Source organism: Mytilus edulis, chromosome 1, assembly GCF_963676685.1.
Source record: "Mytilus edulis chromosome 1, xbMytEdul2.2, whole genome shotgun sequence".
In the NCBI taxonomy this organism is placed as follows: Eukaryota; Metazoa; Mollusca; class Bivalvia; order Mytilida; family Mytilidae; genus Mytilus; species Mytilus edulis.
This window is the reverse complement of record NC_092344.1, coordinates 100,695,696-100,754,240: the sequence shown is the minus strand read 5'-3', so window position 1 is coordinate 100,754,240 and position 58,545 is coordinate 100,695,696. Positions and strand designations below refer to the sequence as shown.

The window sequence follows — 58,545 nt, the reverse complement described above, 5'->3', positions numbered from 1 at the left end:
TCTATACGGTACCACAGATTTTCTACTGGAAATTGCTTTGTTTCTAATTATGTTTACATGTATTGCTTTATTGATATGCAAATAAAATATTAAACTGTGGTTCTTTGTCCCAAACCTGTGTTTGTTCTGTTTATACTTCTAACCAATCACCGGTTAACATATTTTGGGTCCCTTACTGATCTCTGATTAGTGTAAAACAGATGCTTCATTTGCACTGTATCTTTTCAACGTTTGGTTCAGGCACCAAAACTTAAAGGGAAGGCATCTGAGTATTCACAACATAGTCCCTAAATAGAATAAGGAGCAATATATAGGGAGGATTTGGGGGGGGGGGGGGGATTAGTAATGTGGATTAATAAGTGAATTTTAGTCAAATTTTGAACAAATTGAAATTGATATTTGTCCAAAAAATGTGTACAAAGTCAAAATACAAACTATAATTGGTACACTGTTTGTACAAATTATATGTAGACATACAAAATTATACATCTAAAACATGTTCACATGCAGACAATGGAATTTATTACAACTTGGAGAATAATAATGATGTATACTGCAATGGTCCTTGACACCCCTGATTTATGTTTATGTGTTGTATATATGTTACTGGAATCCTTCTGCAAATACGTGACCTTCATATCACCAGTGGAAAGAGTCCAATAGATATAAGAAGATGTGGTATGAGTATCAATGAGAAAACTCTATATCCAAGTCACAATGTTCACTATCTTCAATTTCTACTTAAGATTGGCTGTCAAAATGCTAACATTTAAATTTTCAATAACAGTTAACAGCAAATACAATATCACAATAGCCACTATGGTTATTGTATCTATGGGAGTAGTGACATGGATATTTATTATTGGAATCCAGCAAAACTGTAAATTCATTTGTCCGAGATTGTGTCACCAACAGCATATAATCTGAAGGACCAATTTAGATTTGCGAATACCGCCCATCATCGAGAATACCGACATGTCACGAAATAGAAGTTCCTTTGTCGTATAAGTTCCAAGTGAAATAAATATTTTATAATATAATTTCCGCTTGAACAAATAAAACAGTATTTGTTCCTCACAAAATAAAGGGTATGGAATATTTGTTTCAACAGGAACAGCTATTTTGACATCGTTCATAACAAAGTTTCTAGGGGAACTTTTGTTAGGCAGAACAGATATACGTTGACACTAGAGAGACATATGAACATGAATAGGGGTGATTTAGTCTTTTGAGGGTTTCAAGCCACAGGCACTCGTCTCAGAATTTTTTTCTTCCTTTATACCTTAATATAACGTGTTATATTAATGTATAAAGGGAAAAAAATTCTGAGACAAGTGCCTGTGTTTCAAGCATCCTTTGAAACGATACTGAACTTAATAGTACCATTAAATATACTGTAGACAACAATTACACACATATATAAGATCATTTAAAACAATAGTATTTGGTGGCGTATGCTCCTTTTTTTTTACTGAACACGCTCAAAACGATCTAAATCATCGTGACCAAAATAAAAGACAAAACAAAAAAAATATACCAGAAACACATAAATTAGAGACATCAAACTAGACTAAACAACAGGCCGGAACCAAAAAATTTCTGATGTTGTGCACAGGCAATTGTCTCAGAATTGTTTCCCCTATATACCTTAATATAACACAAGGTACTTAAGTTAACTCGCATTTTTGGAAAATGTCAGCCGGTCGAGAAATTCCGTTATATGCCGATTTGTCGGTTGTCAACCCCACTAAAACCTTTTAGTTCGTAAATCTAAATTGATTTTCTACACAATGGTGTATATATATATAACTTTATTTCCTAGCTCTATCATAGAGATTTGGTGTACATGAACTATATAACATAACTCCCCATTGTCTGCCTGCACTACTTGTTTGATGGCAAAAGAGTCACTGATAATACCTTTTTATTTGACTTTGGACAATAGACTAGATCGGAATATAAATTCTTGAAAAACTGTCCTTTAAGAGCTATTTGAAATATGTTCATACAATCTGTCCTTTATTATAACGTGGTCTACTATATCAAATAACGAATCTATGATGAACGCGGATGAGGCCACCTTCATTTCAAGCTGGAAAAAAAACGTCTGAAAGTGACATATTAAGGCATATTTAAAATTTGATAGATTTATTTTTTTATATTTAAGCTTGTATTTGAGCGTCTTTAATGACTGAATCAGTTCAGATCTTTCCCATTAATTGAATCTTCTTAAATAGACTCGTAAAGTGTTTTAAAATATGTCGGGCCAACATTGGCCATTACCATACTTTCTCCTTTTTGTGAATTGTCTATTCTTGATTGTATTTAAATGATTAATAGCTAAATGCAATAATCAGTGTGCTTATTCTGCCCATAATATGGGTCCTATATAGGAACATTTTGTATGGTAAAACAGGCGGTGACATTTCATTTAGGAATTGAATGCTTCTTTTTATAAATTTATTGGGGTGTAAAAGCGTTGACCGAAGTACATTTTGTATGAAGCTCGGAAGCGCTTCATTCTAAAAATGTACGCACGGTCAACGATTTTACAACCCTATAAAGTTACAAAAAGAAGCATTCAATACTTATAATTACATTTTTTAGCTATGATCATGAAAACACGAATTTTATATATTTTATTATTTAATTCACCTGCATGTGCACTTTATTGTTGGAGCACGTGTTATCATGAGTGAAAAGTTGTATTGAGCAATGCAACTGCTTACGGAATAACACGTGATGTGCAGTTAGCCAATCAGAATTAAATATCATAATACATACATCTAATGTAATCAAATAATTGTAAGGGAGCTACCATTTGATTTTTATGGGGGGCTAGGATGAAATTTGAAAAAAATAGGCAGGACAGGAGTTTTGAGTTAAAAAAAAAGGCAGGATGAGACTTTTTGCAAAAAAAAAGGCAGGATGACAATTTAGGTAAAAAAAGTCAGGATAAACTAATAAAAAAAAAAAGGCAGGACAGAATAAAGTGAAAAATAAAAAGGCAGGACAGAGATTACAACTAAAAAAAAATGCAGGACAAAATTTTTCATCCTAGCCCCCCATAAAAATCAAATGGTAGCTCCCTAATATGTCTTTGGTACAGAAGTTGTTGCAGCTTGTGCACGGTAAAAAGTTTCACAAAAAATTATTTTATGTCATGTAATCATATAAACGCTATATCTTCTATCAAGACCACTGGACGTTAAGCAACCAACAATCAATCAATCTTCTATCAAGTCATTAATCGATCAGTGAAGTGCGGACGTCTCTGAAAACACCCACAAAGTTGGTCATGTCAAATAATCTAATTGGGAGAAGTCGGTATTACAAATCATTCTCTACCATAAAAAAAGTCACGTGATATGAATTGTTTGTTAGAAAACCTTTCATTGGTCAGATGCGTCAACATTTCTTTCGTTTAGTGTATTGGAAAGAAATCAACTCAGAGAATTTGTGTAAACATTCCAGTTTTCCGGGTTAATTTTACTTTATGAAGGAGACTAGGCCTCAATATCTAAATATATGATTTATTTACGGGTAAGTAAAAGGTCAAACATCTTGTGTATCTGATAACATTCGACATAATTTATGTGTGATGAGGTTGACATCTTGCAAAATATTTGCGACACATTTCACATGTTTCATCTCCACGGTAAACGGATTACCTCCATTGAAAGCGAAAACCTAAAAATATTGATTTAAGTGCAAAGAAAAGATAATCGCATGAACCTTAAAGACGTCACTATTTAGTTGATAATAATATTGTAGTCGATCCTGATTACCTTTGAAGAGGAAGAAGTTAATTAAATTTACACCTGAAATTAATTATATTGATAAACCACATGTGTCAAGTCCATACCCTGTTTTAAAGTTTAAATTATTGACTGACAAACATAGCTAGGGATTTGAAAGGATGGGTAAGCTATATGTCAATGAGCAAATAACCCACAATTAATGCCAATATTTTCAAAACATATTGTTGGGAGACAAGAGTTCAATGTGGCAACTCACTATATTACATGTAAATAAACAAATTAACATATTTAAGTGCATCCCATGGAATGTCAAATGGTACTCTCCACTTAATGACTTATGCATCCAGGTCACCAGAAATCTCAACATCCCTATTTTTACTATTTGCCATTCCTTACCCATACGTTGCATGTTGTGTACACTGAAACTCTCACAATTACAGAGTGATGTGTAAATCCATTTATGATTTATTTTTATTTATTTTTTTTGGGGGGGGGGGGGGGGGGGGGAATCATTCAACATGCTCTGGAATTTGAATTAAAATCACACATTTTCTTTTTGCACTTTTCCGCATTGGATAAGTAGCATTCAAATCAAAACTTCCTGTTGAAGAGGAATTGTCACTTAAACTATATATGTGATGAAATTCATGATCATATTTTTGGCTCACCTGGCCCTTATATCTCAAAAACCAAAGCATTTAGAGCAAATCTGACAAGGGTGAAATTGTTTATCAGGTCTGTTGAGCTTGTCTTTCAGGCTTTTAATTTCTCTATATAGGTCAAAGTTTGGCATCCATTAGTTTTCTGTCACTAGTTTTATCATTTGTGTGTTGTACATACATGTACATAAGATATTCAATATGCTTTTACTTTATGCTTTTTATGACATCCTTTATGTATTCATATTTTGACTAGTACAAATGTACATGTATTACTAAATATGTATCAATACAACAAAACTGAAGAAATAAACAAGAAAAGAAATAATACTGTGCAGTCTGGTGTATCTGTGCAGACTTATGACTTCACTTCATTCAACTGATAAAACCAATAATCTGATACTATTGTGTGAACACATTCATATCATACTTTTATTTCATAAAATTTTCTGTTTATAAATATGGTTTTATCCTCTGGATTTTGTGTAATGTGTCCAAAATTAGGGAAACCCCTGTTTTGAGAGTTCCTCCAATGTCCAGTGATTTCATACATGCCTTATAAAAATAGCTTATTTTGAATAATTAAGGAAAGAATTTGTACTATGAAATATAATTGAGTTTGAACCAACCATACTGCCAATGATGCAGAGCAAAAATTATTTCAATATGATATGAATTTGACATAAATAACAACTTTTATTTGATGTAAATTTTTTTAATGGAAATTGGCCAAATATGGTAAATCATGGGATTGCAGTAATTAATTAACTCTTGAACTTATCAATTTTATTCTTTTTTATCCCTTCGGAAGGCTTAAACAATTACAAGATCGATTTTATTTGTGTTACTGTGTTGATATGACAAAATCAGCTAATGCGCGATATTACAGGATGCGCTGACAGGGGGGACTCCACTGTATTTATGTATCATTCATGTACAATGTATATAGCAATCGGATTAAAATTCAATTCTAAAAGCTTTTGTGTTTCTATATATTCATTGCTTGTCATTGAAGAATATTAAAATTTGACCTAAGACTACATTTTGTTATTAAAATGGAGTGCAAGTTTCATATTTTACCAATTAACGTAATTTAAACATGTTTATGAAACAATGCAGTTTTGCATTAGCTTACCAGTACCAGTCTTTACTGGTACATGTAACTACAAAATGTATGATGCTGTTAACAGTCATCTTGCAATTTTTTTACCGTGGACTCAATATTTTTCTGCCAGATGAGTCCCTTATACTTATACCTCTGTACATAAAGTTATTGTAGTATACATGTACCTCTTTACATAAGGCAGTCATTGTAGTATTATTGTAGGAATTCAGATTCAGATTGTGGTCAGTCTCCTACACACTTAATTTCAGTATAAGTGAACGGTGTCACTCAAATTAGTTATCGACTGCAGGTAAACAGTCATTGACTCCCGATTAAGATTAATTAGTTACCTGACTGCAGGTAAACAGTCAATGACTCTGATTAAGATTAATTAGTTACCTGACTACAGGTAAACAGTCATTGACTCTGATTAAGATTAATTAGTTACCTGACTACAGGTAAACAGTCATTGACTCTGATTAAGATTAATTAGTTACCTGACTACAGGTAAACAGTCATTGACTCTGATTAAGGTTAATTATTTTTTGTGTTTATCACCACTGTCAGCACAATTGGATAATCTTGTGGCAGTCAGAGAGTCCATAGATAACTACTGACCACTCTGTAGGAAAATCATGATTTGAATGAAAAATTGTTCAAAGTACTTAATTTGCATATTTTTTTTACTGTGGACTCAATATTTTTCTGCCAGATGAGTCCCTTATACTTATACCTCTGTACATAAAGTTATTGTAGTATACCTCTGTACATCATGTACATAGGGCAGTCATTGTATTATTGTAGGAATTCAGATTTAGATTGTGGTCAGTCTCCTACACACTTAATTTCAGTATAAATGAACGGTGTCACTCAAATTAGTTACCTATTATATTATATTTTTTGTGTACATTTCTGTCTTTTCTGCTTCTAAATTTCATCTTCATGGCAAGCTTTACAATTTTTTAAGCAGATTATTTATCAACAGTCACTGTATTTTGAAGGGGATTTACACAATCTATTTTCATGTCTTTTGCAAGTAGAAAAATTGGGTTGAATTAATATGTTAAGTTTGATCCTTCCTGATCAAGTAAATTTGAAAATAAGGACAAAGTGGGCTAAAAATGGCTAAATGCCACATAAAGTATAATATGGTTTACAGTAGTTCAATGTGCATTGTATTTCACTTGAACATGATGAAGAAGGATACAAAAAAAATCTAAATTTTTCTTTTATGAAAAATTACTATTGATATAACCCTCCTCCCCTGCTATAAAAACCTTAATACATGATTTTGGTAGAAAGCACACTGTATGTGGTTTATATCATTTAGGCTTCTTACTTAGGGATGACATCAAAAGTTCAATGTAGGATAAAAAACTAAATTCTCATAGTTTTTTCACTGACCCCCCTTACCCCCCTCTTAACTTAATTTGGGGAAAATTGATTTACCAACAGGGATATATGTAAAAATCGATTTTAGATATACAAAACTTGCAGAATTTTAACCCCCCACCCCGAACTATTTGATTTAAGTTTTTTTTATCCTACATGGATCTTTTGATGTCTTCCCTCAGTAAAACAAACCACCATGAATATTTCCATTTGATAAACCTCCAAAAAAATAAACAAATAAACAGATTGTGTTATGAATGCCTTCTCCAGCAGGTTTTAATTAAACACTATGGATGAATCTAAAACAACTAGAAACCTGTATCTATCTTGGCATTAGAGCAAGATAATATTGGAATAGAAACTGCTATTTTAAGCAAGCTAAAAATATTATGCATTAAACAAGATTTGAAGCACACTTATGATCAGAGTTAAAATTCAAGATTAATTTCTGGCAGTGACCATCCTTTAAATACAAAATTAGCTGTATAAGATTTGATCCTAGATCAGAAGGTTATTCACACTAAGACTGGCTAATATTTGAACAATCTTTAAACCTGAAACTTATAGAGTATGGTAATGTTGTTTGGCATTTATTATTTAAACACAATAAGTAAGGATTTATTTGGATATAAAAAATGTAAAATTGTAGATATAAACAAACTATATAGTACATATATTTTATTTTGTTCTTTTACAATCATTGACAATCACAGCGTGTTTCAAAGGAAGTTTAAATACACATATCTTTGCAAGTAACCAGATAAAATTTATGATAATTATCAAGCATTCATGAATACACTTGCATGAAAATGTACATATTTATCAATTACATGAAATATTTGAATATGTACCTGGCCTAATATTTTACCTATATTGTATTGCACTGTGTAAGTAAAGATAACTAGGTGTTATATAATTGTGTGTAATTCTTCTTATTGTACATATAAACTGTCACTAAAACATGCACAATGACAAATTAATGGGCTTCACTTGATTTTACATCAATCCATCTGCATATATATATATAAATGTCACCTGAATTTAGAAACAAGAAACTTTTTATTTCTTTTGTCATAGAAAAATACTGTTGGGCCTTTTTTTTTACCAGCAGTTGTTTTTTAAGGTAGATATTTACATACAAATTGGTTGATTTTATCATGAACGTATATTCATGTTATTAGATTCCTTTTACTTTCATGATTTTATCAATCCATAGTACTGTACAATGGAATTACCTAACATATATGTATATTTATACATTTGAGAATTCTCTTCTTTGGCATAAGTTCATTATATTTTCCTCATACATGTACAGTTATACATTTGAGAATTCTCTAATATTTAAGCATAGATATATAAGCCTATTATATAAATTCATTATTTCATGTCTGATTACGAAAAACATACAATATAATGGAGAGTTTACATATAAGGCAAACACTCATCATTTTACCCATACATGTGAATTTATAACTTTTGAAAATTCTTTTATATTATGCATACATTCGTATTAGCTTACAAAATTTATGTAAATTCAGTTTATCTGATATGGCACATATTCATTATTTTCCCCATACATGTTTATATTCTTTTATTAGGGGAAAGTTGATGCTTTCCCCCATATATACATTTTTATACGACCGCAAATTTTGAAAAAATTTTCGTCGTATATTGCTATCACGTTGGCGTCGTCGTCGTCGTCGTCGTCGTCGTCGTCCATCGTCCGAATACTTTTAGTTTTCGCACTCTAACTTTAGTAAAAGTGAATGGAAATCTATGAAATTTTAACACAAGGTTTATGACCACAAAAGGAAGGTTGGTATTGATTTTGGGAGTTTTGGTCCCAACATTTTAGGAATGAGGGGCCAAAAAGGGCCCAAATAAGCATTTTCTTGGTTTTCGCACTATAACTTTAGTTTAAGTTAATAGAAATCTATGAAATTTTGACACAAGGTTTATGACCACAAAAGAACGGTTGGGATTGATTTTGGGAGTTTTGGTCTCAACAGTTTAGGAATTAGGGGCCAAAAAAGGGCCCAAATAAGCATTATTCTTGGTTTTCGCACAATAACATTAGTTTAAGTAAATAGAAATCAATGAAATTTAAACACAATGTTAATGACTACAAAAGGAAGGTTGGTATTGATTTTGGGAGTTTAGGTCCCAACAGTTTAGGAATTAGGGGCCAAAAAGGGACCCAAATAAGCATTTTTCTTGGTTTTCGCACCATAACGTTAGTATAAGTAAATAGAAATCTATGAAATTTAAACACAAGGTTTATGACCATAAAAGAAAGGTTGGGTTTGATTTTGGGAGTTTTGGTCCCAACATAATAAGGGGCCCAAAGGGTCCAAAATTAAACTTTTGTTTGATTTCATCAAAATTGAATAATTGGGGTTCTTTGATATGCTGAATCTAACTGTCATGACTGTGTATGTAGATTCTTAACTTTTGGTCCCGTTTTCAAATTGGTCTACATTAAGGTCCAAAGGGTCCAAAATTAAACTTAGTTTGATTTTGACAAAAAATGAATTAGTTAGGTTCTTTGATATGCTGAATCTAAAAATGTACTTAGATTCTTGATTATTGGCCCAGTTTTCAAGTTGGTCCAAATCGGGGTCCAAAATTAAACTTTGTTTGATTTCATCAAAAATTGAATAAATGGGGTTCTTTGATATACCAAATCTAACTGTGTATGTAGATTCTTCATTTTTGGTCCTGTTTTCAAATTGGTCTACACTAAAGTCCAAAGGGTCCAAAATTAAACTTAGTCTGATTTTAACAAAAATTGAAATCTTGAAGTTCTTTGATATGCTGAATCCAAAAATGTACTTAGATTTTTTATTATGGGCCCAGTTTTCAAGTTGGTCCAAATCAGGATCTAAAATTATTATATTAAGTATTGTGCAATAGCAAGTCTTTTCAATTGCACAGTATTGCGCAATGGCAAGAAATATCTAATTGCACAATATTGTGAAATATCAAAATTTTTTTTAATTAGAGTTATCTTTCTTTGTCCAGAATAGTAAGCAAGAAATATCTAATTGCAAAATATTGTGCAATAGCAAGATTTTTTTTAATTGGAGTTATCTTTCTTTGTCCAGAATCAACTTAAATCTTTGTTATATACAATATAGATTAGTTTTGGAATAAGGGAAAGGGGGATGTGATTAAAAAAATTGGGTTCAATTTTTCTCATTTGAAATTTCATAAATAAAAAAGAAAATTTCTTCAAACATTTTTTTGAGAGGATTAATATTCAACAGCATAGTGAATTGCTCTAAGAGAAACAAAAATTTTAAGTTCATTAGAACACATTCATTCTGTGTCAGAAACCTATGCTGTGTCAACTATTTAATCACAATCCAAATTTAGAGCTGAATCCAGCTTGAATGTTGTGTCCATACTTGCTCTAACCGTTCAGGGTTCAACCTCTGCGGTCGTATAAAGCTACGCCCTGCGGAGCATCTGGTTACAATTTAAAGTCTTCATATAAGGCATGTAAGGCATAAACACTTATGGAAATTCAATATTCATGTTCCAATATATAAGTCTGTATTTCTCTAACTGATATAATGTAAACACATACTATATATTCATGGTATTGAAGATAACAATGGTCTAATATACATGCTCCTGATCTTTTCTCATTCAGTAGTGACACTAGATTTATAACCTAATTTAATCTAGGCTTAAGTTGTATCTTTAAATTGAAAGTAAATACAAGAAGACTACTAAAGCTATAAATGTCAAAAATCTGTGTTTTGTCCTTCAGAGCCTAAATGTTATTCTTGTGTCCTTTTAACATTCAAAAATGATTAGAAACGTGTATGATAATCTATACAGAAGCATACAATAAACTTTCTAACAATCATCATGGCAGAAGAGTTGTGTTGTGTTTTCTATCGTAAACATTTAAATCTATGGTTTAAAGTCAGTCTCATGTGACATTAATTTGCTGTGCACTGCATTCTGGTTTATTCCTAATCCATTCCAAGACAGGAAGTAACAATATCATGTTAAGTCGTCATTATGTCATGTATGTGAAACAAATTTAATTAAAATCTTTCTTTGGATTTTTAGTCTTGATGATTTCCATAGCTACTTCTGTTGGTAAACCTAACATGGGTTGGGATGGATTCTGATATTTTTAGCCAATAATGCTTACAATGTTTTTGTTAATGAGCCCTTGATTGAACTTTATAATGTTGACTTCAAAATTCAAACTTGGCATTGCATTTTGTTCTTTGAAATTTTTATGCCTTGTCTGCAATACTCTTGTCCTGAACATGCCTTACATATTTGCCATTGTGCGTTGATCAGTGACAAACAATAAGCATAGCCTATTTAATGACCTTTTTGAAATCTAAAAAAAAAAGAAGCCAGTGAAAATGTGTGATCTTTTTTTACAAGGTGCATGTAGATAACTTGCGACTGAAATAAAAATTTGCATGAGAAATTATTTGGTATCTTGATAAGATGACTGATACTTTGTCTGACTAGGGTTATAAAATCTGGAAGTTGACATTAATTCTTTTACATTTATTGATTACTGAATTCATGTAGACTTGCTGTTTTAATGATCAAGTGACCAATTATCCTGATTACAAAAATTGTATACATGAAAATGGACATCAACAAACAAAAGAAACTGTACAAGGGCCTTGTGTTCATGTTCTACAAGATGGTGCAATAGAGTTCTGATAAAGTTAAATGTTTTAATTGTAATTAGCGGTCTTGTTCTATTTAAAATCAAATACTTTAAAATAAATCTTCTTAATATTTAAATTCACAAAATATTGCGATATTTTTATTATTGAGAACAATGCGACAGCCAGGGTTATAATCACAATAGTTTAAACTTGCATTTGAAATTTTATATATGAATTAAGCAGGATTTTTCTTAAAATATCACCAAAATTAAAATTGCATTTAAGTATAAAATGTTTATATCACAATAATAAATGCAAGCAATAAGTATTTTACAGTAAAATATTTTGTTGATTTTAGAGTTTATGGTACTAATTCTGAAATAAGTAAAATTGTCCAGGCTGTAAATATATGTTGTATTAATATATGTATGACAAAATAGATTTTTATAGTTCACTGCAAATTTTCTGAGTGTTATTCACATGAATCATATTTCCTTAATACATCTATATCTACTCAGCTCTGATAATCCTGTATTTTAGCTTTGTGATGTGGAAATATTTTCTCTAACAATATTATTAAGTAGGTAACCATTTCAAATCAAGTGATTCCGTGTTATTCCATTCAGGGGTGGATCCAGCCATTTTAAAAAGGGAGGTTCCCAACCCAGGACAAAGGGGAGTTCCAACTATATGTCCCCATTCAAATGCATTGATCGGCCAAAAAAAGGGGGGGTTCCAGTCACAGTGAGGCCTTCAACAAAGAGCAAGATAACTTATTATTCCAATTTTAAGACAGCCCCTTGCACAGACTTGAGAGGAAATCTTTGTAAAAATTATTCAGATAAACTTGGTAAGATGTTACATCATCAAATCAGGCCTGGTAAAAAGGAACATAATGGAAAGCTGTACATACTTAAAACGAAATAGTTCCTACGCATAGGTGTAAACATTAAACTATGTAAAATGTATTTTGGTAATTTGGGCATCAAATGAAAGGTGAAGGACTGGTGATCCTTGTAGAACGCATTTTGACTGATAATTTTGAAGAATACAAAGATGTCTACGTCATTAGCCAAATACTGTATAAATTAAACAGTCGAACAATGTAGATTTTATAATGTTCTGTTTTAGTATGCACATTTAATTTTACGAAATAGGTAAGACCAATTTCTAATGAATTTGTTATACACAAGGCTTTTATCAAAAGGGCTTTCAGTCTATATTTAGATTCACAGCATCTTACTTCATACATGTATGTTTTCTTTTTATAACTCCTGTCTTTATTTTGAATATGTTTAAATTGTTCTTAATTAACACATTGAAATGCTGAAGATAGCACAAAATTGCAGCTTTGATAGATTTTTGTGTTTTTTATCATTTATTCAAAAGTGACCAATGAGTTTAAAGGACTTTCATTTCTAAAACTTTTTTTATCAAGAAGATAAGATGTGGTTTTTTTTCACTGTTGTTACAAACCAATTCATTTTGCACTAGACATTCTAAATGCCCTTTGAGTGCACATGGCAAAATTTATAAAACATGTTTAGAATTTGTTGTATTATATATCCAAAATGTTTTTAAAGACAATGAGAGATTTTGATTTTACATATGATTAAGGTTTTTTTTTCCCTAGTATTTCTTTATATACATTTGTAATTTCTTTGAACTTTCCACTAGGTTTCATAAAGTACTCAGTTTGACCATTTCAATGAAACAAATATGTAGATAAGTAACTATAAATATAAGGAGATGTGTATGATTACCAACAAGACAACTATTCACCAGAGTCCAAACGACGTAGATATAACCAGCTGTAGGTCACGGTATACCTCTTTTTGTGAAAACATACATTTGAAGTCATTAATAACAATAAATACAACATGGACTCTTGGTTAACCAACGTAGTAAGAGTTAACAAGTTGAGGTTAATTTTAACGGGACTGGAGTATAATGTTAATCATGTTAATTATTTATAGTTTTTAACCTGAATGGAATATATTAACCTAGAAACACAGTTGTATTAAAATAACCATCTATCATGTCTATTGATAATCATTGTGTTGTAATGTTGAAAAAAAATAATGGAAAGTTTGCTACATCATATGCTGTAAGCCCAACTGAATTTAAATTGGGTATTTGTAATACAATCTATGATTACCATTGATTTTTAAAACAAACTAGATAAAATTCATGTAAATTATTTCCATGTTCCCTGAGGATATAGATTTGTTGTTTTCAAACTACAAGAATAAAGGATATTGAAAACGCAGGTTAGGAATTATTTATTTAACATTTTGGGAAGCATGAGGTAAACCACAATTGCTACATGTACTGCATTTATCTCTCATGAGCATTCAACATAATTACCACATACTGTCAATGCTTCTCCAAATCTCAGCAGTTTGATTGGCAGGTTTGCTATCTTGTGACTTAATTGTGGTGCTGTTATTTGCTTTTTGCGGATTTTGTTGTACATCTACTGATTTTGTGTCCTGGATGAATACCCCATATCCTTTCCTTTCTATTAATGAATTCTCCCTTAATCAATGATGCTCAATGCTTGGGACAGCACATTCTTCTATTACAGAATTTTGATGCTACAATAAGATTGCATAAATTTCCGATCAATATTGATGAATTACATGTGTTCAAATTTTCAAAATAGTTTCCATTTTTTGAGGTTCACAATGTAATTAAAAATAGGTTGTTTTATATCTTTTATTTTTTGTTTCTGAACTTTGCAAAACACATTTTGATTGGTTATACATGATTTATAAGTTGATGTTGTTTCTGAACTTTGCAAAACACATTTTGATTGGTTATACATGAATAATAACTTGATGTTGTTTATGAGCTTTGCAAAAGCATCTAACAAACAAATTTTCAGAAAATGGCACTTCAAAGTGTTTATATATATATATGCCAAAGGAACTGCTAAAAAACTTATATATATATTAGGTTTATATATACACTCAATCCACCAATTAAAGATGGATGTATGATTTTACAAATGTAGACTGGTATTCATCATCATGCATGTCTTTCTATATCTCAATTAAAGTAAGCAATCCATATTTTTACAGGTTGGTCAGTTTTGTAAAGGCTAGTAACCTTTTAATTCAAATGATTTACAGATTTTCAGACAAGTCTTAATGAAGAAATGGGTCATTCATGTACAAAAACTAGGCAATGTCTAGCAATAAATCAAGTTTTTGTCGAGCCTGCAACTTTTGTTGTAGAAAGCTCGACTTAGGGATAGTGATCCGGCGGCGGCTACGGCGGCGGCGTTAGCTCACTTCTTAAAAGCTTTATATTTTAGAAGGTGGAAGACCTGGATGCTTCATACTTTGTATATAGATGCTTCATGTTACGAAGTTTCCGTCAGTCACATGTCCAATGTCCTTGACCTCATTTTCATGGTTCAGTGACCACTTGAAAAAAAAGTTCAAATTTTTTGTAATGTTGAATTCTCTCTTATTATAAGTAATAGGATAACTATATTTGATATGTGCGTACCTTGCAAGGTCCTCGTGTCTGTCAGACAGTTTTCACTTGACCTCGACCTCATTTCATGGATCAGTGAACAAGGTTAAGTTTTGGTGGTCAAGTCCATATCTCAGATACTATAAGCAATAGGGCTAGTATATTCGGTGTATTGAAGGACTGTAAGGTGTACATGTCCAACTGGCAGGTGTCATCTGACCTTGACCTCATTTTCATGGTTCAGTGGTTATAGTTAAATTTTTGTGTTTTGGTCTGTTTTTCTCATACCATATGCAATAGGTCTACTATATTTGTTGTATGGAATGATTGTTAAGTGTACATATCTAGCGGGCAGATGTCATGTGACCTTGACCTCATTTTCATGGTTCAGTGGTCAAAGTTAAGTTTTTGAGTTTTGGTCTTTTTATCTAATACTATATGCCATAGGTCAACTATATTTGGTGTATGGAAATATTTTATGATCTTTATGTCAGTCGAGCAGGTTTTATTTAACCGTGACCACATTTTCACTGTTCATTGCACAGTGTTAAGTTTTTGTGTTTTGGTCTATTTTTCTTAAACTATAAGTAATGTGTCAACTATATATGTTGTATAGAAGCATTGTTAGCTGTATCTGTCTGCCTGGCATGGTTCATCTGACCTGGACCTCTTTTTCAAGGTTCATTGGTCTTTGTTTAGTTATCTTGGTTAATGTTAAGTTTATGTGACAGTTGTAATAAAGCTTAGCTTTATATCTAGGACTATCAACATAATATCAATGATTAGTATAGAAGGCGAGACATTTCAGCGTGTGCACTCTTGTTAGGAAGATCACATGAAATTTTTTGACAATGTTAAAATTAATAAAGAAAACTCCCTTTTGATTTGCAAGAGTTTTGGAATACTTCTAGAGTTATGGGACTTTAACTGTAAAATAAAATGCAGGTTTTCACAATTATTCAACTATGCATCATGAATATCATATATAATCATTGGAAGTTTAACAAAAAATAAAGGTTTCAGTAAAACAGACTAGTTTTTAAGTTTGATGATTTCGTATTGGTCTTTACAGATTTAATTAACAAATATATAGGTATCAATATTTCTAATGTCATTTTGATGGTCACATATATTTATTTCAAATCAACAACTAATAAAAGTAAATGTCCTTTATTAAGTTTATATATCAACTAAAAAAATACATCTAATTAATTACCCTTTTTGTCCACCTGTATGTGTCTCTGTCCATCAGTCTGTATGTACATCCCAAAATTGGATTCTATTCTCTAACTTTATCTTTGTCTTAACCAAATATTATGAATCTTATACACAATACTTATTACCAAAAAACACAGATAAAAAATTAATTTGGGTGGCACCACTTTTACCTTTCAAGAGTTATGCCCCTTTACACTTTGAAATTTTAATGTTTCAGTTCTTTTACTTAAGTTTGCCTCAAACCAAATGTTATAAAACTTAAACACAATGCTTATTACCCCAAAACTCAGATCAAGTTTAAATTTTAATGGCATCACCTTAACCATTCTAGAGTTATGTTCCTTTACAAATTAAAAAATTCAGCTTATCATTCTGTTCTCCAACTTGAAATTAAGGAATGTGTCAAAGATACAACAACCTGACCAAAGAGCAGTAAACAACCAAAGGCCACCAATGTTAGGTACTGTACCTGACATAGTCCTTTAGTATTTATTTAAAGAAATGATAGTAAGCCAAGGAACCTGGGATCTAGATAGGAGATTGATTGTCTTAAGCAGGAAGTAGCAGTATTTCAGCCTCCTGTAGCCAGATTTAATAGTCAATTAAAATGATTAGGTGAGATTAAGTATTTGTCAAGCAAACATTATAGTACAATATTGACAATCAGATCAGGGCTTCCTGTTTTACTATGTTTACCAAATAAACTACTTTGACTTTTAGAAATCCAATAGACTTACTCGTTTTTTTTGTTAAGACTCAGATATTTATGTGGAGTAAATAATCTTTACAGAAGTATTTTGTTAATCAAGTAGCCTAATTAAATGTCAATAATTAAACTAACTGTATGTGTGCCCTAGCAACAGCATTGTACAATTTAGATTCCAATGATATTGAATATTTTATAAGAGTTGGATTGAAGTAATATATATTGATTTTATACGGGAGAAAATACTTTCATGGGTAAAAACAGTTAATGCGAAAAAAATGTGTTTTTATTGATATGATAGTCACTAGTTAAGAGAGAAGTTGCTCAAGCAGTCCAGCTTTGTTGTATAGATCAGTGGATTCTAATATAGCTTGATACTATCTTCTGATTAGTGATGGTGTCATTGAATCCTTTGACATTTTGTTGATGGATATTGGTAAAATCAGTTAAAAAATACATTTAGTGAATTCATGGCATTTTTTTTTTAGAATTCTCATTTGAATTTGATACATTGTTTAAAATATATATCTTACAATCTTCTCATAGATTAATTAAAGATATATATATGCATTCAGATAATTTAAAAGATTATAGGCATTATACTTTCATATTATTCAGAAACCAATGTCCTGGAAATTAAAGTTCAAATAATTAGTACCCATAGTAATATAGTTTAATGAAACAATATTCAATTTGATAGTTATCCCCTACATCAAATAACAATCCCCTTCTAAAAATACAATAAATAATTATATAACAAACAAACAAACTAACCCATCCTTTCCAAAAAACAAACAAAAAAACGTAGATTCTTATTATTTTTTAAAATGTTTTAATTCCTTTAATTGTGCATTATTTGAGTTCCTATTATTCAACTTTCATTAATATATTATTTCTTTTCAAAAAAAGTGCATAAATAGTTGAATGATTGATGTATGTCAGATGTACAGCCAGTTTTCTTTCCTAGGGAAATACAAACTCAACTCTGTGATTAATTTGAAAAGTGTACAATATTGTATGAGAAGTGATGGTTTGTTTCTTATGTATACTGTTGATGAAGGAACTATGATTGTTCACAGATTAATTCAATATAAATAGATACTGTGCACTGAGTTTACCCTTTCAAACTTCTGCTTGTAGCTCCCTAATGTATTTCACAGAATGACTTCCTACGGAAATTATAAAGAATTATATATAAACTAATCTAGTATAGAATGTCAAAGTATTATTATATATTTTTCCTACATGTTTGTCATTGTAGTGTCAATGATGCACACACATGTTTAGGTGATGTTAAGATAAGGGGGGACAAATCCTAAATTTAGTTTAGTCCTTTTGTGTCTCCCTTAAATAAGAACTTCGTGCCTTCACTTATGCCCACTAACATTTTTAACTTCCAAATATATTTGTATTCCTGCTTTTGATGATTATACATTTGCTGAACATCACTGGTCATTAAGAACATAGAAGTGAAATTCTTTCTCTGAAAAATTATAATGTGTTTGAATTGACTGAGATACGGATAGTAGTGTTATTCACTTACAGAATTATGTATTCACTAAATAGGTTCTATCTTGCGTGAAAATTCATGGTAAATTTAGTAATTTAAAACTTATACGAAGGGAAAACTGAAATACAGTGTTAAGTTTCCAGAGTTTTAAAAAAGTATTACAGAAAAAAGTGCAACATGATAGGTTTCGCAATAATGAAAAGTCATATTTTGAAATTAGATAGAATCATACATTTCCTGAAACTGCAACAATCAATCTTGCTATTGTGTTCATTGTTTAACCAGGTCAAAAGCAAATTCACAAAAATTTCTATTATTTACAATTGCAACATATCTCACAAATTTTCTACTATTTACAATTGCAACGTATCACTGAAATTTCTATATTTACAATTGCAATGTATCACTCAAATTTCTATATTTACAATTGCAATGTATCACTCAAATTTCTATATTTACAATTGCAATGTATCACTCAAATTTCTATATTTACAATTGCAATGTATCACTCAAATTTCTATATTTACAATTGCAATGTATCACTCAAATTTCTATATTTGCAATGGCAATGTATCACTCAAATTTCTATATTTGCAATGGCAATGTATCACTCAAATTTCTATATTTACAATTGCAATGTATCACTCAAATTTCTATATTTGCAATGGCAACATAACTGACAAAGATTGTTATTTAGATTTGTTCATGCTATTTTGTCCCATGTTATTATTTCTGTTTAAAAAAATTCAATGGCAAATTGCATTCAAAAGGCTCTAAAGCCTTCAGCTCTATATCATAATTTTGTTAAATTAACATCAAAGGTTTATATCAGAAATATTTTGAGAGAGTTTGATAAAAGTGTCAATCATCTTTTTACATGAGTTATGCAGAGAACTAATTTTGATTAGATTGGAATTATGTGGAAATTGCATTGTAAGCAATGTCAAGTATATTTTTTTCGTAGGATATTTATAATTTTAATTAAAAAAAGTGAAAAAAATATTATAGATTTAATGCCCTTGGTCAGATAAGAGATGTGCATCAGTTGGGAAGATTGAAAATATTATTCTTTTATTCAATATTTTGAGCTTGACATTGAATAGAGTCTTGTCAATTGTTGAAGAATGTATATACATGTATTGTTCTCTTTGATGTCTTTTGCTTTTCTGTGCCCTTTGGTTGCTATTTTCTTCAGTGTAAATTAGAACTTGGCCCATAACACTCAATACACATTTCGGAGTAATCTAGCACCAGAATCTAGCTAGGGATAGGTTCTGGAAGCTAGAACATTACATGGCTACCGGGGTACTGTCATTCTTAAAGCATTTCTTCTTTAAAATAAGTGTTGTTCTCTCATTTTATTGTTATGACAAAGCTGTTTCATATTGGTGTTTAATATCAACAATTGAAAGATGTGTAATGTCACACTGATCCTAAAATAGCCTGATATATGGTGACCTTAAACATCAATGGTTTATGGCCAAATTTTTTTCTCCAATTTGTTTTCCTCATTCAGACATGTTTTAAGACTGTAAAATAAATCTTTTTATAAACATGTTGAGTTTGATGCAACTTCTTACTCATAATAATCATTCAGTTAATCATGAGATAGGATGAAAAATGAGGTAGATGTAATCAAGTTAAAAAAGTTAATTTTATAAAAGAAGTATAATTTTATAAAAGAAGTATAGATTTGGTTTTAATGAGTCTGGGATATAGAGTAGAGTCTTTTGAAAATCAATAGGATTCACTAGTATATAAATTTATATATATATACAATGTATGTAAATATATGCCTGGTGTATATGTTGTGGTGAGGGGTTTATAGGTTGAGTAAAAGTTAATGGAATTTTATGGTCTCTTATACTGTTTTAATGGAATTGGATTGTGTGGTTTTAGCAGATTGATATGCACTTAGTGTTAAAATGCAGGAATTCCTGTACAAAATGGACATGACATTAAATTCAAGGTTTGACATGAAGTTAAAAGATGTCTTTTTTGGTGCTGTGTTGTGTTGTGGAGTGAAAATCAAGTTTACACATATTCTGCATGCCCTCATTTCATTTTTCAAATACAAAGACTTTTCTTAATTACAGTGTTTACAGGTCTTCTTGTGATCCCCAGCATTTAAAGTGGAACTTGTAATAAATTTATGCAGTAACCATTTATAATGTATCTCCATATAAGGGCCTCCTCTCCCTATAAATCCACCTCTGTGGTATATGTTATTGCCATGTATTGCCTGTACCTCTATTTTCCACAATGTTTTTGATTATTTCTGTTGTTTTATACAGTATATGGATATAATGTTGAAACTGTGAAAACAATATTCTATTTATATTTCAATTTTCTTATATAATAATATTGTAACTGTCAATAGAGTATTATACACATATCATATTTAATCAATTCGTTGAGAAATAATGGTGTCATTGAAGTCAACGTGACAATTGTTAATACATAATGTAAGCTTAAATTATGGTAAAGTTTTCCATGTTGACTTGGTTAAATTTTGCTTAATTTGTACATTGTAAGGTTAACTACCTATATATATACAGTTTTGAATTTCTAATTGTGAAAGACATGACCTGTAGTTGTTGACATTCTTGTCCATTGGTGTTTGGTCAATTGATGAATAGTTGTATCATTTGTAATCCTACAACATCTCCATAATCACTGCTAACTAACATGAAGTTGTTTGAATAGTAAAAATAAAATAGCTTTATATAGAGATAATATAATACAGGGGTCTAACTGTTGCAGCTCATGTCATCAGGTCTAACAGTTGCAGATGGTATCTTGGGGTCTAACTGTTGCAGCTCATGTCATTACGTCTAACAGTTGCAGATGGTGTCTTGGGGTCTAACTGTTGCAGCTCATGTCATCAGGTCTAACAGTTGCAGCTGGTGGCTTGGGGTCTAACTGTTGCAGATGGTGTCTTGGGGTCTAACTGTCGCAGCAAGTGTGACCCTCTGTAAACAGTTATGATCACATAGCTCTCTGATAAAACAATAAGTCAGGATTTATCTTTGAGACACAATTGCAACAATTTTAACACAATTTAGTTTATGGAGAAATTAAAGACAAATTGATGTGGCTTTATAATGATGGAAAGGTATAAGGCACAATCAATATATTTATAACATGTGATCTTAGTCGTGGTTACAGCACGGACTTATTCATATAAACATCTGATCTAAATCTATTCTCTAACAAGGATATTTAAATTGTAGAATTATTTTCTTTTTTATTGTGTATAGAAAATTGAATCTGATTGATTGATCACTTACAAAGCTTGCAGGATTCCAATGGATTCCTGGTAGCTTTCTATTGTATTTAATCCCTCTTTTACCCAACGGAAAGGTCAATAGGCATTTGTAAAGCTTAAGTTTGTAACCTCTGATATAAGATTGGAAAACTATGTCCTGGAACATTAATTATAGCACTAAATTGTGATCTAAACGATTGACACTAATGATAAATGAAATCTATAGTTTCTCTTGTCTCTTATGTCAACATTCTTCAACATCTTTTTATCGGATACTCAGTCTCTAAGCAAGTTTTTGTGTACAGTAATTGTACATGAGGTCTTTTTGAACATGCTTAGTAAGTAATGATACTGACTTCACAGAATACTGTAAATTGAGCATCCAGTTGGGTTTTTAAAAAAAATTATTGTACATATTATGTTTCAAAATGATTATTTACTTTTGCTCTATAGTTGAGGTGTATATAAATCACCTGATTACTTTATTTTAATACTTAAAATTTATTTTTCCACTAATATGGTTTATTGTCATGTAAATATCCATAGTTTTCCATTGGTATTGCTTCTAATATAATACCTTCATAGTTTAAGTGGATGTTCACTGTAATGATCTTTCAAGATACAAAATATTATTTAAAAAAAATTATAAGAATAAAAATTAAATTTTTAGCAATTTTGATTGATTGATGTTTGCTGAACATCCAGTGGCAAATATTTCATGCATTTTCGGTACAAGAACAAATACACAATTAATAGGTAGTTCCCTTAAAAGAGGCCATTTTGGATGAAGGTCTTGAAAATTTGAAGTTCCACTAGAAAAAAAGTACGTTAGATGAAGACAGAAATCTTTACTGGCAACATGCCACTTACAGATCCCTCAAAGGGACCATATTTTGGTTCCCCAGTCACCATTGGGGTTTAAGCTAATTTGATACACATACATTTATATGTTAATTGAAAAAGACACAAGAAGATCAATGTTTTAAAGTCAATATTTCTCCTGACGAAATTGGTGGCAAAAAGGAGCTTGAGAGCATTTCTTACACCCAAATCATCAATAATTGATTAATTCTTAACATCAAATCTGTAGACTGGCTATTTTTTGATGATCAGTTTGACCATTGATGATTCATTGATTATCAGTAAAACAAGAAATTTTAAAGATTTCAAACAACAAGGTAAATTGATTATATCTTATTTCATTTGTATTATGGTGATATAGCAGATAATCATCAATGAGACAAACAGAAAACACTAGACACCAAATAAAATTGATATTGTCCCCTCAACAATGAACAGAAATGTATACTGTTACCCAATTGTATGTTTACTTTTACTTTTTGAATTGCATGTGTTCAGTACTGAGTGCTAACGTTAAATCCAGCTGATGTATGTGTTTCGTGCATACATGTATGAACTACATGTACATGAAAATGGTTTGAAATAAGTCTAATACTGTAGACATACTTTATATGGGAAGTGGTCACAAACTCCCATAATCTGCTACTTTTATTGGGTTTTCCCTGATATTTGAAATGTAATGATACCTTTATACAAAATTTGATTGAAGTATTATATTATGTTATTATATTGCTTGACTGAAGTATTTCTCGTAGGAAGTGTATGTTAGATCAGTAGGACTATAATGGTAGTCTCATCTCCGTAGAATTGCCTGAAAATTACTTTTAAGTATCAGGCTAATTTTCTTGGTAATTAAATCATTGCAAGTTTATTGAAAATTATTCTGTAATACTGTTCAGCCTAGTGTAAATCCAGGGCAATAACTGGAAATAAACTGATCCGAATCAATATTTGATTATATGCTTCTTCATCAATGTTTTCCTACCTCACGACATTGTAACACATGATTCTACTAAAGTATATCAAAGGGAGATGGCAGTGATTCCAGAATAATTACTGCTGCACAAAACTGCATGTTTAGCATTTTCTGTGGTGACACTCAGAATCTATATCAAGCTAACATGTGAATGCCAGTGTATTCAGATTATAACCTTGTTTAATTTAGTTGTCATTTCTAATAGATCTCTTGTGATGTTTTAAGGAATTTAATAATCGTGTGGTCTATTTCCAGGCAATTAGCTGATAGAAATGGGAAAACAGAGCAGCAAGCTCAAACCAGAAGTACTTCAAGATTTGAAACAAAATACAGAATTTTGTGAAGAAGAACTTCAAGAATGGTACAAAGGATTTCTCAAGGACTGTCCTAATGGTCATTTATCTGTTGAGGAATTCAAGAAAATCTATGGCAATTTTTTTCCATATGGTGATGCATCTAAATTTGCGGAACATGTGTTTCGAACTTTTGATACAAACGGTGATGGTACGATAGACTTCCGAGAATTTATCTGTGCTTTAAGTGTAACATCTCGGGGAAAACTTGAACAAAAGTTGAAATGGGCCTTTAGCATGTATGATTTAGATGGTAATGGATATATATCACGCCAAGAAATGCTAGAAATAGTAACTGTAAGTATATTCATCAGTGGACCGCCAACTATATTGTATATACATTTTATTATAAATAAGAGTCCATTACTTTAGGTATTCACACTTCTTATTAAACCGTATATCATATACCATGAAATCCATGACTTCAGTCTATAATTTACACTGACCTTAAATGATATATATATACTGGCATGACCAGTAAAATGCATTTAACTAATCATTCATACTGACAGAAAATACAACCAGTAAATTACATTGGTTCAGAAATCGAAGTTCACACTGACAGAAAACTACACAATGTACATTGTACCAGCATGAACCGTAAATTACATTGGTTCAGAAATTCACACTGACAGAAAAACTACACAATGTACATTGTACCAGCATGAACAGTAAATTACATTGGTTCAGAAATTCACACTGACAGAAAACTACACAATGTACATTGTACCAGCATGAACAGTAAATTACATTGGTTCAGAAATTCACACTGACAGAAAAACTACACAATGTACATTGTACCAGCATGAACAGTAAATTACATTGGTTCAGAAATTCACACTGACAGAAAACTACACAATGTACATTGTACCAGCATGAACCGTAAATTATATTGGTTCAGAAATTCACACTGACAGAAAAACTACACAATGTACATTGTACCAGCATGAACAGCATGAACAGTAAATTACATTGGTTCAGAAATTCACACTGACAGAATACTACACAATGTACATGTACATTGTACCAGCATGAACAGTAAATTACATTGGTTCAAACTGACTAAAAACAATAAACATTGCACCAGTAAAATCAATGGCTTTAGACATTCAAACAGACCTACAAGTGTTAAAATATAAATTATACCAGTAAAGTTTATGTCTTTCACATGCACAGTGTCTTAAAAAAAGACTGTTTACAACGTACCAGCAAAATTCGTTCGTTCATACATTCTCAGTGCAACTTTACATATACAAATGTAAGAAAATTAACATGGTTAAAATATGTTACACTGACTTCTTCATTCATATAATCCTTTTCTTGTTTTTAAAACAAAGGTGTAACATTTATTGTTGTTTCACATTATGACATTTGTTGCCAGGTTTTCATTATTTTTAGATGTAACACATACATGTTTATCTACATCATAGAAATCTTATTTTGCCCAATGATTATTTATCTTTCAAGTTAATGTCATTTGAAATACAAGGAGTTTGAGAAATGATTTAGTATCTACATCATATAATGGTTTACCTACATGTTATAAACTATTATTGATTATTATTTTATAATCCCAGTTCTAGGTGATATTTTATGATATATGTTATAGACCATCTGGTAACATTTAGTAATAGTATATGATATAAACATGAATATGTATTATTAATGTTCATCAATGCTTAATAACAGTAATGGTACTATGACATGAATGATCTTAGATTTGAAAGTATGGTAAGGTTGTACTAACAAACACATTGGAAAACAATGTTAAAAATTCCAGATTGTGTAAGCAGAATTGTCCAGCATGAGTTAATTTATTTAGAACTTTGCACGTAATCTTTCTTCCGTTGGTCTGATACAATGGGAAAATAAAATAAAAACATTGCAGTAAAAATGAAATAAATTTCTGGTCTATAGAAGCAAACAAAAACATATTGATTTAACAATTTAAATATAATTATAGATTTGTATTTGCAAAAATTAAGTAAAGTTCAGATAAGGACTCACGTTCTGTATACAATTAATAAATGTGGCTATATTGCTTAGTTACAGTTTATAACCATTGGAATCAATCGTATTAATCTGTGAAGGATCAGCTCAGTTAGCTTATGATATTTGCTAATTATATTGAACTTGAAGAAAGTGAAAAACAATTGGTTTTATCTATGAACATATTGAATAAAAACCTTCTATTAATAGTAGATGTAGGTTTATGTCAATAAAACATCAAAACAATGACAAAAACAATCAAAAATACATCTGCAGGGCAACTTATATTCTTCAACAATATATACAATGTATAGGTGACTGACCTAAGGGGGGGCCCACTCCAGTCATGCTTCAATGATTCCCTATATAATCAACCAAATTTTTCCCACAAAAGGGGGGCCCGGGCCCCCCCTGGATCCGCCTATGCTGATTTAAGTTTAGGGCACCCCTGTCTCTTGCCATTTGATTCATCTATACACAAGCAAAGTTATTGCATATAGCTCATTTTAAATTGAATGTGAACTGCATTCAAATGAATGGTTTTAACTTATTTTAAGAATGGAATGTGCTCCTTTTGTAGGAGTTAAGAAAGAATAACTTAGGATGGTTTTGGATATGCTGTTGACCTTTAGATTGCTACAAGAAGCCAAGGCTTAATTTAGAAAATGTTTTCATATTTAATATTTGTATAAATGTACATGTTCATATTTTGACAGACCAATTGCAATTGATAAAAGCTTATTATTTGTCTATCTTTGTCGGTTAGAAATTAGGAAACTTTCTAGAACGATTTTCTAACTCAAGAAATCAACCAATCAAAACACAGGATTAAGTGTTTTGAGCACAAATTTTTTACTCCGGAGTACTGGGTAAAGTTGTATGACCGAAATACAGTCTAAAATAGTATTTAAGTGAAACAAGTTCCGTTAAATTTTGCGTCACAATTTATACTATTTGACCTCATAATTAAAATGATTGTTTGTATGGCGCTAAGAGGTTATTCAGAAACAGATCTAGGATAATTAGGAGCAAATACATCTAAATACCCAAAAGTATGAATATATCTTTTCTCTAGAGATTATATACATGTATATAGTTAATTGATTTTCATACTGAATATAACAAGTCCTTGGGTTGCCTCACTGCTCATTGCTGATGTTAAGTTAAGGTATTGTTTTAGATAAAGCCTTAATTGCACTGAAAAAAGCAATGTATTATTAATGACTGGTTGTACTACACGTTTATTAGCTTTATTATCCATTGTTTGCTTCTATTCAAATGTCAGATATTAAATATTCATGTATATCATATAAATTATTTTCTAATTTAGTCAGTTTTTGTGTGAATTATTGATAATTAACATTTAGTTAAAGTATAATGTTTTTCTACAAATACAATGAATGTGTCAGAATATTGATCACATTTAGACTCAAATCCTTCAATAAAAAAAGGGAAAACAAATATATGTTATTTTAGTAAGTATGAAATTAGAATCGTCCTAAAAATCATTAAAACAGATATTAAAATTGGTACAAAATGTAGCAAACGTCATTAGGTCCTTTGATTAAAATACTACAGATCTATGGAGTCTTATACATGTGTAACACATTGATTGTAAAATATACAATTATTCATAGGGGGATCGAGGGGGGGGGGGCCTGGGCCCCCCTTTTGTGGGAAAAATTTGGTTGATTATATAGGGAATCACTGAAGCATGACTGGAGCGGGCCCTTCTTAGGAAAAGTTCTGGATACGCCACTGTTATTGACTCACATCTTTGGTGGGAAAAGGACAAGATTTACTGTGACATTTCTTATGTGATGATTTGCTATTAATTCCTTTGAAAAATGCCGTCTGTATTTTATATTAAGTTATAATTAATATCCCTAAATTGTAATGGGCCTCAAAGTGAGGAACACAAATTTGAATATAAACAAAATATCTCTAGACCAAGACATCAGAGGTGGTTCTATTTTTATGAATTTACCCTGACAGATTCTGTCTCAATTTAGGCAGTAAAAAGGATGTAGCAAAAAACACGAACAGTATGATATACCAGAGATCAAAGGACAACTAAAGAGGACTGCACAGTCCTATTAGTCTCTATTCAAATTCTATTCAAATACTTTTGAAACAGAAATTCAAGAAAGATAAATAATTTACACCAGAGTTTTGTCAAATTAAATCGATTGTCAAAAATATAATTTGGATTTGTGCTCTTCAAAGGACAGCTTTAAAATGAAATACTTTGAGTACATGTATATTGTTTATCTGTAATCAATTTTGAGTGCAAATCAATTCTGATTAGACCATACTTGTTTTACAAACATACATATATAATATAACCTTTGATTTTGTCATTGATTAGATCTATATATTGATTTATAATCAGTTCTGCTTGAAATTGCCTCATTTGAAGTTTTGTGATCACTCATATCATGCTTATGGTCCAAAGTGATTGCTCCTCAGCCCTTTTTAGCTCACCTGGCCCTTTACCTGGCCCAAAGGGCCAAGTGAGCTTTTCCAATCACTTTGCGTCCGTCGTCGTTAACTTTTACAAAAATCTTCTCCTTTGAAACTACCGGGCCAAATTCAACCAAACTTGGCCACAATCATCAATGGGGTATCTAGTTTAAAAAATGTGTCCGGCGACCCGTCCAACCAACCAAGATGGCCGCCACGGCTAAAAATAGAACATAGGGATAAAATGCAGTTTTTGGCTTATAACTCAAAAACCAAAGCATTTAGAGCAAATCTGACATGGGGTAAAATTGTTTATCAGGTCAAGATCTATCAGCCCTGAAATTTTCAGATGAATCGGACAACCTGTTGTTGGGTGGTTGCACCTGAATTGGTAATTTTAAGGAAATTTTGCTGTTTTTGGTTATAATCTTAAATATTATTATAGATAGAGATAAACTGTAAGCATCAATAATGTTCAGCAAAGTAAGATTTACAAATAAGTCAAATGACCGAAATGGTCAGTTGACCCCTTTAGGAGTTATTGCCCTTTATAGTCAATTTTTAACCATTTTTCGTAAATCTTAGTAATCCTTTACAAAAATCTTTTCCTCTGAAACTACTGGACCAAATTAATCCAAACTTGGCCACAATCATCTTTTAGGTATCTAGTTTAAAAAATGTGTTGCGTGACCCTGCCATCCAACCAAGATGGCCGCCACAGCTAAAAATAGAACATAGGGGTAAAATGAAGTTTTTGGCTTATAACTCAAAAACCAAAGCATTAAGAGCAAATCTGACATGGGCTAACATTTTTTATCAGGTCAAGATCTATCTGCCCTGAAATTTTCAGATGAATCAAACAACCCGTTGTTGGGTTACTGCACCTGAATTGGTAATTTTAAGGAAATTTTGCTGTTTTTGGTTATTATCTTGAATATTATTATAAACTGTCAACAGCAATAATGTTCAGCAAAGTAAGATTTACAAATAAGTCAACATGACCGAAATGGTCAATTGACCCCCTAAGGAGTTATTGTCCTTTATAGTCAATTTTTTACAATTTTCATAAAATTTGTAAATTTTTTCAAACATTTTTCACTGAAACTACTGGGCCAAGTTCATTATAAATAGAGATAATTGTAAGCAGCAAGAATGTTCAGTAAAGTAAGATGTACAAACACATCACCATCACCAAAACACAATTTTGTCATGAATCCATCTGCTTCCTTTGTTTAATATTCACATAGACCAATGTGAGCGACACAGGCTCTTTAGAGCCTCTAGTTTTTTTGTGTTTTTACAGTAAATTATTCATTGAGACAAGTTATGTATATGCTTTGTACCTAGAAATGAGCTTGGTGTTCTGGTTCAAATCATGTGATATTTTGTGTACATGTATGCTGAGAACCATTTAAATTAGACAAACTGGCTTTGTAACATGATATTTGTCAAAGTAGATCCAACAATCAGAGTTATGACAGGATTGCATGATCAACAAAAAAATCAATTCCAGCTATCTCAGAACAAAGAATTTATAAACAATTAACATATCCCAAAGGAGAAGAATTAAAGAGAATATTTATGTCTGAGGCCAAATATCATTCTAGGAGGCTGGTAAAAAACAATAATTGCTATATTTGAAAAATGTAGATGTCTATGTTAAACACAACAAAGTTACGCTTATGCTTAACAACATTATATTTGCCATTGTATATGTGATTATATATAGAGGGGACAAATTAACTTAGAAAATATCACCCGTTGTTAACTGGCTATAAATGACTGAAGTGTTCTATGTACAACTTTAATCTAAACCCACCAAGTCACTGTAAATACAAAGATACGTACAAATAGAACTAAAGACTATATAGACTAAACTATGATATCTAAACTACTAAACTAAATAGTTAACAATCTGATCCTTTCTCTTTCTTAAGTAGATGTAAAGTTTATAAAATGAAAATAAAAGTTTTGTAGATATTGCTGATCACATTATAACTAATTCTCTCTTTCTGTTTTTTTTTAACTACTGTTCTCCAATGTATCTATATCACTATTGTAAGTGTCACATAATCAATGTCAAGCTATTTCATGAAAACGGTATTTATAAGTCCAGTTTCAAAACAATATAGAAGGTTCTGTGCGCTGGCACCATGCTTGGTCAACACATTAGCTATCTGCTCTTTTGTTTCAACCCAATGAACGGTAAGCTCTCCTTTTTGAATCATCTCCTTGATGCAACTAATTTCGAGTCACAGTCTTTTTTCAGATACATTTTTCTTAGAATGAACAGCTTCATAAAGATCCTTATTGTCAATTACACATCTTACTGAAATACCTCCTTCTGTAGTACATTTTTTGAAAACCAGTTCATTATACAGAGTAGCTAGTGATGTAGCACAATCTATACCATCGGCTAAAGCTAAAGCTTCACTAGCTAGTGTACTTCGAACAACCCTTCTTATTTTCTTTGACTGCCATGTAATTGGATTGATTTTTCCATTTTCACCTAGTAGCATTATTACAAACCCTCCTTGACTTCCCCCATCAGGAAGATTACCAAAAGAAGCATCGGTATATAATAAAAGTTCTACATGTTCTCCAAGTTCCTTGAAACAAAGAGACACTGGATCGTTTCTAACTTTCCTTAAAAGCTTGTTCACTCTTTTGAAGTCTTCAATAGTACTTGTTTTTAAAGGCAGTGCTTTAAGGCCTGACTTTCAAGTCATGAGGTTAATCTTTTCATACGCAATCTATGCAAGGGGTCTTTTGGCCAGAAAAAGATCCGGAAATGTTCGAATTTCTCCTCTTCTTTTTATGGTATGATATGGTTTTTGTTTCTTTCATTTACATTGGGGACTAAAGAAACGATCAGTGTGTATTGTTCGTTTTATAGAACTTGTTTTTAATGTGTATTTTGCATTATAAGCAGTCAACCTGACTACAAACTATCATTATTTGTATTCCGTGTGGAAAGAGGTCGGGTCAATTTCGAATGTTATCTGAGATCTAAAGATTTTTTAATTAGTTCAGACGTTGATATAACAATGAAAAGTCGACTGAACATGATTAATATTGCATCTTCTATAATTCAAAGCGGAATTCAGTTTATAAACGAGAAACCGTAAAGCGTTTTCAATTTCGGTATTAGGGAGCTACCATTTGATTTTTATGGGGGGGCTAGGATGAAAAATTTTGTCCTGCATTTTTTTTTAGCTATAATCTCTGTCCTGCCTTTTTATTTTTCACTCTGTTCGGTCCTGCCTTTTTTTTTTTAGTTTATCCTGACTTTTTTTTACCTAAATTGTCGTCCTGACTTTTTTTTTTTTGCAAGTGTCTCATCCTGCCTTTTTTTTTTACTCAAAACTCCTGTCCTGCCTATTTTTTTCAAATTTCATCCTAGCCCCCCCATAAAAATCAAATGGTAGCTCCCTTAGTTATGTATGTTGTCTACGTATTATCCTGGTTCCCGGTACTACGTTCCGGGTATTAGCTATTTGATATATCTGATGTGTAACATTACGATCAGGTACCAGCCAATCTACGTGTGTATGTGTACATGATTTCCCGCCAAAATGACCGACTTACAGCTATGGAAAAATAGTCCATAAACGTTCCGTATAATGATATGCAAATTCATAATTAATCGTAACTTTTTTTATCTTTATATAATAAATATAACAAAATGGATTCCACAAAATTGAAAATAGCATTATTTTACGAGGATTTCTAATATTTTTTTCACTTCCGGGCGCAGTTATACGTATGTTTTGAAGGAGCTCCAAGAAATTGACAAAGTGAATTGAGAAGGAAACGGATAGATATACGTCCTTGCTATCAGGTAAAACAATTTAAATGTACAGAAAAAACACATTTACTGCACACAAATAGTACAGGCTTAAGCATTTTATTGTCTTATACACGACTGTAGTCTAGTGTTTAAACGACGGCGGTGACCTACAAGGTACGGGTCATACTGGGTCAAGTCTAAATATGTAAACATATCCACGTGCTATTAGGTAGAAAGCATCGTAATGCAATATCTGCAATTTTTTCCTCCTTTATACATCGTTTAACCAGATATATTTCTCTTTCAAATACACTTAAACACGGGTTGTATGTACGTATCTTTTCTAGTTTTTTCTTGTCCTTATTAAAGTTCATTTGTTGATGTTTAAATATTTTTGAACGACTGAACACAGGAGTGAATGAATGCAACAATAATATACATGTATACTGAAGACTTGGGCTGTACAATGATAGTGTACGTATATCATACTGATAATTATTCTAGCAGTAATTAGGTTAATTTAGGATGTAATGACAGGAATTCCTGAGCTATGCCTCAGGCTTTCTGAAAAAATATCAATGACAATGTAAACAGGAACAAAACATTGACACGAATGATGCTCTCTTCTATGTTATAGTTATTTAGGTATGTGTGTTGCACAAGTTTCAAAAAAACTTAAGTTATAAAACTTTTTTTCAGGGCACAAACCCACTTTAAAGAGACTTGTCTACTGCCATACCAATCCTATTTTCATGCACCATTTGCAAGCAAGAGACTGAATGGTTTGCAAAAATTAAAAATCAGGACGGTGTCCAATTAAACCAAAAGAACTAAACTGGATGAATATTGTAGGAGAAATCTAGAGGAAAGTTTTGATTTGTGAAATTGGTTTTCCTGAAACGTCATTCATCCTAGCCTGCAGAAAGGAACTATAACTGTCCACCACCAACTGACGAGCTAATGTTGAGCTTCACATATGGAATTACTCAAATACCATCAATGTCTATGTTTTCAGCACAGATTTCACAAGTTATGACACAGCTGTGCTTTTTTTTTTTATACCTGTTAAAGAGTTGTATACTAAATTTTATTTTTTTTATCAATAAATATATCTTGTGTCATTTAAGAACTTGTATTTTGCCAAAAGATGCATACTAGTGAATGAAAGTGGTGCAGTTCATTTTGCTTTGGTATATAGAATTGAATTACAATTGTTCATGTTATTGGAATGCATATAAAAATAAGGAGATGTGGTACAATGTATATATACATGATATTTAGTGAGTTTATCAAGCAAAAGTGAATAAGAAATAGGTATAAGCAGTTACAGGTACTACTGTACAATCTCAAACAATGAGAAAAACTCATACCGTAAAGAGAATTTCATATTTACAAGTAAGTTTTGTTTTTGCTTTGAATAATTTTCTTCTATTGTTTTAATTGCAAATATGGGAAGTGGTTAAAATGCTAATGAGACAGCTGTTATGGCCACAGAGCCTTAATTGAAAACTTCTTTTTCATTCATACCGGTAGATTTTGTCTGGAGTTAGAAACATATCTGCCAACTTTTCAAAATGCACATGGGGGTTTTACGTGAAAGATGGTTCATATAGTCATACAAAACCTTCAAGGGGGCCTTCAAATGGAAGCAGGACAAGTCGCCCCACTGGCTAATTGCCCACTTTTAAAAAAATCGCCACAAACTGATTTATCAAATCGCCCCACATGTGAAATTGGTTAAATCATGTTAAATATTACTCCTGCCAACCCGCCCTACTTATAAAAAACGGTAATATTTAGATTAATATATATATATATAATTAAAAATAAAAACTCGCACCACTTTAATGAAAACTAATCTACACAGAATACAAACAAACCGAAAATTTATTTAATTACTATTATTGATATACTGAAATTATAACTCTAAAAAAAAAATGTATTGTTGAAGAATAACTAAGTTTTGAAGCTTAGTTATTTGCATAACAATTGAAAAGAAACCTGTTAATTGTATCATAATGCAATATAAGGAATTTAACTTATATTCAACGGGATAACATCTTTTTCCATAAGTGGGGAGAGTGGCAAGACCTTTTCAGCTTTTGGTCTTCGGTGCTGTGCGGCTTTGTGCCTTTTTCACTTTCGATCTTTTATATCTGGGTGTTATGTATTCGGGTTTAGTTTTCTGTAATTAGTTAATACTTCAGTTTCTTTATGTTTATCTCTTTCATATTCATTGTATTGTAGTCCTGTAATATGTTGTCATTTCAATGTTATATTTAACTTTGCCATTAAAGTGCGAGGTTTGGCATGCCACAAAACCAGGTTCAACCCACCACTTTTATTCCCTTTAAAAGTGTCCTGTACCAAGTCAGGAAGATGGCCATTGTTATATTATTGTTATATTATTGTTCGTTTCTGAGTGTGTTGCATTTTAACGTTGAGTCGTTTGTGTTTTCTCTTATTTTTGAGATATTGAGATCAGACGTGGCACGGTACTTGTCTATCCCTAATTCATGTATTTGGTTTTCATGTTATATTTGTTATTCTCGTGGTGTTTTGTCTGATGCTTGGTCCGTTTCTGTGTGTGTTACGTTTCGGTGTTATGTCGTTGTTCTCCTCTTATATTTAATGCGTTTCCCTCGGTTTTAGTTTGTTACCCCGATTTTGTTTTTTGTCCCTGGATTTATGAGTTTTGAACAGCGGTATACTACTGTTGCCTTTATTTGGCATTACTAAATTCATCCTGGTTAATAATATATTTATCTAGATTTCACTGATTCCCATTAGGTGGGACCAGTTAGCAGGAGTAATATTAACGGAATTTAACTGGATAACATCTTTTTACATGTGTGGGGCGAGTTGGCATTAGTAAATTCTTCCTGGTTAATAATATATTTATCTAGATATTATCGTTTTCTATAAGTTGGGGCAAGTTGGCAGGAGTAATATTAAGGGATATAACACATTTCACAAGTGGGGCGATTTGGTTATCCAGGTTGGAGCAGTTTTTTTTTTTAAAGTGGGGCGAGTTAGTGAAAAAGTGGGGCTATTTGCTAATGGGGCGATTTGTGATGGATTCCCTTCAAATATATTCTAATGTGGTTTTTGGCTTCTTCGTGCATAAACAAGCTCATTGCCATTGTTGAATTAATTGTTTTCTTTAAAATAGTCGACAAAATTGCTCTTACAAAATTTCCATTTGGGAGCCTCGAGCTCGATGGGGGAAATACTCTGCAAATACTGACAGTTGGCAGGTATGGTCATCAAAAAAGTTGATGTGTTACTATGTACATTTACCATTATGTTACTTGATGTTCTTGCTATACACACAGTACAGAGACTAGTCAATCTTTGTGAACTTCTTTTTATGGGAGTCATAGAATATGCGTATACAATCAATAATTAAAAATAGTCTATCTATATTGAAAAGGAAAAGTTCTTATATGTCTAAAGAAGAGGGACGAAAGACACATAAGGGACAGTCAAACTCATAAATTTAAAGCAAACTGACAAGGCCATGGCTAAAAATGCATTTCATGGCAAGGCACAGAAAATATACTGTAAACAGTAGACTATAGATATAGGTGAACTAGGTACAAAAGAACTCTAAATCTTAAATTCTACAAACCACCTCTGTTCTATGGAAGATAATGATATAACTGGACTAGAAATACACACAACCTGTAATTAACTGCCTTTACAGCGCTTTCGCGCTTTGATTAACTTTGATGCTATCATAGCAATGTCAAAAGCAATATCAGGACGAGTTTGTTTTGCAAGCCACAACAGTTGTCCAACTTTTGATCTAAGAACAGTTTGTTCGACTGATGAAAGCTGAGAATCACTTGGCCTTTTTCTATCAATTGAGACTGTCTTTAACACTTCAACATAATCTGTCTGACTCAATATTATCTTATCATCTGCATGACTTAGACCCAGTCCTAAATATTTGAAGGATTCTGAAGCTTCTTTTCCGACACTGAACTTTTCTCTTATTTTCGATATAATCTCAGTTTCAAACAAATTGGTTCCTGCCCACAAAAAATCATCAACATGAACTGCAAGAACACCAGCCAGACCATTTGAATTATACCAGTAAAATACTGCTGGATCAACTTTAGATTCAGTACCTCCACATTCATTTAGGGTTTTCTTAACCTTTTCATTCCATTTCAAAGAAGCATCTGCAAGACCATACACACATTTCTCTAAAAGCCAGAGTTTTCCATTAGCATTAGCTTCTTTAGGTGGACGAAGATGAACTTTTCTTTGCATTTTCTCCCCTTGCAGAAAAGCAGTTTTAATGTCTATGGAATTGATGGACCATTTCTTTTGCATTATGATTGAAAGAATGAGTCTAAGAGATTGTTTGTCACATGTAGGAGAGTTCTTCTGTATTTCATCCAAACAATCTTCTTCAAAACCTTTTGCAATAAGTCTTGCTTTCCTGTATATTTCATTTTCAGCTTCTTTTATAGTATATACCCATCTAGTGGATACATATGACTGACCATAGTCATCAACTTCTTGATAGACATGATGTCTCTTCCAATTTTCAAGTTCAGCTTTACGAGCATCACAAAAGTCAATCTCATTGAATAATGCTTCTTCTGATTCTTCCTCATCCTCTGTATCCTGATCTGTGTCAGACTTTACAACTTGCAATTCATCAACCGTACTTAAGTCTATTGATAACTTGTTACCTTTAAGCTCTTCAGGTTTCCTATATTCTACATTGTACCAATTCTTTTTACTTGATGATGCTTTACCAGCTCTACTCAGAACAACTCCTTCTCGTGGAGTATCATCACCTGGCATTTTAAAGTTCACTTTCTGGTCCTTTTTTAAAAGTAATGCTTTATTACACTTAGAATTAACACTTCTACTGTGTACTGAAGTTGCTTTCTCATTACTCTGTTCTCTCACTGGAGTATCTTCATGATTATCATTATCAAGCTCAGAGTCACCTCCTGATCGACTTTCCTCATAAGATTCATGCCCTTGATTCACAGGATTATCGCTGTCTATTTCAGAGTCACCTGCCTGACTTCCTAATTCAGATTCATGTCCTTCTACTTCATCGCCACTTTCACCATGTTCATTATCTGACTGATTGTTGACATGAGAGTCTTCCTCGTCATCACTATCATAATAAAGGACTTCATGCTCAGCCTTATTCTTGTTTAAGTTTGAGGTTTTTAGACCTTCTCTCAATGTTACCCTCTTTTCCTGTTGTTTGTTTTTCTTATCTTTTTGTTCATCAATATCTCTTAAAATCCTACATTCGTGCACTCTTACATAAGTTCCTCCATATCTTATAAACACAACAACATTGTCCTGTCCAATAACTGTACCAGGTCCTTTCCATTGATTGTCTCTAAGAAAGTATACTTTATCTCCATTTCTGAATTTCTCACCTGAGGGACGAACCTGCTTTCGAAGAGCACGCCTAATTTTCTCTGAGGATTCTGATGCTACAAATGCTTTCCTTGCCTCATGAAGACCAACTAAGTGTTTTCCCATTGTTTTACTCATTGTTTCTCCTTCAAGAGCTGGAGGTTTATTGACTAGTGTTGACGGCAGGTTAGGATTTCTTCCAAACACAATTTGATAAGGACTGTACCCATACACATTTACAAGACTATTTTTGGCATTCACAGCCCAGCTAATTGCAGTTTCCCAAGATAGATTTGAGCTTTCTCTGATTTTGTTAACTGTTTCAGTTAGAGTTGCATTATGTCGTTCTACAATTCCATTTGACCAGGGACTGTATCCTGCTGTCGTCTTAACTGACATGTTTAGATTTTCAGCCATATCACGAAAAATTTGAGAATTGAATTCCCCACCATTGTCAGTGTATACTCCAACTTCAGGAGCACCATATACACTAACCCATATCTGCATGAATTTGTCAACAACTAACTGTGAGTCTTTTCTCCTGATAATAGCTGCTGCACTCAAACGGCTAAACAAGTCAATTATGTGCAAATAGTAAAAATTATGATCAATCTCATGTAAATCCATAGCAACAATTTGGTTAAAGTCATTTGCATGTGAAAAGCCCACTATTGGCTTTGGTTTTGGACGTTGGTACTTGAAACAGACAATGCACTTTGAGCAAACATCATTCACTATTGCCTTAGTATCTGAGTCAACTGAGCCTGCACTTTTCAATAGAGATAACAACTTTTCAGATGAGGCATGACCAAATTGCTTATGCAGTTTTGATATAATATCCCTCTTTCTTTTCTTAGAGAATCCAGAATCTACCTTCAGGATTTCCTCCTCACTCACTACAGAATCGGTCTGCCCAGTTCTTCTGTCTTTGATGTTAATGCAATAATGACCATTTGAGGTGAAATGAACATCAACTGGTTTTCCAAACATTGTCACTTTATCATTATGGAGATCAAGAACTGTTTGTGCTCTTTTCAAAGAATCTTTGCTTAGTAATAGAGGTATTTCACAGTCAACTACTTCTGTTTCTATGTAACATTTAAAAGACCCAATTGTGGCAGGTAACTTCACGGACTGATAAGAATGTACTGTTTTACCGTCACCAAATTTGAAAGGTGTATTACTTTCCTTGCATTTTATTTCTTCATTAGCAGAGTCGAAAGTGTCTAAAAACTGATGTAACCATTTTGTCCCGCAAACTGTTTTGGTACATGCTGTATCTACAACTGCAGCATTAAATGCCTCGGCTACAAAAATTTCTTGAGGTGTAATGTTTTGTTGAGAAGTTGTAATTAGAGTTATGTTTACAGTTTCAGATGTGTCTGTTTGTTCCTCTGTAAGTTTAACATCATAAGTTTTATGTGGACAATCCCTGAACCAGTGATATTTTGAATCACAACATCTTCAACGAGATATGCTTCCATTTATAGTTGGGTTAAGTCTTGATTGAGTATTTCTTTGATCAAATGATCTATTCATGCGATTGCAAGCACCAAATCTCCTTGAACTACGCCCTCTATCAAAACGATGTTCTCCTACAAATGCAGATTCTTCTTTAACAGTAACTATATCATTATCAATCTGTGATTTTGTTGTCGAGCCTGCAACTTTTGTTGCAGAAAGCTCGACATAGGGATAGTGATCCGGCGGCGGCGGCGGCTACGGCGGCGGCGGCGGCTACGGCAGCGGCGGCGGTGTTAGCTCACTTCTTAAAAGCTATATATTTTAGAAGGTGGAAGACCTGGATGCTTCATATTTTGTATATAGATGCCTCATGTTATGAAGTTTCCGTCAGTCACATGTCCATTGTCCTTGACCTCATTTTCATGGTTCAGTGACCACTTGAAAAAAAGTTCAGATTTTTTGCAATGTTAAATTCTCTCTTACTGTAAGTAATAGGATAACTATATTTAGTATGTGCGTACCTTGCAAGGTCCTCATGCCCTTCAGACAGTTTTCACTTGACCTCAACCTCATTTCATGGATCAGTGAACAAGGTTAAGTTTTGGTGGTCAAGTCCATATCTCAGATACTATAAGCAATAGGTCTAGTATATTCAGTGTATGGAAGGACTGTAAGGTATACATGTCCAACTGGCAGGTGTCATCTGACCTTGACCTCATTTTCATGGTTCAGTGGTTATAGTTAAGTTTTTGTGTTTCGGTCTGTTTTACTCATACTTTATGCAATAGGTCTACTATATTTGTTGTATGGAATGATTGTAAGGTGTACATGTCTAGTGGGCAGATGTCATCTGACCTTGACCTCATTTTCATGGTTCAGTGGTTATAGTTAAGTTTTTGTGTTTTGGTCTGTTTTTCATACTTTATGCAATAGGTTTACTATATTTGTTGTATGGAATGATTGTAAGGTGTACATGTCTAGCGGGCAGACGTCATCTGACCTTGACCTCATTTTCATGGTTCAGTGGTCAAAGTTAAGTTTTTGAGTTATGGTCTTTTTATCTAATACTATATGTCATAGGTCAACTATATTTTGTGTATGGAAATATTTTATGATCTATATGTCAGTCGTGCAGGTTTTATTTGACCTTGACCTGGTTTTCAAGGTTCATTGCTCAGTGTTAAGTTTTTGTGTTTTGGTCTATTTTCTTAAATTATAAGCAATAGGTCAACTATATTTGTTGTATGGAAGCATTGTTAGCTGTACATGTCTGCCTGGCATATGGTTCAACTGACCTTGACCTCTTTTTCATGGTTCATGTTAAGTCTATGTGACAGTCGTAATAAAGCTTTAGATTTAGGAGTATCAACATAATATCAATGATTAGTAAAGAAGGCGAGACATTTCTGTGTGTGCACTCTTGTTACAAATATCCTATTAAGGGCTGCCTTCATGGTTTCAAACTTCAAATCAGAACATGCAGTTAAAGCTAAATGTCGATCACTTTCACCAAGTCCTGCATTATCTAAGAGTTTAAATGCTAATATTGCATCAGGAAGTGGCATGTCATATTTTTATACGACCGCAAAATTTGAAAAAATTTTCGTCGTATATTGCTATCACGTTGGCGTCGTCGTCGTCGTCGTCCGGCGTCCGAATACTTTTAGTTTTCGCACTCTAACTTTAGTAAAAATGAATGGAAATCTATGAAATTTTAACACAAGGTTAATGACCACAAAAGGAAGGTTGGTATTGATTATGGGAGTTTTGGTCCCAACATTTTAGGAATTAGGGGCCAAAAAGGGCCCAAATAAGCATTTTCTTGGTTTTCACACTATAACTTTAGTTTAAGTTAATAGAAATCTATGAAATTTTGACACAAGGTTTATGACCACAAAAGAAAGGTTGGGATTGATTTTGGGAGTTTTGGTTCCAACAGTTTAGGAATTAGGGGCCAAAAAAGGGCCCAAATAAGCATTATTCTAGGTTTTCGCACAATAACTTTAGTTTAAGTAAATAGAAATCAATGAAATTTAAACACAATGTTTATGACCACAAAAAGAAGGTTGGTATTGATTTTGGGAGTTTTGGTCCTAACAGTTTAGGAATAAGGGGCCCAAAGGGTCCAAAATTGAACTTTGTGTGATTTCATCAAAAATTGAATAATTGGGGTTCTTTGATATGCCGAATCTAACTATGTATGTAGATTCTTAACTTTTGGTCCCGTTTTCAAATTGGTCTACATTAAGGTCCAAAGGGTCCAAAATTAAACTTAGTTTGATTTTAACAAAAATTGAATCCTTGGGGTTCTTTGATATGCTGAATTTAAAAATGTACTTAGATTTTTAATTATTGGCCTAGTTTTCAAGTTGGTCCAAATGGGGGTCTAAAATTAAACTTTGTTTGATTTCATCAAAAATTGAATAAATGGGTTCTTTGATATGCAAAATCTAACTGTGTATGTAGATTCTTAATTTTTGGTCCAGTTTTCAAATTGGTCTACATTAAGGTCCAAAGGGTCCAAAATTAAACTAAGTTTGATTTTAACAAAAATTAAATTCTTGGGCTTATTTGATATGCTTTATCTAAATATGTACTTTGATTTTTGATTATGGGCCCAGTTTTCAAGTTGGTCCAAATCAGGATTCCATATGAAATATTGTGCAATAGCAAGAAATTTTCAATTGCACAGTATTGCACAATAGCAAGAAATATCTAATTGCACAATATTGTGTAATAGCAATTAATTTTCAATTGGAGTTATCTTTCTTTGTATAGAATAGTAGTTGATAATATATGTTGGAAATTTGCCAGACATGACTATGATGTCATTTTCTATTTTTATTTGCCAATAACTTTATGTAAATGACTTCATTGGAAATTTGCCAATATAAAATGTTGCTGATGAAGCTTTTTTTCCTTATCTTATCTAAAATGTTTTTAGATAATGTATGTTGGACATTTGCCAGACATGACTATGATGTCATTTTCTATTTTTATTTGCCAATAACTTTATGTAAATAACTTCATTGGAAATTTGCCAACATAAAATGTTGCTGATGAAGTTTTTTTTATTGTTTTATACAATAAACAATGTATATTCACTTTTACTACCAACCAATCTTTACCATTCAGTGATAACAAGCACTTTATTTTACATTTTAATATTTTATGATGTATTTAAAAGAGTAGTTATTGTTGCAAACTCCATTAGAAATTTGAATTGATATCAGTTTTGGAAAAAGGGAAACGGGGATGTGAAAAAAAGGGGGGGGGGGTTAAATTTTTCTCATTTCAGATTTCATAAATAAAAAGAAAATTTCTTCAAACATTTTTTTGAGAGGATTAATATTCAACAGCATAGTGAATTGCTCAAAGGCAAAAAAAAACTTTTAAGTTCATTAGACCACATTCGTTCTGTGTCAGAAACCTATGCTGTGTCATGATCAACTATTTAATTTTAGATTTAAAAAGTTTGAAGAAGAAATCTTTAATTGATTTGTAAAATCTTGACATTTGTTTTGTGTAAAAAAAAAACATGTAATGTCAAAAATTTGATCACAATCCAAATTCAGAGCTGTATCACGCTTGAATGTTTTGTCCATACTTGCCCCAACTGTTCAGGGTTCGACTTCTGCGGTCGTATAAAGCTGCGCCCTGCGGAGCACCTGGTTTGCATTTGTTATACATCTGTTCAAACTCAATTATATAGTCACACATTTTAATCGATGATTCCCTGTGATACTTATCAAAAGCTGTATATGCTGCATAAGCTTGATCTGTCTTGTCCTTTTCAAACAATTTATCTAATTCTATTATCAATTTGTCAACTCCTTCATCAACATTCAAATCCTCTGGTGTTATTTCTAACGCTACTTCTCTTGGCTTCCCTTGTAACGACAGCGCAAGTGCTAGGCCTCTCTTCTTTATGTCCAATTCTGTAACCAATTGCCACATCTTCACTTCATTCTTCCATTGCTGATATGACTTCTCCTTTGTCAAGCTTGGTGGGTTCTTATAACTCAGAGCCGTCGCCATCTCGCCGGATGTTGTGAGCTCTGCTACCACTGTTAACTGGCTATAAATGACTGAAGTGTTCTATGTACAACTTTAATCTAAACCCACCAAGTCACTGTAAATACAAAGATACGTACAAATAGAACTAAAGACTATATAGACTAAACTATGACAAATGTATGATATCTAAACTACTAAACTAAATAGTTAACACCCGTCTCCCAAAAAATATGTGAGGGAGGATTGTTATCTTATTTTATTTTTAGAAATGTGGTAAAATGAAGAATTTATTCTTTGTTTTTTTTATCAGGATTGACCTTCGACTTAGTACTGAAGTTTAATACCAAGTTGTTTTGCTCTGACCTTTATGGGCTATAACCATATGAAAACACGAGTTAATATAATTTAAGAATGAATTGTAGATCTTTTTGTAAGGTCTTTATGTCGGTCAGAATCAACCCCATTTCATGGATCAGTGATTAAGGTTAAGTTAATGTGGTTAAGTCATACATGTATCTCACATACTTTTAACAGTTGGTCAACTTTATTTGGTGTATGGAATGATAGAAAGATGTACTCTGATGTCCATCTGACAGGTTTCATCTGACATGACCTCATTTTCATTGTTTAATGTGTTTTTGAGTTCAAGTCTGTTTGTCAGTTACCATAAACAATTATGGTCAAGCATATTTTGTTATGGAATTATTGTAAGATATACAAGTTTATTTACTGTTAGCCTGAAAGCTTTAAGGGTTGTCTATTATTGTATAAACCTTGTCTTTATTTTCATGATTTATTGATAAATGCAAAGTTTTTATACGACCGCAAATTTTGAAAAAATTTTCGTCGTATATTGCTATCACGTTGGCGTCTGCGTCGTCGTCGTCGTCGTCCGGCGTCCGAATACTTTTAGTTTTCGCACTCTAACTTTAGTAAAAGTGAATGGAAATCTATGAAATTTTAACACAAGGTTTATGACCACAAAAGGAAGGTTGGTATTGATTTTGGGAGTTTTGGTCTCAACATTTTAGGAATTAGGGGCCAAAAAGGGCCCAAATAAGCATTTTCTTGGTTTTCGCACTATAACTTTAGTTTAAGTTAATAGAAATCTATGAAATTTTGACACAAGGTTTATGACCACAAAAGAACGGTTGGGATTGAGTTTTGGTCTCAACAGTTTAGGAATTAGGGGCCAAAAAAGGGCCCAAATAAGCATTATTCTTGGTTTTCGCACAATAACATTAGTTTAAGTAAATAGAAATCAATGAAATTTAAACACAATGTTAATGACTACAAAAGGAAGGTTGGTATTGATTTTGGGAGTTTAGGTCCCAACAGTTTAGGAATTAGGGGCCAAATAGGGACCCAAATAAGCATTTTTCTTGGTTTTCGCACCATAACGTTAGTATAAGTAAATAGAAATCTATGAAATTTAAACACAAGGTTTATGACCATAAAAGGAAGGTTGGTATTGATTTTGGGAGTTTTGGTCCCAACAGAATAAGGGGCCCAAAGGGTCCAAAATTAAACTTTGTTTGATTTCATCAAAATTGAATAATTGGGGTTCTTTGATATGCCGAATCTAACTGTCATGACTGTGTATGTAGATTCTTAACTTTTGGTCCCGTTTTCAAATTGGTCTACATTAAGGTCCAAAGGGTCCAAAATTAAACTTAGTTTGATTTTGACAAAAAATGAATCAGTTAGGTTCTTTGATATGCTGAATCTAAAAATGTACTTAGATTCTTGATTATTGGCCCAGTTTTCAAGTTGGTCCAAATCGGGGTCCAAAATTAAACTTTGTTTGATTTCATCAAAAATTGAATAAATGGGGTTCTTTGATATTTTCAAGTTGGTCCAAATCAGGATCTAAAATTATTATATTAAGTATTGTGCAATAGCAAGTCTTTTCAATTGCACAGTATTGCGCAATGGCAAGAAATATCTAATTGCACAATATTGTGAAATAGCAATTTTTTTTTTAATTAGAGTTATCTTTCTTTGTCCAGAATAGTAAGCAAGAAATATCTAATTGCAAAATATTGTGCAATAGCAAGATTTTTTTTTAATTGGAGTTATCTTTCTTTGTCCAGAATCAACTTAAATCTTTGTTATATACAATATACAATGTATATTCACTTTTTACTACCAACTGATAAATTAAAATAATCTTTACCATTCAGTGATAACAAGCAGTTTTTTTACATCTTAATATTTTATGATGTATTTAAATGAATAGTTATTGTTGCAAACTCCATTAGAAATTTTAATTGAGATTAGTTTTGGAATAAGGGAAAGGGGGATGTGATTAAAAAACTTGGGTTCAATTTTTCTCATTTGAAATTTCATAAATAAAAAAGAAAATTTCTTCAAACATTTTTTTGAGAGGATTAATATTCAACAGCATAGTGAATTGCTCTAAGAGAAACAAAAATTTTAAGTTCATTAGAACACATTCATTCTGTGTCAGAAACCTATGCTGTGTCAACTATTTAATCACAATCCAAATTTAGAGCTGAATCCAGCTTGAATGTTGTGTCCATACTTGCCCTAACCGTTCAGGGTTCAACCTCTGCGGTCGTATAAAGCTACGCCCTGCGGAGCATCTGGTTGTGTTTTAGTCTGTTTACCATAAATAACAGGTCAAGCATGTTTGGTTATGGAATGAATTTAAGGTGAACAAGTTAGCTTGGAAGGGTTGTCTGACCTTGAACTCATTTCAAAGGCATATTTGGTTAATGAATGATTGTGAGGTGTACAAGTTGACCTCTGCTCACAGCACTTCTGGTTATCTTTATAAGTTGACATTCCATGTCCAATTCAACCCAAATGTTCCATAAATTTATATAGCAATGCTTGATATAAATCCCTTTCTTGTTTGATCTGTTAAAAAGCTTTGCTGTTCAAGACTTATTTCTGAGTTTTCATTGCTCAGTTTAATAATTTATTCCTATCTAAAAACTGATTAATTGGTTTTCGTGGGGATCATTTTTTTTGTGGATTCCAGAAAACTTTTGTAGACATGTGATTTCAGGGTTTGCCAAAGTTTGCATATAATTAACCTGAAAGAAAATTTGTAATTTGTTGAAAATTAAAAAAAAAATGTTCACTTGTACCCACAAAAACCACAAAAACTAGTATCCAATGTAACAATGAATCCTTAATATTGGCAAATATGTGCATTTTGAGCCCTGTTTGGTTTACAGTCTGCACCATTAGACTAGCAAAATTTTATTCAGCCTATAAAGTTTTTGCAAAATATTTTTTAAACACATAAGAAAAATGTTGGAGTATTGATCTTTGGAATAGTAATTGGAAACAATTTCAGTACAGGCTGTAATTTGCATTTGATATGCAAAATTTCTATGAATGCCAGGTAAATAGATATTTACTTCTAAGCCCAGGTATATGATTAAATGGAATATCTTTATAACAAATAGAAATTTATGTGGACAAATACGAGCAGATCTTGGTAACTTTTAAACAGGTCAATTTGGATGATGTAAACTTGAAGTCTACACTATTTTGTCATGGTTTACATGTTCTAAAAAACATTCTTCTTTAAATAGATTTGTACTAGAAACTAAATGGAAAGTGTCAATTTTGAACATATTTAACTCACAACTCGGTTTTTAATCTGTTTATTGTAAATAATTGGCACAGTAATGAACTGGAAAAAAGCCCATGTAGGACCTCTTAAGATATGATAATGACTTAAAAAGAAATCCCATGTGGGACCCTCCAGATTTTGGATAAAGAACAATCTACTTTGCATCCATGTTTAGTTTTAGGTGCTAATTTAATTGGTCAGCACATTTTCCATTTAAACTAAATCCATTTACATTGTTTCCCTAAATGGTAAATATGAGAATGTGGTTTATTTGAGTATTATATATCGGGAACATCTGTATAACAGGACATTAGGTATCTTCTGTCTATAAAGGAAAGCATTTACAATAATGGAAAATAATGGACAATAAATAGTCAACAATTTGTATTGTGTAGGAGGTGTTAATTGTCTATATGTAGGTTTTGGTACTGGATTAAGATAGATGTACAGCTAACCATATAACTTAGTTATATATTAAAGTACTTCGTAGAATAATTGATTTTACTGAATCTTTTTCAGGCAATTTACAAGATGGTTGGGACTGTGATGAAAATGCCAGAAGACGAATCGACACCTGAAAAACGAACAGACAAAATATTCCGTCAAATGGATAAAAATGCAGACGGACAATTATCCCTGGCGGAATTTATTGAAGGGGCAAAAAGTGATCCTTCAATTGTGCGACTTTTGCAGTGCGATCCTAATTCCCAAGGTTGACTTTGACAACAAGTTTTTTTGATTTTTTACACTTATTTTTTTTATCAGAAGGACGACAATGAGAACTATTTAAATCTTTATATGTTGAACAAATTTATTCATTGAGAGATTGTGATGTACATTTTCCTTTCTTATTGTTAAATTAATTCCTTCAACAGTCATGTGAATAACAGGATTGTCAAATCTATTAATCTTTTTATATTTGTGTTTTCTTCTTATTGTTATTCATCTACTCAGACTAGCATAGGTCCTTCATTGGTTCATAGTGCCCCAGCTGGATTGGGCTCTGCATTTTATAACAAATGTGAAAAATAGAAAATATTGTTTGTCCACACTTTGTATCTACAATTCCTCATTAAAACACTTGATGGATATCTTTCTGTCAAAATATTTTCATTACCCAGTTGCATTTACATTTTCTCTTTTATTATTTTATTTATATGATTCATGTTTTTTTTATTGCCAAATATGGACTTTGACTATAACTTTCAACACAGGGAGAATGGTAGGGGATGGTCTGTGCCATTGTAAACTCATATCCTTTTGCAGAGGGACATTTTAACTCTCTAATTCTTAGCTATAGGATGCTCTTTCAATATCAAAAGTTTGTTTTATGCCTATTCAAATTGACTGTACTATTGTGACAATAAGTCCCTGACTAAGGTTTATTAATCATTCAAAAGAGAAATGCAATGGTCTGTTTAACAGATTGATCAAAGCCAAACATGAAATTTGTTATGGCAAACAACCACTATACAGGCTCCTAGTTTTGAACAGGCACATAATGAATGGCTGGGTAATTTTTACCTGTTTATAAAACACTCAAACCTCCATCTAACCTAGGACAGTTATGTAACAGTATAACAATAGAACAAACTATAAAAATGACTTGAAAAGGAACTAGAATAGTTAGATCTGTATTAGACACACAAAAACATCTACAAAATGACAAGACACAAAGTTCTGGCCTTAGAGCATGCAGTTACTACAACCTAGTTGAAAGCCCAATTTCAACCAATCAATTGACAATGTTAATGTTTGATATTTTTTTCATATGTCAACGTAGGTTTTGGGGCAATAAACAATTTCAGGCCTGCAGAACATAATTTAAAAATGTGCGTTTTTTTTTATCATTGCAAATATTCTGCACAATGATTAGGCCTTAAAAGACAATCTCTGTTTGGATTTTCACAATTTTAAGGTTTTTCATTGGAAAGTTTAAAGTCCAACAATTTCAGAAGCAGTTTTAACTCCAGTTTGCTTTGAATGGTAACAATATTTGTCTATCTGTTAGTGAGTCTGTTGTTATACTTTGTGAACACTGCTTTTCTGAGAGGGTTTGTCTTAAAGCTTTATACTTGATAGGAACGTTTATCATCTTACGTTGTTCACTATTCCCTATCACAATTTTTTAATTTGACAATTCTTGTACAAGACTTTGACCATTATTGACCTTTTTAATGATACCTTGAGACCATATGTATAAAAGCTGTCATTCATTGTAAGATACTCCATTATGTGTAGTTGACCATACTATATGGCCATTCTGATTTACAAGTTTTTTTGAGAGAAATGAGACTTTGACCAATTTATGGCCTATTGTAAATTAATTGTATCCTTGAATACTGAGAGCATTTGTCTTTGAAAACTTTCATACACGGTCAAACTTTTTTTCTGTTGTGTAGATGGTTACAGTAGCACACTTATTTGTTTAAATTTTATTGGCACTTTTTTACACCAAGATGGTACTATGAAATAAAAATAGTGTTTGAATTGTGATGATACAGTGTTGGAATTATTTTTTATTTGAAATCTTATCTATTTAAAAAAAAATCTGCAATTAAATTTGTAGTTTGCAAAACGTAGAAAATATATTCATTGTCAGAAGTCATTAAAAATGGTCTTTTCTATGGAGTGCAAAAATTTGAAGCTTCCATAACAACTTCATTTCAGTTTGTCTTCTTATGTCACATGAACATATACTTTATTTGCTCTAATAAAATGCTGACATTTCTAGTACCCCATTTTTTTGTATTCTGTTTATTCTTCAAGAAATGAAATATTGGATGAAAAATGCATTGCAAATAGTTGTGCTCTAGTAACTAGATGACCATTCCTATACTACCATAAGAGTTTGATAAAATTTTATGAGTAATGGAACTTTGACCATATTTTATTTAGCCTAACAGAATAGACCATTTGCATATTATTTCTCTGAGACTGTTTCCCTGAAAGACTTCATAGTAAATGAGATTGTTTGTCATCATGTGATGTTGACCACAATTTGCCAACATTTTGATTTAAAAAATATATGAGGTAGTTATTTGACTTTTCCTATTTTTGGCTTATTTAAGTAGTATTGTAAGATAGTGAGACACTTTGAGACCATCCTTACCCTGCAATTATCAGAGAATTTTGTTGCCCCAAAGTTTAATTTAACAAAAAAATCTAATATGATGCCAAAATTTAAACAATGGTTGCTAAATTATAACAATGATCATATTTCTAGGTAACAATAAGGGCATAATTACCAAATGTAAAATGTGTGAACTTGTTGGTTTGCTGTCTACTCTTTAGAATATTATATATGATGTATTATGAGCTGCAGGCAACATTTATCTGTGGTAAAGCAATCTTGTTTTTATAAAATTTGTACATATGTAGGTAAACTATCCTTTTGATTTATTTGAATTTGTCATTCCAGAGATTATGAAACTTCATTTATTAAAAAATTATAATTATTAGCATGTCTCTTCAAATCTGCAAAGTGAAACAATTCCCTCTGAGGAAACAATATTTGTATTAGAATCTATTTCACATTGTTATCATAATATTTTGTCATATTTTGCAAGTGAATTTAAATGCTTAGAATTTACAAACAGTACTCTCTAAGTGAATGAATCAGCTAAATTAACATATCTTTTGGCTCAGACATTTTATATTGTGTAAACACACAATGTTTTATTAATAAATGGTAATTTTTTCATCAAAAACTTATAATGATAAAATAATGACAGAGAATGGGAAAAATTGTTTTCAGAGTGTGAATTTCATGTCTGATGACAGGTATAATGATGGAGAAAACCCATGTATTTGGAGGTTCCCATCAATATCAAAGTAATTGTTAGCTTTACTTAAGATTGATAAAGTTTTCTCTGTAGACCTGTATGTAATTTTTGGGTAAAGATTGCATGAAATGCCACCAAAACTCCTATGGTACCGCTTACCTTTCAGGGGTTAAAAAATCCACTAGCCCGACGCCCGGGACTAGAGGATGTACGCAAGGAGCAATCAAAATGTGTAACCCAATATGCCCGACGGACTTGTAACAAAAAATTCTGGACGTTTCCAAAATAGAAAGTGGAAAATCCCTTCATCACTTTTTTATCTTAGCCAATCAGATTCAATTACTTCATTCGGGATTCCAAAAATTTGAACTGGTTTGTACAGGTCTTGTTGTACATATTTTTAAAATAGAACAAATAACTCAATCGTCTCAACTCGGCCGATTCCGTACCCTCATCTAACGGAATAGAAGGAAAGTAGCGGATTCTACCGAGGATTGCCGAATGCAAATAACTCTAGGTGGCCCGGTATCATATATTGATCGCAATTCTAAATATTGATTTCTCATACCTTGGCCTGGGGTATTGGTACACGGGCACCCCTGAAACTTCGTCAGTTTCAAAACAAAAAACGGTAGATGAGGGGGGTAACGAGGCTGAAAATTCATCCACAAAAATGACAAATACGACCGGGATGAGCAGGGGGAAAAAAATATTTTGTCCAGGACAGAATGATTCCCCTAGGCAAAGTCGGCTGTTGCTGATGGAACGATGCTATGTGAATATTGGCCTTATTTCCCAAAGCACGCCAATAAAAAGTCTACTTTGTATGTGGGAACAAAGTTCTAAGTTAGGTTAACATGGTTAAGCACCAACAGAATAAATAGCTGATCAACAAAAAATATTAAATACAGTGTTTAATGCTGCCTTCAAAACAAGGGATCTACACCCACTTTGTATTATGCAGCTAACTCTAATTTTTAAGGCATACTCGGGCTAGCAGGTCAGTTTTGATGGACTAGTAGTTCTCCTAACAGGGCTAGTAAAATCCGGCTGCTAATAAGTCCTGGGCTAGTTAGCTGCAACAAAAATTTTTAACCCCTGCCTTTACCAAGTTTAATCACTAATTGATATACACAAAATATAGAGCATTAATAGCATTCTTTCCATCCTATACATGAACCTGTCCAGAATTTTATCAATGAAATATATGATCAGATATTCAAGTTACAAAATGATGTTATACTTTCTCTATTACAAGTACATGACTTGTGCAAGGTGCACGAATCTGTTCTAAATATATCAATTATGTCGTTGTTAAAGTAATCTTTACAATTGGAGTTATCTTCCTTTGTCAATAATTGTAGTTGAATCAACCACTACCAATGCTGCTTAATTTTACTTTTACCACTGATAAATCAAAGCAGTCTTTTAATACGCTTTAGTCCTTATAAACACTTCGATTACATTATGGTACCTGGTAATGATTATGATGTTTTTACCATTCATCCCACGTCAGTAGGCATAAATGACGTAATTGAACAATGACGGCTTTACATATGCATTGTGACATCAGAAATGTACAAAAAAATTCACAAATGTCAAAGTCGTCTACTAGTATATTATGGAACCATATCAACTATTACAATAAGATTATAACACAGTCATATAATAGTTGTTACTATTGTAGCAGAACCTTATCGAATTTTACTATAAGATAATAACAGTCATATAATAGTTGTTACTAGTGGAACAGAACCTTATCGACTATAACTATAAGTTGATTACACAGTCGTATAATAGTTGTTACTATTGTAGCAGAACCTTATCAACTATTACTATAAGTTGATAACACAGTTCTACAATAGTTGTTACTATTGTAGCAGACACTTATCGACTACTACTATAAGTTGATAACACAGTAATATAATAGTTGTTACTATTGTAGCAGAACCTTATCAACTATTACTATAAGTTGATAACACAGTTCTACAATAGTTGTTACTATTGTAGCAGACACTTATCGACTACTACTATAAGTTGATAACACAGTAATATAATAGTTGTTACTATTGTTGCAGAACCTTATCGACTTTTACTATAAGTTGATAACACAGTCAAATAATAGTTGTAACTAGTGGAACAGAACCTTATCGACTATTACTATTAGTTGATAACACAGTCATATAATAGTTAAAATTAGTGGAACATATACTGCTAATTCTTCTCCACACAAGTTTTAAGTGTGATTAGATGCCGATTGCTGTTTTTTTTGTTGGGCTCTAATTTCTTTGCATATTGTCATTGACTGACAGTTGATGATTGATTTTTGGGGACTGTTTTTTACATTTAAGCATCTAATTTTGCTCAGAATATTGCGTATTTTCATGCCTTGCTCAAAGTCTGTTTTTTTCTCTCATGCATATTGCAATACTAGTATATTAAACTTAATATCTATTTTGCGACTGATACAAGTCACCTCTCTTTTATTTGTTCACTCTTCAATTTGAACAATTTAAAAAGATGACACAATTTAAGATGCAATATTTTGTTTTTCTGAAAGGATAACATGACCTATAACCTTTAAAATTCGTATGCAGTTGAAGTAGCACTTGTCCGTCCCATTTCCATGGAAATCAGTTGACCTCACTCACAATGCAAGGGCAGATCCTTGAGATCTGGTTGCAATTCCCGGAGTTGTATCGTTTGTATATTTCATTTTCATGGAGATTGTTTGGTGCTGATCAATCAAGTCAAGGTTCTTTCACTTCGGATATTTTGCACAGTTAACTGGTTTAAAACTTGACATCAGATTCAACCTGGACAAAACCAAAATATGTATCTTTTCAAAAAAAAAATGGGATATTGTCTCGTCTGCCTCCTCAGTAATAACGGTCGTGTCTCGTCTGCCTCCTCAGTAATTACGGTCGTGTCTCGTCTGCCTCCTCATTAATTACGGCTTGATATTGTCTCGTCTGCCTCCTCAGTAATTACGGCCGTGTCTCGTCTGCCTCCTCAGTAATAACGGCTTGATATTGTCTCGTCTGCCTCCTCAGTAATTACGGCTTGATATTGTCTCGTCTGCCTCCTCAGTAACTACGGCCATGTCTCGTCTGCCTCCTCAGTAATTACGGCTTGATATTGTCTCGTCTGCTTCCTCAGTAATTACGACCGTGTCTCGTCTGCCTCCTCAGTAACTACGGCCGTGTCTCGTCTGCCTCCTCAGCAAGTACGGTCCGGTGAAAAGATGCAGAGGCAGCAATTAAACAATATTGAGAAAGAAAGATAAACAAAGTTAGGACAGAAAATCTGCTTCAATTATACTATCAGTCATGGATTACTTTAGCACATCATTGCCAATAGCAGAATCAAAGGACATGCAAAAACTTGACATAGTGCAAAGAAAAACATTGATATCATGGATATGCCTTCAACAGCTGACAGAGCAGGATTTAAGGTTGAAACGGGAGTTAACAATTGTTATTCAATCAGGTGTCTGAGCATGATCTACCCCATCAGTAGCGAAATCAAATACACATTAAGCGAATTTGACGGTTTTTAAATCCAAGATTGATAAAAAAACAAAAAACAAAACAAAAACAAAACAAGTGTTGATTGGGTTTACAAAAAAGTAATTAAATCGCTCGATGAAAAGAACATTGATTGATTGTATTTTATTTCTTCTTGTTTGATATACATGTAGTAGTTAAACTCAGTAATGATTATAATCGCTCGATAAAAAGAACATTGATTGTTGCTTATTTCTTCTTCATAATCTAATGTTAACTCTTCGTTGGTATAGAGATATCCAGTTTAGCCTGCTTATCATGCTAGTGACATGTGATACGCTACTGTTTTCGTTGATAATGAAGCGAGCTGCTCCGATCTGTACCAGACCTATTTTATCTATATTTGTCTTGCGTATAGGGATCCAATATACCTGCTCTTTATTCCACTCTTATTTTTATTAGTGCGTTGACAGCATTGCTTTTTGTTTGCCGATGAGCTTTCTTGATGTTTCTGCTAAACATCTCTTGTGTTTGGTTTGCACTGTCCACAATGTTGATAATATGTAGGTTCCAGTTTAGGTCATCTTTGTAGGTAATTTTCAAGTATTATGTGTCTACCTATAGTTGTTTACCATGCCTGTAATAGGGTTCTGTTATTGGGGTTTTAGATTTTATAAGAGACATCACGTTACATTTACTGACGTTAAATTCCATTTCCATTCCTGTTCCAATTTTGTAAGTGTTGTCAGATTCTTTTGTAGATGGCTTGATCTTTTATTGTTCTTATTGGTCGGAAGATGGTGCAATCATCAGCAAACAGGCGGATTATTGCGTGTATGTGATGTCATTGATATTTTATAATACAACTGCCTGTGTTCTGTTGTCTAAAAATGCTGAGACCCAATTATCAAATGCTTTTTTAAGTCTAAAACTAGCATATCTGTTTGAGTTTTACTATCCATTGTATATGTTAGATCATGTATCAGGTCTATGAGTTGTGTCTCGCGCGATATCTTACTTCTAAAGCCATGTTAGAATTCGGATTGTATTTTATTAGTTTCAAGATATTTCATGATGTTGGATACTACAATATGCTCCGTTAGAATGCAAATGATGCATGTAAGTGAGACATGCCTTTAGTTTGCTGGTTCATGGCGTGGTCCTTTCCTGTAGATAAGACCGACAAATGCGTGTTTTCAGTCTGTTGGTGTTTTTCTTAATATATAGATTTATTAAACAAAAAAGTGACTGTTGGGTCTAGTTCGTGATGAAGTTCTTTCAGTATTATTGGGCTGAGTTGGTCTGACCCACTTGCTTATTATGGTTTAGTTCGTTCTTCAGCTTTTCTACTCGATTCATAGTGATATTGATATCATTCATGGTGTTACAGTTTTTTTATTCCCATTTCTGGCATTTCAGTATTGTCTTCACAGTAAACACTTATTGGAACTGATGATTTAGCGTGTTTGCTTTGTCAACTGTGTCATTTGATGCTAATCCTTGATGTTTCAACGGTGGAACTCCAGCTGTTTCTTTCCTCGTGCATTTTTAAAGCGAGAAAACTTTTCTTTGGTTTTGGTTAATCGTCAGGTGCTACGATGTTTGATAGTTCCATTAGTATTTCTTTTTATACTAGGTGTTTCAGGTTTTTGTATGCTGTTCTCATTTTCCCGTTATATATTGTTTTGTCATTGTCGAGCCTGCAACTTTTGTTGCAGAAAGCTCGACATAGGGATAGTGATCCGGCGGCGGCGGCTACGGCGGCGGCGTTAGCTAACTTCTTAAAAGGTTTATATTTTAGAAGGTGAAAGACCTGGATGCTTCATACTTTGTATATAGATGCCTCATGTTACGAAGTTTCCGTCAGTCACATGTCCAATGTCCTTGACCTCATTTTCATGGTTCAGTGACCACTTGAAAAAAAAGTTCAGAATTTTTGTAATGTTGAATTCTCTCTTATTATAAGTAATAGGATAACTATATTTGGTATGTGCGTACCTTGCAAGGTCCTCATGCCCGTCAGACAGTTTTCACTTGACCTCGACCTCATTTCATGGATCAGTGAACAAGGTTAAGTTTTGGTGGTCAAGTCCATATCTCAGATACTATAAGCAATAGGGCTAGTATATTTGGTGTATGGAAGGACTGGAAGGTGTACATGTCCAACTGGCAGGTGTCATCTGACCTTGACCTCATTTTCATGGTTCAGTGGTTATAGTTAAGTTTTTGTGTTTTGGTCTGTTTTTCTCATACTTTATGCAATAGGTCTACTATATTTGTTGTATGGAATGATTGTAAGGTGTACATGTCTAGCGGGCAGATGTCATCTGACCTTGACCTCATTTTCATGGTTCAGTGGTCAAAGTTAAGTTTTTAAGTTTTGGTCTTTTTATGTAATTTTATATGCCAAAGGTCAGCTATATTTGGTGTATGGAAATATATTATGATCTATATGTCAGTCCCGCAGATTTATTTGACCATGACCTCAATTGCACGGTTCATTGCACAGTGTTAAGTTTTTGTGTTTTGGTCTATTTTTCTTAAACTATAATAAGTAATAGGTCAACTATATTTGTTGTATGGAAGCTTTGTTAGCTGTACATGTCTGCCTTGCATGGTTCATCTGACCTTGACCTCATTTTCATGGTTCATTGGTCTTTGTTTAGCTACTTGGTTAATGTTAAGTTTATGTGACAGTTGTAATAAAGCTTTATACTTAGGACTATCAACATGATATCAATGATTAGTAAAGAAGGCGAGACATTTCAGTGTGTGCACTCTTGTTTTAATTTAGTTGTAATCTGTCCCTTTTCCTCATCATCCTACGCAGTTCTATCGTAACCAAAGTGTATCCTTGTTGATGTTTATTTGTTCTCTGTATTATGTGCTTGCTAGTAAGTTTATGTATATCATCTCTAAATTCCTTTCACATTATGTTTATATCTTTACTATTTTGATGGTTTATAATAAAGTCGTTTCCAAGCTTCTTTCCTTCAACTTCCATGTATCTGTCAAAAAATGCGTTCTTGTATTGGTACACTTTTCTTAGTGTGATTTTCTTTGACTGGTGTCGATGTTGCTTCGGCTTCGGCTTACTTAACGTGCAGTTGAAGAAAAGAAAAAAGAAAGGGTAACTTGAAGGGCTAGCTAACCGATGTTTTGTTTAAATGAATACGAAATAATATTGTGTTCTAAAACATCACCGCTAATGAAGAAATCAGTCAGTCAACTTCCATATACAATGTCACTGGCTTTTTTTTTATTTTGAAGCAGCCGATTTTCTAGGTTCTGTACAGTTTTTGTTCATTGTTGTTTTTTCAATTTCCAGTTCTAATACTGGTATATCATTGCTTCCTCCATATTAGCTTTATTTTGTTTCCTATGTCGTGTCTTCCTTTACATTAACTTCATAATGTTTCCTAAGTCGTGTCTTTCTTATAACATGATTGAATTTGTCCTTTGCCCAATGGCAGGATTTTTTTTCATTTAAGAGACATCTACATTATATTGAAACTAAGTTGCAATAACTTTTTTCCCACTATAAATAAATATGTTTAGGTCCAATTTTACAATTTCCCCTTTCAATAAAGACTTATTTTTTCCCTTTAAGCTCTAACGGTAAATTCATTTGTTATAAAAGCCGCAATAACATGTTTACTTTTACCTACCTTTTAATTAAACTGCAATCATTTTCTTATATTTTTTTTGTACATACACTACATACACTACATAATCTTCCAAAGTATCACATAGAACATGCTTCTTGTAATAATATTTAATGTTTAAAGGATAGTTTTAGATTGATAAAAAGATAATAAATACCAGCCACTGATATTGATGACATAATTATAAAACCCAATGAAATAAGTTCCTGTTTCCTTCTTCATTTCTTGTGTAAATTTCAGTTATTACAATTTCATTTTACAAAGCACTCATACAACCGATTGTGTGTGTGTGTGTAAAACAGCGATATTATGGCTTAAAAAAATTGTACATTGACCATATTAGTGTTTCTTGCAACATATAAACAGGTCTTTCACTAATCTGGCCCTATTACAATGTGTTCCATCAAAGCAAACCGTTCAACTGGTACACAATTTTACCAAACTTATCTTTACCACTGTTATGTTGTCAATGTTAAAGGGAAGTGAAAAAGATTGCAGAATTACATTCTTTAGTTTTTAATCCCACTTCTTCTGCGTGAAATTTCCAGACAGTTGATTTATGGTTGCATGCCTTGAAGTTTGATTCATGGCCTAGCCGATGCATATAGTTAGACTTGTTTGACATAAATTCCTAAAGACTGTTACCATGTGAACTAGCACTTAAACATCAAACATGTCAATATAGAACAAAACAAGCTGCCTATTCATAGCAAAGTATCGTACTGATATGATTTGATTGATTGATTGTTTGTGCAAGGTTCCTATTCATACCGTAGTATCGAACTGATATGATTTGATTGATTGATTGTTTGTGCAAGGTTCCTATTCATACCGTAGTATCGAACTGATATGATTTGATTGATTGATTGTTTGTTCAAGGTTCCTATTCATACCGTAGTATCGAACTGATAT

General features: G+C 32.4%; 1 protein-coding gene across 3 annotated transcripts; it reads left to right on the top strand.

The window, feature by feature from the left end:
* Positions 1–3,357: 3,357 nt before the first annotated feature.
* On the top strand, positions 3,358–50,138 carry LOC139516122 (neurocalcin homolog). Of its 3 annotated transcripts, XR_011662915.1 has the most exons (4): positions 3,358–3,543; positions 23,847–24,241; positions 47,197–47,909; positions 48,000–50,138. XR_011662915.1 is itself a non-coding variant. In XM_071305989.1 (3 exons), exons 2-3 carry the CDS (start codon positions 23,864–23,866, stop codon positions 47,392–47,394), a joined length of 576 nt encoding a protein of 191 aa, XP_071162090.1. In that variant the 5' UTR covers positions 3,373–3,543; positions 23,847–23,863; the 3' UTR covers positions 47,395–50,138. The 3 variants fall into 3 exon arrangements, 2 of the variants coding, with proteins under 2 accessions (XP_071162090.1, XP_071162105.1); XM_071305989.1 differs by having other exon boundaries at positions 3,373–3,543; positions 47,197–50,138; XM_071306004.1 differs by lacking the exon at positions 3,358–3,543 and adding an exon at positions 12,706–12,726 and having other exon boundaries at positions 47,197–50,138.
* Positions 50,139–58,545: the final 8,407 nt, after the last annotated feature.

Excerpts from the sequence above, each read along its gene's own strand:
- LOC139516122 (XM_071305989.1), top strand. The coding sequence starts at position 23,864 with ATGGGAAAACAGAGCAGCAAGCTCAAACCAGAAGTACTTCAAGATTTG. Across the intron at positions 24,242-47,196 it reads AAATGCTAGAAATAGTAACT|GCAATTTACAAGATGGTTGG; the intron begins GTAAGTATATTC and ends AATCTTTTTCAG.